The sequence below is a fragment of the Mastomys coucha genome, unplaced genomic scaffold (assembly GCF_008632895.1).
Source record: "Mastomys coucha isolate ucsf_1 unplaced genomic scaffold, UCSF_Mcou_1 pScaffold9, whole genome shotgun sequence".
NCBI lineage: Eukaryota > Metazoa > Chordata > Mammalia > Rodentia > Muridae > Mastomys > Mastomys coucha.
In genome coordinates this window covers 61,423,032-61,485,473 of record NW_022196915.1, presented here as the reverse complement: position 1 = coordinate 61,485,473, position 62,442 = coordinate 61,423,032, and the positions used below count along the sequence as shown (strand labels likewise).

Below are 62,442 nucleotides of genomic sequence, written 5' to 3'. Positions count from 1 at the left end.
CTTCTCCCTCTTCCTCCTCCTTCTCTTCCTCCTCCTCCTCTTCCTCCTCCTCTTCTTCCCCTGCCCCAACACAGACAATAGGGGACACTGGTGGGTGGGGCTGGGGACATCTGTAGCACACTGTTTGTTGACTGTCTTTGCTGTTTGAGAAACTCAGTCTGGGCATGAGTGCTAGGCAATATGATACCCAAGTATTGAGAACTGGTCAGCCTGAAGATATTCCAGGAAGGGATTTGGCACTAAACCTCCTCAGGTAGGAGAAAATATGCAGGACAGGGAGAAGGGGAAAAGATAGGCTTACCTATGTTCTAGGAAGATGTGTATATAAGAAATATTAGAGGGCTGGAGAGATGGCTTAGCGGTTAAGAGCACCGACTGCTCTTCCAAAGGTCGAGTTCAAATCCCAGCAACAACATGGTGGCTCACAACCATCCGTAATGAGATCTGACGCCCTCTTCTGTGTGCCTGAAGACAGCTACAGTGTACATAATTATAATAATAAATAAAATCTTAGGGCCAGAGCAAGCAAGGCTGACCCAGAGCAAACGGGACCGACCGGAGAGAGCAGAGGTCCTAAATTAATTCCCAGCAACCACATGATAGCTCACAACCACCTGTACAGCTAGAGTGTACTCATATACATTAAATAAATAAATAAATAAATAAATAAATCTTTTTAAAAAAGAAATATCAGAAAGAGAATTTCCCCAGGTTCATGATCCACTGACCTTGGTTTATGAGCAGAGTGCTGCTATGTTCAACCCAGGTTCTGTGTTTCAACATTTGCTCTTTACCTGGGAGGGCTGGAACCTTTGGGGCCAGCTTATCATTGGGGTGGGTTCTGGAGGTCTAGCCCAGCCTTCACTCCAGGCTAGCTCTCTGCTTCCTGCCTATTTTGTGTGAAGGAGTCTGTACTATGTTCTCCTCCTTAAACTCTACCATTCCTTCCCTTTTCCAGCAGAGCTGAAACCATTAGACTACCATAAGCTTTCCCTCCCTGACATTGGCTCTGATGAGTGTTTTTACCATAGCTGGAGAAAAGTCACCCCTAGGCCTCTTAAGGGATGCCTCAATTTTAAAGTGGTAACTGAGAGTATACTATAGTGGTGACGTGCACCTCTCGTCCCAGTGCTTGCGACACAGAGAACAGGAGACAAGTTCAAGGTCAGCCAGGGCTTCATAAGAAGACCCTGTCTCACAAAACAAAACAAAGAATTTATCCAAGTTCTATATTTTATAGATAAAATAAATTCTATATCTTATCCAAATTTACTTGTTTTTAAAATTCCATTCTTCTTCAGATTACAAAAAAAAGGTACAGGTTGCATGTGATTTTCTATGTTCGTATAGAAAGTCTAAACCTCTGCCTCTATTTCCTAAATGCAGAGATTACAGGTGCATGCCACCATGCTCAGCTTTCAGAGTCTCCATGTTCTGGTTTTTATACCCATGAAGTTAGATCATGAAGGACTAGAATGGAGTTGTCCCCTCTGACTTCTTTGGTTTTAGCAGGGACTATCAGGACTCGTGGAGGTGGTTGGGGGGTCCAGGGGAGTGTGGGGGTATGGTTTGGCATGATGGCAAAGTTGCTGAACCTGCGCTCATGAAACAGTGCCCTCTAGAGGCAACTGGCCCAAATGACAGTTCACCAGGACCTTGGTGGGTGGCTGAAACTGTCAACTAGAAAGGAATGTCAGGGCAGAGTTGGTATGCACTCTACAAAAACCTGGAATGAATAAAAGAGGAAACCGACACAGTCACAAAGCAACATTCAACAGTAGTTTTTAACAAAAACTTAGCCAAACAGAATTCATGTGGCCCTTTGCTTCCTTGTGGCACCAATCCATTTCACAAACACTACATTACCTTGTCAGTTACAGTTCATTAAAAAAAAAAAAAAGGTTCTGTATTTAACATAAAAATATATATATATATATATATATACCAGTGCAACTTAAATGAAAAAAGACTTATTTAAAAAACAGCCAGTAGCAGCAAAACCATGTCAAACAATTGTAAACAAACCCTTATTAACAACCCTATTACTAATAACAAAACTTCTATACTCCCTGAAAGCATTAAATACATACACACAAGAGGGGAATTTTGGCCCTCTTTTTCTTATTACAAAATACTTAGCATCTGAAACAATGTTACCAGGAGCAGACACAATTTGGTAATGTCAAGAGATGCTTGGGGCAACTTTGAGCCATCATGTCGCTGCAGGGGACAAGCTCTCCAAATGTTGTCTCCGGGCTGTCATCCTGGCACAGCGGGGGCATCTCGAAGACTGGAAACACTGTTTGTGAAAGCAGGCCCTGCACCCTGCAAGGGAGGAGACTGGTTGTCATCAAAAGCACTCCTTCATTCCTCACATACATATGGATGCTCGTGCCCATCTTGAGGAGAGAAGAGACCTGAATCCAGAACCCCGAGTCTTACAGAAAGAAATCAACCATGCCAAAACTCTCAGGACTCCCAGTTACTCAACAGCTCTTGGCTAGGAGCTCCGGAGACCAATGGAGGTGGTTGATACCGCATGTTTCCAGATCAGCCCAAGCACTAGGGGCTACTCCTCCTGTCCTAACTTGGTGGCTGATGGCTCTTACAAGGCGGCATTGCCGCTCTGGAAATGGCTGCCTCATCCAAGGTCGTGTTCTTTCCTTGGCACCAGCCTGTATCCAGAGGCTGTTTGCTGTGGATTGGAACAGTGCTGAGGTGCCACGTACACTGCTACCCAGAGCTCAGTGAGATGGCCCAGGGCTTCTTGGTGACACACCGCCATTGAATATTTCCCCTGTCTAGGTCTGCTGCCTGATACTCAGTTACTTCTGGCCTGGAATTCCCTGGTTTAATTCTTTCTACTGGAGACCCTGTCCTGCAAGACTAAGGTATCCTAAGAAGAATCATGTTCACATGAAAGTTGAGGGCACGGTCCCCACCCAAATCCTTTCCATGCAAGGCAATCAGAGAGCACAGGATTCCCTCAGCCGCCCCGGCTGTAAAGAGACATATAATTGATTGGTCCTAGGGGATAGCTCAGTTGGTAAAGTGTTTGCCACATGAACATGAGGACCTGAGTTCAATCCCCCAGAACCCATATATAAGACACACACACATATGGTGTGTGCCTGAACTCAGTGTTAGGAGGCAGAGACTTGAGGATCACAGGGACTGTAGACCAGTCTAACCTAATTGGTGAGTTCTAGGCCAGTGGGAAATTCTGTCTCAAAAATCAACATGGATTGGACCTGAGAAGTGACACCCAAGGTTGACCTCTGGCCTCCACACACATGCACACATACTGGCACATGCACACACGCACACACGCGCACACACACACACACACACACGCACACACACATACACACACACACCAAGAGCCACTAGCAAATGTTTTGGACTCTGGTAGACATATGGTCTCTGTAACAGCAAGTCTACTCCACCACTGTGGTTTAAAAATAGAGATAACCCTTCAGTGTTAGATGGGATTGTAAAGTAATTGAAGCCAGTGGTGGTAACAGGCCATACTGAGACCATCCACTCCACCCAAAACCCCAAGAGAGTTCATTCTTTTTATCCCTGTCCTGCACCATATTCCTCACTGTGGGCCCCACACAGCACTGTCTCCAATCTACCTTCAAGTACACCCTGCATCCCTACCCTTTAAAGCCCTAACTGTAACTGAAGTGATGGACTGTTCTGGTTTGAATGAAAATGGCCCCTCCATAGGGAGTGGCACTATTAGGAAGTGTGGCCTTGTTGGAAGAAGCCTATCAATGGGGTGGACTTTGAGGTTTCAGATGCTCAAACCAGGCCCAGTATCACTCTTTTCCTGTTGCCTTTAGGTTCAGATATAGATCTCTCTCCGCTACCTCCTCTCCCACACCATGTCGGCCTGCACACCACCATGCTTCCTGTCATGATGATAATGGACTCAACCTCTAACCTGTAAGCTAGCCCCAGTTAAATGCTGTCCTTTATAAGAGTTGCAGTGGTCAGTGTCTATTTACAGCCCTAACACTGAGACACTGGGGCATTATTCAGTTGAAGTTAGCACTGTGATTAAGCTATTAAACGTAAGTTAACTTTGCAATTAAGTGACTCTGACGTTGACGTTATTATTAAAGTAATTTCAGTACCTGCACATCTGGTACAAGTCGTGGTCTGAAATGGGAAGATGACAGTCGTGCTCTGGCAAAACTCACAGATGAAGCCCTTCCCCTGGCACAGCTGCAAAAGAAGGCATCTGCGGTCACGAGGTGGCACTGCTTCCTGTGCTGGGAAAACTGGGCTGCCATTTACACAGCATCACGGGAGCATCTGCTTGTCAATGTCTATGATTTTAGCCTTTAGAAGGATGGATCGGAACAATCATGATAGCAACAGAAACTGTACCTCAAAATGGCTGCTTCAGGGCAGAATGGGTCTCTACAGGGTATGGGCGTTCAAACCAAGAACCTACTGGGTCCCATCTTGAATCCCAGTGGGATGTCTTTGGCTAGTTAACTCAGGACTATGAGTCAACGCTCTCCATGCTCAGGGCTATGAAAGTTAAATGCCAGGTAGGAAGAAACCTCTGCTTCCCTGTATCCTGGCACTAGGAAGAGAATCTATCCCAGGTGAACCCTTACCTCACAGCTGTCCACGTGGGCAAGAGAAGCTCTCAAGATGTCTTTGAGCAAAGGTGCCAACAGTCCTTTCTTGGTCCTGAGGAAGTCGTCCATGGAGAATATGTGGCACTCATCAGTCAAGTGGCTGGGAACCTGCTCAAACTCCTTCAGCACACTACCAGAGAGGAGACAGTTCCCTGAGGTCACTTATGCTTCACGCTCCCCCTAACCTCCCACCTCCGGGTTAAAAAGCGCTCTTGGGGCTGGGTCGATGGCTCAGTCAGTAAAGGGCTTGTGGTGCAAGAGGAGGATGCAAGTCCAGATCTGCAGCATCCCCATATAAAGCTGGGCACTGCAGTGTGTGCCTATAGTTCCAGTGCTGGGGAGAGACAGGAGGATCCCCAGAGCTCACTGGAGCTAGCCAGTTGGTGAGTGAACTCCAGGCCAAGTGAAAGATTGTGTCTCAAAAAATTAAGGAGAGCAATTAAAGAGACACCCAACATCAACCTCTGGCCTCCACATGCACAGAAATATAGTGCACACACATGCACACAAAGACATGTGCACCCACATGCATACAAATACACATATAAAACTATATCTATAAACTTGCATTTGATAATATATATGATGTAAATTTAGCTATTACACAGTTACTGAACATTGTATATTTCTATGTTATTTCTTATTTTAAACTTAGATCTTAAGTGAATGTCCTCCCATAAGAGCATCCCTAGGGTAAGCTTTGGGACATCATTTCCCGAAGCCATACTCTCACTTAGTGCGACCTGCATCCTGCCTCTGCGTGAGGCCCTGGGAACCCTCACAACAGCACTACTCAAGAGGCAGAGGCAGCCCCCTTCCCTCAACTGGCAGATTAAAAAAAATCAATATGCACACACAGCGGATACTATTCAGCCATCAGAAGGCAGGGAATCCTGACACATGGTGTAATATTTATATTGTATCTATACTGTAGCCACTGCCTGAGGTATTGTATTTACTATATTTACATTGTATCTATACTGTAGCCACTGCCTGAGGTATTGTATTTACTATACTTACATTGTATCTATACTGTAGCCACTGCCTGAGGTATTGTATTTACTATACTTACATTGTATCTATACTGTAGTCACTACCTAAGGTATTGACTTCTATCCTTGTCCAATCTCTCTTACTAACTCACCTTTGTTTTGTTCAGTGTTGGGGGTCAAGAATAAAAGGTTCTAAGAAGCCAGAGATACTGGGGGAACCAAGATCAGGAAGAATCTGCCAGGCAGGGGCACAGAGCATCCCCCCAGGAAATCATACCTGTCAGCAAACCTGCAAGTCTTCAACAGCTTCTTGATATGAAAAAGTTGTTCCTGGATGTCCTAAGGCAAGAAGCCAATCATCAGGAATGAGATGTGTGCCCACTGACAGTGTGCACAACAAACCTTAAAGTTATTTGAAAGACTGTGCTGGTGAGAAAACAATTTCCAAGCAAACAACTCCATCAGCAAGGGCTCATAACTGAATCCTTTGATACATGAGTCCTGAATGGACACAGGTTTAGTTGGGCTTTGGAAAGAGCCTACATAGGAGAGAGGCACTGGGATCATTCACCCCTCAGTCCATCTGCCTTGTGAAGGGTCTGAGGATACCCTGAAACCAGAGTGGCATCCATTTCCTACCACGGGACATCTAACTTCCTGGACCTATTTCCTGGTCCATGGAGACCTCAGCTCACCTTCACCCTATCCAGTTCCTTAGCTTTTGCATAGAGGCTGTGATGACCGCCTGACAGGTTGAAGACAGGCTGATGCCATACACTGTCCAGCAGCCATTTAGAGAAATCGCTGACTTGGTACTTCCTGAAGTCCCACATCATCAGGATTCGCGCAGGGATACAGGACTCTGCAGATGAGTGGCAGCTGTCACAGAAGTACTTCCCGAGATACTCACAGTACCGGAGCCGCTTCACAAACTCTGTAGAGGACAGGAGGGTGACGCCATGTTCATGATGCTAAGATCTGCCCTAGGTCACCTCCCCATTCCTATGCAAGCTTCAGACTCAGATTAATGTTTACCGTGCTAAAGCTAGATTCAACTGCCAGGCAGTGCACTTCTGGCATTGACTTGAGGATTTCACCTGGGGTTATTTGTGGTTTGTTGTGATAAGACAGATCCCAGAGAGCCAGAATCCTCCCAAACATTCTTGGACATCAAAGATGGGCACAGCAAACTGCAGTGCAGCAAGAACCATTCCATGTAGGACCTCGGAATCTAGCCGACTGTGCAGATGCTGCCTGCTGCTGACAAGGACTCCAGCAATAGCTCAGAATCTCAGGCCAACAAAATGCAGCACAGAACAGGGTGCAGGGATAGCCTACATACGAAGACCATGTTCTAAAGCAGTGCATGCACAGTGTCAGAATACAGCTTTGAAAAGAGGGCATATATGCATATGTACACACATATACACCAAAGAGAGAAAGGGAACAATACAAGAGAGAGAGAGAGAGACAGAGAGACAGAGGAGGGGGGGAGAGAGAGAGGGAGAGAGAGGGAAGGAAGTAGGGAGGGAGGGAGGGAGAGGGAGAGAGAGACAGAGACAGAGACAGAGACAGGGAGAGACAGAGACAGAGAGAGAGAGAGAGAGAGAGGGAGAGAGAGAGGGAGAGAGAGAGGGAGAGAAAGGGAGGGAGGGAGGGAGAGAGAGACAGACAGAGACAGAGAGAGAGACAGAGAGACAGAGACAGAGAGAGAGGGAGAGAGACAGAGAGGGAGAGAGACAGAGACAGAGAGAGAGAGAGAGAGAGAGAGAGAGAGAGAGAGAGAGAGAGAGAGAGAGAGAGAGAGAGAGAGAGAAAGAGATGGCTAGACCCTAGTCCCTAGACCCCCAAAGAGCTAATGATACATATCTCTGCAGCATGGGGAAAATTATTTGCTTCTTGCACTTTTGAATTTGCTAAAACATATGGTGCTTCTGAAGTTTCTCTAAGAAACTATTCTGATGGATAAAAGATGTAGGGGTGAAGGTGGTAATACTGTGTCCTCACTACCAAGGCTAAGAAGGAAAACAACCTAGCCAAAATCTCCAGTGCCACCATCCCCCGGCATGAGCCCCTGACATGACCCAAGACTGATCCTTCTCATGCCTGCTGGTGTGACTTGTGTCTCTTTGTAATTGAGATAACACAAGGTGCAACTCAGTTCTTATGTCTGTTAGATTCCTGGTAAGAAAGGACAATATAATGGGTGGGAAGGCAGCGACTACTCCCTGACACACTGTAGATACAATAGATGACCATTTTCCAATTAATGCCTTGAAGAATAGACAGAAATAAATCTTCACTGGGCACTTAGTCTGTTTCCCATGCTGGTGAATGGTTAATGTATATCATTCTAAGTTTCTAATTCCATGACTTAGCAGCTTTTATTTCCCTCTTTCATTGAAGAAAACAGGACAGTGAGGTCAAGCATCATGTTAAGGACACTCAGGCAGAGAGCTGAGACACACAGGCAGTGAGCAGGCAAGCTCAGTTGAAATCCAGTGTAGCCAGCATATCCCACTGTTTCAGGTGTTGAAGGGGAAGGTGAGGGGCTAATGTCTTTGCTCTTAATGAACTATCCTGATGGAGAGGTATGCTAAACAGTCAAATTGCCAACAAACTAAAGGAACGGAAAGTATAGTACTGAGCCTGCCATTTGTGATGGCTTATATATGCTTGGCCCAGGGAGTGGCACTATTAGGAGGCATAGCCTTGTTGAAGTAGGTGTGTCACTGTGGGTGTGGGCTTTGAGACCCTCATCCTAGCTCTCTGGAAGTCAGTATTCTGCTAGCATTCTTCAGATGAAGATATAGTTCCTCCTGCACCATGCCTGCCTGGATGCTGCCATGTTCCTGCCTTGACGATAATGGACTGAACCTCTGAACCTGTAAGCCAGCCCCAATTAAATGTTGTCCTTATAAGAGTTGCCTTGGTCATGGTGTTTCCTCACAGCAGTAAAACCCTAACTAAGACACTGATATAACTCACCTTTCCCAGCATCAAAGTATCCACCATTTCAGGATCCACTCATTCATTCACCAAACTTCATCAAATGCTCACTGTGCTATCTTCAGTACAGAATAAATCATGCCCATCCCTCTTCCTAAAACCATGTAGACAGACAAAAAAACTGGAAGCAGATTCCATGAGGGCAGGATCTGCAAGATCCCCTTCCGTACTGGCAAGCAAGAATGAACTCAGGAAGGTTCATTGGTGGGGTCAGTTATGTCTTTGTGGTTTCTGTGTAGCCTTGGCTGTCCTGGAACTCACTCTGTAGACCAGGCTGGCCTAGAACTCAGAAATCTGCCTGCCTGCCTCTGCCTCCCAAGTGCCGGGATTAAAGGCGTGTGCCACCACTGCCCGGTTGTCTATGTGGTTTCTGACTCATGCATTTGGCATTTAGTATGGCATTAGGATGTACAGATTAACTAACAGACCTGCTTCTTACTAGGTTAGCTGAGAAAGAGTCATTTAAAGAGGACACACTGTGATTGTCATTAATGTGTAGGGAGATAGGGAAAGCCCTGGCTGGTTCTGCTTTCAGTTTTAATGTCTTGAAACAGACATCTTCTCTGGAGAACAAGCAATCCCCAGGCTCTGCTGAAAGTCTTGCATGGTGTCTCTTGGGGGAAACTAATTTGCAGGACCTTGGCCATCCCATAAATGAGTTACCATTTGTTTACTCTGCAGGTGTGCCTAGAGGACCATCTTATAAGCAAGCACAGCCCTAGAGGCTGGAGATGAACAATGAGCAAAAGCAACAGTGCTTCTGCCTTCCTGGAATTTATGGTTTGGTGATGGAGACAGATAATCTGTAAATAAAACTAGGGAGTAGTCTTGGGATGGACGCCATGCTGAGAGCAAGCATGGAGGGTGACCCCATGAAGCAGGGCCAGATGGCCACATTCCATAAGGCAGCCATGGAAGATCCCAGAAAAAGGGGAGGGGAAGAAGTGGAGTGAGGAGAAAAAGAGGATAAAGATGTGAAGAAAGCCAAGAGTCTCCGGAAAGGAAGTCCAAAGGAAGGGCGTTCTGGGAAGAGGAAGCAGCAGTTTCAACCCCCTAAGTCAGGAATGGTTGGGTGGTCCGAGTGCCCAATGGAGAAGCAGCCAGGATGCTGGCTCTCCTTGCTCCTGGCTAGTCATGCAACTTTGTAGGATATGGTGGCCTCCCAGTAAGAGACAAAGCCACCTCCATGGGATCCTTCACAACACACTCACACCAAGAAGTCGGTCTCACTAAAGCAATGCACACAACAGTCCAGCTCTGCTGATCATTCTGTTACCATGGAATAAGCAAGTAGGGCAGGACCTGTACTTACTGGGCTGTATTGGAGTCCCACATCCAGCACAGAAGAAGTTCTGGGCCACTACGGCTATGTCCCGCCTAAGGACAGAAAATGGCAACTGTTACACATTTCAGAGCTGATTAGCACAGCATTTTTCACTGGACATCATCGTGTGTTTCTCAGTTTAGGGGCTTCAATTTTGTCATCTTTTCATTTTAAGAAAAATTTATATTTATCCAGTATGGTCTTCTAGTTGAAATCTGTGCTCCTTCTAAAGCTAGGACTCTTCAAACATCTCAATTGTCCCCAAATTAGAAGTCAGTATCATATATAACTCTTTCTTGAGGCTTCCCACGGCCCGGGCACAGAAGCCAGGGTACACTCGAGGCAGCCGAAGAGACACAACACAGCCTGACATGCTTGGAAAGGACGCACGTGAATAGATGCAATAAATACATTAGAATAAGACAATATGCTACAAAGTTATCAAGTCCTCTTGAGGAGGAGTGCTCTAGAGAGAGCTGTGCCCTGTCAACAGGGACTTAGAATTATGGGTAAAGTGGTAAATTTTTATTGCTGTTCAAGGTCAACAACAATTGCCAAGGTTAAAAAAAAGACATGTTAAATCTCTGTCCATATGTCCCAGAGGATTCTGGGAAACTTGAGGCAAAAGATATCCTATAGAATGAGAATAATGTGGCTCAGTGTCTAGAAGACAAATTCTGCCCAAGCAGTCACCACATCCTTCCTGGCATCAGCTAAGCCTGAGAGCGAAGACAGTAGACAAAGATACATAAGAGACCTCCATGGAGCACAGGGGGCATGGTTTCATAACCCATAAGTCTGTATGAGAGACCAAGAGAATAGAAAGGCTGCACATAGTTAAACTATAATCTTTACCTGTAATACACGACATATCCTCAGAACAAATCACAATTAAACTATTACATACACACAGTAAGTATGGCCCCATACACACATGCTGTAGAAGTTTAGCTCTTTCTTACATAATTTTAACCGTCTCTGAGCTTCTGTAGTTTCATTGAATAAAGATTATATTTGTATCCTGTTACATTTCTCAATGACAGGTAATCTTGAAAATAAATTCTTTTAAAACTTTTGTGCATTCATTTTATTTTTATTGCACACTAACTAGTTTGGAAAATAAGAGTAGTCTCATCATTTTAAATCATTGAATTTGATTTCTGTTTTTGTATTAGCCGCTTAAAAATTCTCTTAGGCCATTTAAACCTACAAGTGCTATGTAATGCTCATATGGGGGAGGCAGAATGTATTGGCTGGTTTTGTGTGTCAACTTGACACAAGCAGGAATTATCACAGAGAAAGGAGTCTCCCTTGAGGAAATGCCTCCATGACATCCAGCTGTAAGGCATTTTTTCAATTAGTGACCAAGGGTGGGAAGGCCCATTGTAGGTGGTGCCATCCCTGAGCTGGTGGTCCTAGGTTCTAGAAGAAAACAAACTGAGCAAGCCAGGGGAAGCAAGCCAGTAAGCTGCACCCCTCCATGGCCTCTGCATCCACTCCTGCCTCTAAGTCCTGACTTCCTTTGGTGATGAACAGCAATGTGGAAATGTAAGCTAAATAAACCCTTTCCTCCCCAACTTGCTTCTTTTTATTTTAAGATTTATTTATTTATTTATTTTATGTATGTAAGTACACTATAGATTTTTTTTTTTTTTGGACCTCTGCTCGCTCCAGTCAACCCCACTTGCTTAGTCCCTGCTTGCTCCAAGCCAAATATTTATTTATTGTTATACATAAGTACACTGTAGCTGACTTCAGACACACCAGAAGAGGGCGTTAGATCTCATTACAGGTGGTTGTGAGCCACCATGTGGTTGCTGGGATTTGAACTCAGGACCTTTGGAAGTGCAGTCAGTTTTCTTACCACTGAGCCATCTCACCAGCCCCCACAACTTGCTTCTTGGTCATGATGTTTTGTGCAAGAATACAAACCCTGACTAAGACACAGAGTTACATTTTTAACTTGAGTACTTAGCCACCCCCACCCCCAAAGCCCACAACAGAGTGCCAAGAAAACTAAGCCGGAAGCACATTTGCTTTGGTCCGTCAGCACATTGTTTTTTCTTCAGGTGGGATCCATCACAACATATCCCAAGTGGAACCTGGGATTCCAGGCAGCACGCCTTACTTACTTGATTGGTGGGTGAACAGTAAGTATGATTTGGCATCGAGGGGGCACCCAGTCTTCAGTCCCCGGGACCCTAGACTTAAGCATGACTTCCTGTGTTGCATCCACACTGGAGTCAAAGTCTTCCTCAGCATGTTCTTCATCCCCAACCTACAGGACACATGAGAGGATTCAGGGCTAACCTTAGAAGGCACAATAGAGAAGTTTAATTTAAAAGGACTCCCATTAAAATTTACCACCAGAAATTGAAACTGTTTTTAGCTGAACTAACTAATGCTCTTGGCACGGGCCCCCTACTTCCCACTAAGCCTACTCTTATTCTTGATTTTGAATGACTGTGTACATGGTGTCCAAGAAGAGGGTGTCAGATCCCCTGGAGCTGGAGTTAGATGCAGTTGTGATCTGTCTGATATAGGTGCTGAGAACTCTACACTCGTACTCTCTTTTTAACTACTGAGCCTGACCTGCCTCTTTTTAATATTTTTAGCTCATTTGTTTCCAGACTTCCCATGTGATGGGAAGGGCTCTTTGAATAGGGACACTCCATGAAACAGGCAGCGGCAGCCTATCAGAGCTTTGCTTGGTCTTGCTGTAGAACCCTGGCTTACTAAACTCAACAACTTACCGTGAAATCTTACATTTTCCTAACACTTTGTCCGACCACAGGTAAATTTTCCTGCTCACCTGGGTTCCAGACCTCCTCCATTTGCGTTCCAACAGCTCTTGCTAAGAACACTTCCCCACAGACTGTGTCTGCCCCTGCACTACCTGGCTAACTATCACCTGGCTCGGGGGCTAAGCTCTCCAGCCAGCGTTCCTCTGATAGAATTAGATGCCTGCCCACCCTGTCCTCAGTCCCTCTGATAGAATTAGATGCCTGCCCACCCTGGTGCTTCCAGACTGATTTTTTTTTTCAACTCTTCTTTTAGCCATTTGCTACTACCACCAGAGGGTTTAGCATTCTTGGAGAACAACATATCTGTCAGCTAGGTATGACATCTGCTTTACTATTGCCCTGCACTGATAAGACTTGGGCCCAATACATTAAAAAATAGTGGCAATAAGAGGGAAAAATGAGATGTCAGCTCAGGATACTTGGGAGAATTGCATTGTTATCAAGCCTGCAATCTCAGTACTAGGCAGGCCAGAGCAAGAGGATTCTGTAAGTTGGAGACCAACCTGCGCTACACAGCAAGACCTTTCCCCAAACAATAACATAGCGTGAATTGTTAAGTAATCCCCCGATGTTAAATGACTGCTCATATCCATTGAGACCCCCTAAACACCTATAAGCCAGACAAGGAAACATAAACACTCGAATGGAGCAGGACAGTGAGAAATTAAGAACATTTCATTCCATATCAACCGACTTCCGTACTTACTCCTGAACTAGCTGCTGTCGGGAAGCCTGGCAGCCGGCAATTGACTTCTGACAGCATCCGGTACTTACAGAACCCTCGGAACAACTCCCTGGCTAAGAGGCCAGTGGGACTGAGGTTTGACTCGCAAGTTGCACTATGAAACACGAGAGAAACAGAAGCTGGACAACTGTGCATAAAGAATACAGTCAGGGTCTCTGAGATGTCAACCATGTGTTGAGTCATTGTGTGAGACTGACTGTCAGTTGCAAGCTAGGCATCTAATGCAATAGAGTTCACCCCTGATCAGCAAATGAGTCTCTCACTTATTAAGAGTGCTGAGACCTGGGATAAGATGAAAACAGTACTGGACTTAAAGTCAGAAAACCAGAGCTCAAATCCTTCCTCTGATGCTTAGTAGCATTTCAAGGATGGCCCTTCCTTTAATCTGAGCACTGGGGTGGCAGAGGTACCTGTGAGTTCAAGGCCAGCCTAGTCTATCTAGCAACTTCCAAGACAGCTATAGCTGCATAGTAAGACTCTGTTAAAAGGGGTTGGGGAGCACATTGTGGCATCATTTTATAAGTCTTAGTTTCCATGTATATAAAACAGGGTTCAAAAATAAATGCACAGGGGCTGGACAATTGGCTCAGCAGTTAAGAGCACTCATTGCAAAGGACCAGGGTTTGGTTCCAACATCTACATGGCAGCTTACAACCATCCATAATTCCAGTTCCAGGAGATCAGAGCCCCTCTTCCGACCTCCGTGGGCACCTGGTATGCATATGGTATACTTCCATACACAGGTAAAACACTCATAAAATAAATCTAAATTTTTAAGTAAATGCATAAATACATTTGTAAAACTTGCCTAAGCTCCTTGTAAAGTTAAATAAGGACATATACACTAGTCTTTCATGCACTGTAACACACACTGAGTATGGGGGGGCTGTCTTGAATATGGGCAGTGTCCCCCAAAGACCCATGTGTTAAGGGACTGGCTCCCAGAGAGATGATGGACGCTTGGGAGGTGGAGCTTAGCAAGAGGTCTGTAGGTCACTGGAGGCGGTAACTCCAAAGGGGTAGTGAGAACATCCCCTCTTATGCTGGATGCTGCCATGGAATTCCGCAGCACGTTGCCCTCACCACCAGGGATCATATCATGTCATTGAGCCTCCGATATCGAGAGACAAATAAACTTTTCCTCTCAGTAAGTTACTTGTCTTAGGCACTTTATCATAGCAAACAAAAGTGCTAATTTAGAGGTAACTGGGTGACTTCCGGGTAAGTCTTAGTTTCTTTTCCTGTTGCTGTCATAAAATACTCTGACCAAAGTAGATTAGGGGGCAAAACACACACAAACATAAAAAATTAATAAGTAAACCTCAAAAAAAATAACCTAAGGAAGAAAGGATTTCTTTTACTTTTTTCTAATTTTTACATTTTTGATATTTATGGTTATGTCATTTCCTCCCTCCACAACTAACTTACTAAGCCAGCATACTTCCTAGCAACAATCTATAAACATTTGTTTTGTTTTCGCCCCTCAAAGACACTTCTCTTTGCAGCAGACAGAGGCCACCACAGAAAACCACAACCAATCAGAATGCAGAGTTGTGGAGCCCAGACCCAATGGATGGATAAATCTACAACACATTCCCACATGTGAGGCTCGGGGATCATTGCAGAAGAGGGGACAGAAAGATGGTTAGAGCCAAAGAGCCAGGAGGTTTGCTGTGTGAGATGGTGTCTCCTAGTAACATCAGAAAGAATTTACTTCAGCTCGCTCTTCCAGGGGTAGTCCATCACGGTGGAGGTGCCGAGGCACCAGGAGCTTGCAGTAGCTGGTCGTATTACACAGCAATCACAAGAGAGCAATGAATACAGACAGCATGTGGGTGCTCAGCTCTTTCTTCGCTCATCTGACCCAAGTTTCTGGCCCAGAGGACAGTCTCAGCCACAATAAAGATGGGTCTTTCCACATCAGTTAACACAGTCAGGATAATCCCATAGGCAGGCTGAGGGGCCCCAACTCTTCTGGATTCTGTCAAGCTGACGTTTAACACTGGCCACCAAGGATCCCCCATTCGTGGCCAAGCATGTCACAATATGTGCTGCCAGTGGCTCAGCATGCACAGCAGCTTCAAAGAAAGCCCCAGGGGTCCATGGGTCTAAACACGAGAAGACACATACCTCTTTAAAGAGTTATAGGAGCATCCGCAGCCTTCCTTGACTTTCTTAGATTCCCCAAGTTCTGTGGGAGAAGGAAAGAAAGGGTGGTAGGGTGTTTTAGCATGCCTCATTCAGTGAATTTCATAACACAAAGGTATGGAGATACCTACAAACATCAGTGTGAGACTCCAGGTAACCACCAGAGATGGGAGTTTATATAAACCTCATCAAAATAGCACAGGAAACCACACAGCGGAACTAATGAATGCCCATGTTTTTGTTCAGCTTTACAAGTAAGATGACCTATTGAGACATTAGAAACAAGGAAAACAGCTTTTCCTTTGAGTAGCAGGGACATAATCTCTTCCTGAGAGAGGTTTCCTTAAAAGTCCCCGACATGGCCTTGGATGTGATGTCCGCTGGTATGTGTGTGGTGTGGTGGGGGGAGATGGGTTTGAGGAGGTCCTGAGACTCACCTAACATGACCAATTTGTTCAAGTCATGTTTGCAGGCCTCTCCCACCACAGGACAGTAAGAAAGGGTCTCAGCCACTGGGCTGACCTGGAGTGCAGCACAACCTGAAGAGAGAAGGAAGACAGATTTCAGGATCAAGAAGCAAGGCTGGGGCTGGAGAAATGGGTCAGTCAGTAGAGCATCTGCTGTGTAAGCATGAGGATCTGAGTTCAATTCCTGGAATCGACAGAAATGGCTGATCCTGGTAGTTTGATGCTTGTAATCCCAACACAGGAAGTGAGTGGGAGCAGGTGGATCTTGGGAGCTCACTGGAGTTGCCTATTCTAGCCAGAGAGTTCCAAGCCACATATCACACACAGACACACACACATACACATATACACACCCCTCATAATGTTCTAAATTAGTTTCTTATTCTGAACTGAGTCACATTCATGATGATCCTGGGGTGCACATGGCTAATGGACCGTGGGTTGAACACATTTTCAAAGGATGGGGAAAACATCCCTCTTTCAGGACTGGACCAAGGACACAGCCTGCGCTGCACTGCGCTGAGACCACAGCACTCAGAGCATTCAAGCATCTGCTCAACTTTACCTTTGCAGCCAGTGTGTGAAGAAGCCCAGGAGCCTGGCTCCTGCTCTGCATGGGTAGAGAAGGTCACTTCTGCTCCAGTCCCACGTGACCTGCTGGCCTCTCCTGTGCCCCAGATCTCTGACTGCTGCTGACTCAAGAGGCTGCACTTCATATTCTCTATTACTGAGATAGTCATGTCTGCAGCATAAAAGTGGAGATTTTCCTGCAGGGGAAAAAAAAGCCAATTCAAACACGAGCATAATCAACTTTCCTTCAGAGTATGGATTAGATTTCAAAACTGGAGAAATGCCACTTAACTTAAATGACTACAAATAAGGATAAATATAACTTGATCTAACTAGATTGTGGTGAAAAATACATCCAGAGACACAGATATACCAAACTGAATTAATTTCTCAGGACAGAAGATTAAACTCAACATCATATATGCAAGGCAAGCGCTCTACTACTGAGCCCCATCCCCAGCCACCAAGTTGCATGTATTATGATAGAACACCCTCGGTGGGTAGAGCGCACCTGACCTAGTTCCTCAGTCATGGACAACCAAGCACACCATGCCTGAAAACTGATGGCAGCCTCCATCAGATACTGAAAAGACCCCTTAGGCTGTGCGGCATCAGGGTGGTTTCCATGGTCACACCAATGCTACCGAGAGACCCAGGCACTCTGTGGCTGAGAGACACTCACCTTTTCCACGCCAGCAGGCAGCATGAACGTCTCTAGTGGGAAGAAATTCCAAGCATGGCTTCTGCTGCTGCTTTGAGCATCACCTGCCAACACAGTGAGCCATTAAACATGGAGAAAGGAGATGGCTCGGTCAATAAAGTGCTCCCTGGGCAACCCTGAGGACCTGAGTTCAAGCTCCCATTGCATCAGGCACTGGTCATCCCAGTACTGCAGAGGTGGAGATGGGAGGAACCCTGGGGTTTCGGTAGCCAGCTGGGTTAGAAAATTAATGAGTTGCAGGTTCAGTGAGAGTCTGTCTCCAAAAGTGGGGGAAGGGGTAGAGAATCACAGAGGAAGACACGGGACATTGACTTCTGGCCCCCACATACACATGTGCACAGGTGAACACACACAATACAAAAGAAAAAACACACACAAAGAACAAACTTGGGGAAAATTGTTGGGTTTCCTTCTAGGCTCCGCCCCACAGTTACCTGGCAACAGCCAGGTGTACCTGACTCAGTATAAAAGGCGTACTTGCCTCCTCCTCCTCTCTCTTCTCTTGCTCTTGTTCTTCTTACTCCCTTCTTCTCTTCCTTCTCTGTCCCTACTCTCACCATTCCCCTCCCCCCTCTTCATGTTCATGGCCAGCCTCTACCTCCCTCCCTCCCTCTCTCTCTCTCTCTCTCTCCCTCTCTCTCTCTCCCTCTCTCTCTCTCTCTCTCTCTCTCTCTCTCTCTCTCCTTTTCTCTTTCTCTACTATCCCATAAACTCCCCTCCCCATGCCCTAAATAGACTCATTCTAGGGCTGGAGAGATGGCTCAGTGGTTAAGAGCACTGACTGCTCTTCCAGAAGTCCTGAGTTCAATTCCCAGCAGCCACATGATGGCTCACAACCATCTGCAATGGGGTCTGATGCCTTCTTCTGGTGTGTCTGAAGAGAGCAATAGTAAATCCATAAAATAAAAAATTAAAAAAAAAACCACCTCTATTCTATACTATACATTATGTGGCTGGTACCTTAGGGGGGAAGGGCTGCTCCTCCCCACCCCCCCATACAATACTGCACCTCCAAACATATCCCTGGCTTCTTTTTCTTTTTTATAAAACATAACAAAAATAAATCCAAAGATTATTTAATTAAGCAAAACCAATCATAGGATACAAGTCTTCAATACCATCAGGAGAAAGAAAAACAAAATCAGCATAGCTCTAGAAAGATGTAGGTGATGGAAGAGGAACGAGCCTTCTGATGACAAGGCCTATAGACACAGTGTATTGGCAATCATTTCTCCAGAAAACGAATGGAGTGACTGAGAGGTAGCCTCAGAAAACCAGAATGGAGGGGGGCCATTGGGGCAAAGATGGTGGGAGGAGGCCATGGGAGAGACTCCTGAGAGATGAACACACACAAGTGTGTGGCCTTCAGAATTACAGATCTGCTGGAGAGGTGGCTCAGTGGTTAAGAGCACTGACTGCTCTTTGAGGTTAAGTTCAGTTCCCAGCAATCACATGGTGGCTCACAGCCATCTTGTTATGGGATCTGAAGCCCTCTTCTGGGGTGTCTGAGAACAATGTACTCAACCAATTCTTTACAAAAAAAAATTGTAGGATCACTTCCCCAGCTGGTAGCAACTGGCCTCAAACTTCCTGTTGCACACACAAAGTCACCAGACAGTGCTACAGTCAAGCTCAGACCACTGTGCTGTGTCATTCAATCTTACACCCTCACCCACGCCTTACTGGCAACAGGCAACACCAAAGCAGGTTGTTGCTATCACATAACTGCTAACTGCAGCCTGGGAGGGAAGTGAGATTTCGGGACAGTTAAAAGAGCTATGTTGTCCTGACCTGATAAATTAAAAGATGCTGTCAATGTCTGGGAGGGGGGGCGGTGTTGTGGGTTCACAGATGCCAGACAAGTGCAGGAAGTATTGCCCTGATACTTCCTGTTGAACAAAGTTGGCAGGAAATGGAAGACTGGGGACTTCTTGGCTGGGGTTGGTGAACATTTTGAGGGGTTGTATGTGGGGGGACAGCATTCACCATCTCTGCCAACTAGCCTGCCACTGTAACTAGAAGGTTGTTGAAATTAAACTGCTGGTTTGTCTTTTTAAACAAAAAAACAGGAAGCTGGCAGAATTTGGCCCCTAAGTCACAAGTAAGCACCTGAGCGTAGAGGAACAAGCAAGATAAAAGCAGAGGGGTGCCCAGACCCATGAGGCCTTGGTCACGAATTCTCTTCAACCTTGAGTTGGGATTCTTACCTGTTATCACATAAGGAGAGAGAGAGAGAGACAGAGAGAGACAGGGAGAGAGAGAGAGAGAGAGAGAGAGAGAGAGAGAGAGAGAGAGAGAGAGAGAGAGAGAGAGAGAGAGAGAGAGAGAGAGAGAGAGAGAGACAGAGAGAGAGAGAAAGACAGAGAGACAGAGAGACAGAGAAGGCAAAGGTATTTTATAAACATGGAGATTCTGTTCAAACAATAGAACCCAGGAAATTTGTTTCTACAGCCTCAGGAAATGCTTCCATCCACACAAGAAGGCCCCCCAGCTGCCATTAGAGATGTGGGGGTCATAGGAAAACCCGTGCCTTAGTGGCCAATATTTGCTACCCTTTATGCTGCTCTACATAAAGGAAGAGAAAACCTGTAACTCTGACGTTCTTGAGAGTCTTGTCAGGTATCATGGCTCACATCTATGAGCTTGGCACTCAGGAAGGTAAGTGAGAGGACTTCCTTCAGTCTAAAACCAGGCTAGACTGCTCTACAAGGGAGAGCCTGGCTCAAAAAAAGCAAATAGAAGAATACTTCGAGACACCAGACAGCTTTTACGATACCAATAAGGATTGTGGGGAAACCCTGCCTTCAGAGGGGCCACAGTCCTTGACTTTGCTTGGGGGTTCATTTTGTACCATTTGTGTCTTTCTAGGAGAAAGACAAAGATGCAGAATAATACCAAGTTAAAGAACTACTTGTTGCACAAGGCTATGACAAACGGGTTTGGGCCTTAAGAGGTCATCAATCAGTGGCTTGTTATAACTTGTTATTGTAATGGTTTATATGGAGAGAGGCTGCCTCCAGGTGCCAATCTAATAGCAACCTCGTCTCTCAATCTGCAACCTCTGTATCTGCACGCTGCATTTTATCCTGAGAACTAACTACAAAATATTTTCCAAACTACTTGAAGCAGGGCTCTAAACTCACAGCATGAGTATAACATAAAAGTCCTTTAAAATAAAATAAAGACAGCTACCTGACTCTTGCCTGTGACCCTGAGTAGACTAAGCCATTCAGAAGCTTTACTCTTTTAAGAATATATACACAGCTTCACAGCAAGGGGCGCCCTTGTTTTCACACCAAGAGGTTTTGGTCTTTGGGGACTATTGTGGCTACTGTTTTCAAATTTGCTATTTTCTCAGCTGTCTGAGCTAGAATTAGAAGAGGTGAGGCACATCCACCTGCCTGAGCACTACTATACAGCAAGTTCCTTTTGAGTCTGTAATGCTATTCCCATCCACATTGGGTTGGATACTCCTAATGTTTCTACCTACAGACAAACTAATGATCCCAAAGATGGCTCCTGGAACTGACTATTAACTATGCTAAGCTAAAATGATGACTTTCCTCTTCTCAGTGAAAAAAAGATATCTGATGTATTGTGACTCTCAGAGTCTGAGATAGTGCTAACATTAGATGAGTTCACGCATTGCTTTCGGGTCAAGGCACAAGGTCATGAACTTTGTCTCTCATGGCAAAGACAATAGGGAAATTTTCAAGCCAGCCCAGGCAAACACAAAGATGGAGAATAGAGGAAGTCACCAGATAGGGTTACCGTTATCTGTAGAAGCTGTCAAATGAGGAGACTCAGCACAGGCACCGTCCTCCTCAGGGGATGGGGAAGTGGCCACAGTCTTGGGGTTTTTGAGCAGAGATTCCTGTTGAGGATGAACCTGTTGCTCTTCTGTAGCCAGGAAGAAGTCATCCTTCTTTCCCCCAGAGCAATGAGCAGAGTTGCTGCAGATGACATCAGCAGTATCCTCAGACAATGGCATCTCAGCCAGGGAGTTCCTGGAGGACAATATCGAAAGGCGCAAAGGAGAGGGAGTGTCCACCACCACGCGGTTCTCACTGGTCTGCACGGTTGGTCTTTGGGAGCATAATTCTTGAAGTGGCTGCTGCATACACAGTGGGTTGATCCAGGAAGCTTTGTGTCTTAGGAACCTCACATCTAATTGGCAAGCAGCTTGGTCAGTGTTCAGGAGGCTGGGCAAGCCATCAGTGTCCTGAAAGGCACGGCTCGTCCCTTCATAGGGGTCCACAGGATAGTCTCCCCAACCTGTGGACTGGGACACCATTTTTCCAGGTATGGAATGAACGTGCTCAAAACACAGCTCTCCAATGGCCGTTGTACCACTGGGCTCGATCCTTGAATTCATCACATAGCCAGCTGGGGGTCTGAAAGAGTTTATCTGCAATGAGCAAGAATCATTCCAGGTAAATAAAGAGCCCAGTCATGTTTTTTGGTTACAAATTATTGTCAAGAAGAAAAAAAAAAACTAGTAAATCAGATCAGAAACAAAACAAACCACTAGCAGTAAGCCTAGAGAGTTTGATGCAAGAATAAGAAACATTTTCGGGCTGGCGAGATGGCTCAGCGGGTAAGAGCACTGACTGCTCTTCCAAAGGTCCTGAGTTCAGACCCCAGCAATCACATGGTGGCTCACAACCACCTGAAATGAGATCTGACGCCCTCTTCTGGTACACCTGAAGACAGCTACAGTGAATTATGCCTGAGCGAGCAGGGCCGGACCTAGTGAGCGGGCCGGCAGAGGTCCTGAGTTCAATTTCCAGCAACCACACACATGATGGCTCACGGCCATCTGTACAGCTACAGTGTACTCATACACATAAAATAAATAAAATAAACCTTTAAAAAAAAGAAACATTTTTCAAGTGTGAATTTAATTGAAAAAGCCACAAAGCTCAACCTCACAATGCAAATGGCAATATATTAAAAGTATTATGATAAAATTACCTGTCAAATCAAAAATGGGCATGCCATGTAAAGGTAAAAGACACGTTTACATCACCTCATCTGAAGTTTATTCTAGCATTACAGGAAAGTCAGCAAGCATCAGAATGCGAGGAGATAGCCACTAAAACCTTTGTGCCGAGCCACTCACATTAATGGCACCTGTAAGAACTCAGCATTAGCTGCTGATGGTTCTTAAATGACGCTGTGAAGCCACCCTTTAAATGGCTCTGTCTGATAGCTGTAGTGAATGGGATGGTGGTTGAAATGTTGATCTGCACAGTGAGAAGCCCTTTGTCATGATCTCTCCAGGCCCAGCAAACTTTTCTTTTTACTGTCCATCCTTTGAGAGCAAGGTGAGAGAGAGAGAGTCCATCCAACTCAGCCTTCACACAGACACAGTCCATCTGGACAAGTTTATCCCAGATGAAGAATGTCAAAGCAGGTGGGATTAGCTTTTCCTCTTTGTGACCAAATACCTGAGAGAAAACCTACTTAAGGATTTACTTGGTTTGTGGCTTCAGTGGGTTCAGTCCTTGGCCACATCATTCATGTTACTAGGTGGAGTGACCCAGTACATCATGGCTGTGGCAGTGTGTGGCAAAGTCAGAGACAAGAGCCTGGGTAACACATGCCCCACACAGGGAAACCTTCAATCCCCTGCTCCTCCCAACCAGCCCCGCCTTCCCATAGTCGATTCAAACTTTGAATCCATCTGAGGGTTAATCCATGGATTAGGTGAAAACCCTCAAGATCTAATCCTTTCTGAAGACCGAGTCACAGACACACCCAGGGTTTGTTCTGTCTAATCCAGTTGGCAGGATCACATGCCAATGGACCTGTGACTATGAGAGTTGACTCTAGAGCTTTAGACATCATTGCTTCATGTGGAGCCGACTCCCACATGCACATTTCTACCTGACTTCCCCACAACTCCAGACTCCAGGGATCTCAGTTTAATCTGCATGCCTAAATCAGACTCTGACACACACACCCAAATCTGCTCCTCTCCCTACTTTCCCTATCCCAGGAAGAATATTTCTAAGTCACTTGAGCCTAAGACTTAGGAGCCATGTGTGACCCTATGCTCTTTCCTAGATCTCCATCTTTAATCTGCAAGTTTAGAGCCAGCACATTCTTCTAAGCCACTGTCACCTTCATCTTGGATACACATAACTTCACAGTGGAAAGCAGTTTCTCTCCTTTTGCCTTTATTCATCCTCAATCCCAGGCATTCAAAGAGACTCTTTATAAACCTAAACTGACATCTCATTTCCCCCAGTCAAACCCCAATGGCTTCACACCAAATCAAGAATAAAATCTATGCCCCTTACCCTACATATCCTTAAAGCTTTCATGGTCCTGGCCCTGAAGATCTTTTCTCAGCCTCTGTAAGCCCAACAATGAAAGAAGCTCTTGGACTCTTGGTTTTCACCACCCTAAAGGGTGTGGTTCTCCTTCTGCCTGAAACGTTCTTCCCCAAGTGAACAGAGCCTGGCCCTCTCTTGTTATGCATGCCTTAGTTTATGAATTACTTACTTAAGGAAGTGTCTCCTAGCTAAAGGCAGGTCCCTGGTCTCCCCTACTATGTCACTCTGCTCAATTTTCATCACAGAAACCAACTCACTTCCTGATTCTTTCCAGTTCATTCCAATGAGTCTTCCTCTGCCCCTAACTATAAACTCCAACCACTACAGCAAGGGTTTTACCTGTGTTCCACCACATTATATCCCTGTGTCTTTGGATGCATGGAAGATATCGATACATGCTTATGGAGCAGATAAACATAACCGACAAATTGGAAATCAAGTCAAGAGATAAAAGCCTTCTTTGATAGACATAGTTGCTCAATTACTGGGACATAAATGTTTTCCTAAGAATTAGAAGTGAACACATGCCAAAGATAGGAATTTTTTCTCACCAATGTTGACATTAATAAGATAAAAATTCAAATACACCAAAAGAAACTACATATGAAAATTGTTCTAAAAAGTCTTTATATTTCCATGATTTATTTGGAGACCCTGTATTCTAGGTCACATATTTTAAAGTAATGCAGATGAAGCATACATAGTGTGTGTCTGTGTGTGTATACATGTATATGCACATATGTATTGCTTGTGTGCTCATATCTGCCTGTATGAATGCCCTGAAAAAACTGCACAAGTTCCAAATCACCTCTGAGAAAATATCACAGGACAAGAGCACCCATGAAAATGGCCAGAGCTTACTGCTCCTAAGTGTTCCACCTTCCATCTTACATAAAATCTCACCTTGTAGTTCAGTTTCTCTTTGTCATACATCTTTTCTTGCCTGGTAACTTTGGGTTTTATTAACAAAAGGACACAGATTACTAGATTCCTATAAAATGCCCTGTATTAGTCAGGGTTCTCTAGAATCACAGAATTTACGGAATGCCTCTTTATATTGAGGGAATTTATTATGATGACTTACAGTCTGTAGTCTAACTCCTCAACAATGGTCAGCTGTGAGTGGGAAGTCCAAGAATCTAGTAGTTCCTCAGTCCCACGAGGCCTGTTGCTTCTTCTGGTCTTCTGTAGAAGTAGGTTCCAACAGATGTGCTGGCAAGTAAAGGCAAGCAGGCGATGAAGCTATGAATCTTCCTTCCCATATCCTTATGTAGGTCTCCAGCAGACGGTATGAACCAGATTAAAGGTGTGTACCACCACGCCTAGGTCTCAGACTTGCTTTGTCCCAGGCTGACCTTGAACTCAGAGATCTCCTTACCTCTGTCTCCTGGGATTAAAGGCGTGTGCTACCTTACCTGAGCCTACGATTTTCATAGTCACTATGCCTCAAGATCTCCATGCCGAGATCCAGTTCAGAAACTTGTGTCTCCAAGCCTCAAGATCTAGATCACAGGTGAGCCTTCCAATTCTGGATTGTTGTTAATTCCAGATATAGTCAAGTTGACAACCAGGAATAGCCATTACCTACCCCAAATACAGAACCCCATCACTCAAAGTCCCATGAACCCTTCTTCAGCTCCACAGATGACTTATGGCCATCCTGTTCCTCTCAGATACTTTGCAGTGAGTGATCACACCTATGTCAGATCCAAAGGTTTGTTTCGTCTTCTTTTGCAAGCACACACATTGTATCTGTCTTAGTTGATGCTCTCAAGGTGTAAAGATACACTATAACCAAGTCAACTCTTATCAAAGAAAGCATTTGATAGATGCAAAGAAAGAAAGCTTTGTTTACAGTTTTGCGGTGTTAGTCCATGATCACTATGGCTGGAAACAGACAGGCATGGTGCTAGAGCAGTATCTGAGAGCTTTACATCCTGATCTGAAGGCAGCGGATAGAGAGACAGATTGGGGCTGCTATAAGGTTTTGAAACCTCAAAACCCACTTCTAGTGACACACCTCCTCCAATAAGGCTTTACCTCCTAATCTTTCCCAAACTGTACACCAACTGGGGACCAAGCATTCAAAGATATGAGCCTATTACAGCCATTCTCATTCAGATCATCATAATTTTATAGTGAATATATTCTATAGCTGATCTCATTCCCTTCCAACAGTGTAACTTAAAGATTATTTCACGGGCTGGAGAGATGGCTCCGCGGTTTAGAGCACTGACTGCTCTTCCGAAGTTCCTGAGTTCAAATCCCAGCAACCACATGGTGGCTCACAACCATCTGTAGTGGGATCTGATGCCCTCTTGTGGGGTGTCTGAAGACAACTACAGTGTACTTACACATAATAAATAAATCTTTAAAAAGAAAAAAGGTTATTTCACAATCATCTTAACTTCCTTTTAAAATTATATATATCTATATATATACATATATATTTATATTATATGAATATTTCATCTGCATATATGTCTGTTCACCATGTGTATGCCTGGTCCCTATGGAGGTTAGAAGAGGGCATCAGATCCCTGGAACATGAGTTATGGCCTGTGATCCACTGTATGGAAGCTAGGAGTTCAACCCCAGCTTTCTGCAAGAATGCTCTTACCCACTGAGCCATCTCTCCAGCCCCTCGTCTGAACTACAGTTTATATAGCCAGACCCAGACCCAATAAATGAATATTTATTTCCAGCTTTTCATTACTATGTAAAACACCTCAGTGAGCAACTCTGTTCATAATTGTTTTTTTGTTTTTTGTTTTTTTGTTTTTTTTTTTTCAAGACAGAGTTTCTCTGTATAGCCCTGGCCGTCCTAGAACTCACTCTGTAGACCAGGCTGATCTCGAACTCAGAAATCTGCCTGCCTCTGCCTCCTAAGTGCTGGGATTAAAGGCATGTGCCACCACTGTCCGGCTGTTCATAATATTTTTGCTGACTTCTCCCAACTTGTCTGTCTCTCAGACAAGTAAAGACAAATAAAGAATGGCTCAGATCTTTCTTGACTCCAAATTTCAAAATGACTCCATTATTTCCTGGAGGATAGTGTTATGTAAGTAAGCCATGCTTTACTCCATTAATTCTCTGTACTTCAAGTTTGTTTATGTAGTGGGGGTAGGGAGAGATGATTACACGAGTGGAGTAAATGAAACATGAACAGTTTCAAACAGTAACATTACCCATCCATTTGTTGCTTTTTGCCTTTTGAACAGGGTCTCACTAAGTGCGTGTCTAGATTGACGCCGAATTTCTGATACTTCTTCCTCAGCCTCTCTATGGACTGGGAGGACGGGTGTGTGCACCATGACCAACTCATGGTGTTTTCTATACATTTTATTTTCAGATACAAGTTTGAAGTTAAGACAGGTCAGCCTTACTTGTAAGCCTTCTGTAAAGAGAAGTGACTATAGATCACCAAGCAAAACCAGACTTCCTCTCTAGGGATTTTCAGAGATTTGCATTTTTCATTTCACACAAATGGCCAGCAAGCGCTGGCTTTGCTCGATTATAGAACTGGATCATATTAGAACTGAACAGGTCCACAGAGCCTCAGTATATCTAAAGCCACAAGCAAGCAGTGACACAGTGACGAGTGTCATGGGGGAGGAGTGGACTCTGTGAAATAGAAGACAGGGCCAGAGAAGAAATGATACCTGTACATACCGTATGAAAGAAATCTAAATAGAATCATCAAATAACTGAAGAGACAAAGCCCCAAGTAAACATCTCTTGCCAGCAAGTGACGCCTCTGGCACCAGGTATGGGCGACAGCCAACTGATGGCCAAAGAAGCCCCATAGAAACCCCCAAACAACCTAGGTAATTGCCAAGGTTATGGGTGGCTCTCCACAACCTGAGAGTAAGACCTGTTGCTGAAGACAGCACCTATATAGCTCATTGGACACAAAGAAGTCAAGCTGGTGCCTCACTAGAACCTTCACCCCAACTGACTAGAGTTCATAGTAAGATAGGTAAACACCAACCCAGCTACAACTCTGTGATCAATGACCTCCCCACTCCATGAGATGAAGCCCTTGCTCAACTCTGCTCTGTTAGCCAAGAACATGATCTTGGTCAACCAATGACTGATCCAACTTAAGGCCCATGCCACAAAAGGGAACCCACACCTGACACTGCCTGGATAGCTAAGAACCAGAGGCAGAGACCTAGGATAGAACCAACCATGACTGGAGGAAAAGGGCCAATAGAATTATTCTTTTTTATTTTGATTTTTTTGGGTTTTTTTTTTTTTTTTTTTGAGACAGGGTTTCTCTGTATAGCCCTGGCTGTCTTGGAGCTCACTTTGTAGACCAGGCTGGCCTCCAACTCAGAAATCCACCTGCCTCTGCCTCCCAAGCGCTGGGATTAAAGGCATGTGCCACCTCTAACTAACTAACCACTAACTAACCTGGCTGTGTCCCAGGCTGACCTTGCTGGGTGGGATCTCCTGTGATCATCACTCCCTAAATCTCTTTCTCTCCTCCCTTAGTTATCTTCCTGACAAGTTGGCTCACAACACAGCTGCTTTTGTTCTTTAGCTTCATAAAGCCCCTCTTAAAATTCATATTGCATCCTTATTTTTTGAGAAATTATGTTTTTCTTTTTTTATTGGATATTTTATTTATTTACATTTCAAATGTTATCCCCTTTCCCAGTTTCCCCTCTGGAAACCTCCATCCCATTTCCCCCCTCCCCCTGCTTCTATGAGGGTGCTCCCCCACCTACCCACCCACCCACTCATTCCCACCTCCCTGCCCTGGCATTCCCCTACACCGGGGCATCAAGCCTTCACAGGACCAAGGGCCTCTCCTCCCATTGATGTCCGGCAAGGCCATCCTCTGCTACATATGCCGCTGGATCCATAGGTCCCTCTAAGTGTACTCTGTTGGTGGTTTAGTCCCTGGGAGCTCTGGGAGGTCTGGTTGGTTGATATTGTAGTTCTTCCTATGGGGTTGCAAACCACTTCAGCTCCTTGAGTCATTTCCCTAACTCCTCCATTGGGGACCCCGTGCTCAGTCCAATGGTTGGCTGGGAGCATCCACCTCAGATCCTCTCAGGAGACAGCCATATCAGGCTCCTTTCAGTAAGCACTTCTTGGCCTCCACAACAGTGTCTGGGCTTGGTGACTGTATGTGGATGGATCTCCAGGTGGGGCACTCTCTGGATGGTCTTTCCTTCAATCTCTGCTCCATGCTTTGTCTCCTCCCATGAGTATTTTGTTCCCCCTTCTAAGAAGGACTGAAGCATCCACACTTTGCTCTTCCTTCTTCTTCTCCTTCTCCTTCTCCTTCTCCTTCTTGTGTGTGTGTTTTTTTCGAGACAGGGTTTTTCTGTATAGCCCTGGCTGTCCTGGAACTCACCCTGTAGACCAGGCTGGCCTTGAACTCAGAAATCCGCCTGCCTCTGCCTCCCAAGTGCTGGGATTAAAGGCGTGTGCCACCACTGCCCGGCTGCCTAGTCTCATTGTAACTAGTTATGCCGTGTTTGGTTGATATCCCTGGGAGGTCTACTCTTTTCTGAAGGGAAATGGAAGTGAAGTGGATCCTGGGGAAAGGGGAGGTGGGAAAGGACTGGGAGGAGTAGAGGGAGGTGAAACTGTGGTTGGGATGTAATATATGAGAAAAGAATAAACTTTAAAAAAAGAATAGATGTTACCCTTTAGAAGAAATCCTATCACAGCCTAAATGCCTGCTAGCTATTTTCTTAGAATAAAGGTATTGGGGAGCAGAAATCACAAAAAAAGACCTGATGGTGAAAGATAACAGATAACATAGTTTATTTATACTTTATTTTATCTATTCTTTATTAATCTTATTATCTATCTTTAATTGAAACAAAAGTATGGACTGGAGAAATGGCTCAGCACTAAGAGTATTTGTCGCTATTGCAGAGCATGCAGATTCAATTCCCAGCTCACACCCATCCATGTCCCCAGCTCTAGGGGATTCATCAGTTATACACACGGTGCATATACATGTATGTAAAACATGCATACACATAAAACCAAATAAATAAATCTAAAAAGACTATGTATGTATTTATGGAAGGTGGCAGAATGTTTTAAAATATGTCTGCATGATGGAATAACTAAATTGAAAGAACCAACACAGACATTCTTTTCTAGTTTATTTTAGACTTCTGTGATAAACGCCATGACTAAACACAACTTGAGGAGTCTGATGGCTAATCTTGCTTGTCAACTTGACTACATCTGGAACCAACTAAAACCCAAGCACACCAGTGATGGATTTTCATGATTGGATCATTTGAGGTGGGAAGACCCACCTATATATATGGATTATTTAAGGACAGGGGATCTACTCTAAATTTGAACTATGCCTTCTGGTATCAGCCTACATAAAAGAACATGGAAGTAAAAAGCTTTTTTTTTTTTTTTTGCCTGCTTGCTCTCATTCTGGATGGCAAGTCCATCTATCCTGCTGCTGAGACATCTTCTCACTGGAATTAAAACCCAAGTCTTTAGGACTCCAACATACACCAAAGACCAGCTACCAAAGACATCCATGGATTGAATAACTACTGGATTCTTGGCTTTTCCATCAGGACACCACCATTGTTTGACTAGGTGGATCACAGTCTGTAAGCTAGGTAATCTCTCTCTCTCTCTCTCTCTCTCTCTCTCTCTCACACACACACACACACACACACACAATGTAGGTTTTTTTCATTAAAATATATATGTCTTGGGGGCTGGAGAGATGGCTCAGCGGTTAAGAGCACTGACTGCTCTTCCAAAGGTCCTGAGTTCAAATCCCAGCAACCACATGGTGGTTCACAACCATCTATAATGGGATCTCTAAAATGACACCCTCTTCTTGTGTATCTGAAGACAGCTACAGTGTACTTACATATAATAAATAAATAAATCATATATATATATATATATGTCTCATTTCATCAGATATGTTCCTCTAGAGAACCCTGACTAACACAGGGAGGAAAGATGTTTCAGCTTACAGCTTATAGCCCATCATGAAAACAAGTCTGGGTAGGAACTCAAGGCAGGAACCTGGAAGCAGAAATTGAAGCAAGAGAGCATGAATGAGTGCTACTTACTGGCTTATTTCTGTGGCTTGCTCAGTTTTCTTTTTTATAAACCCAAAACCGTATTCCCAGAGATGGCACCATTCACAGTGAGCTAGGTCCTCCCACATCAATCATTAATTGAGAAAATGTCCTCACAGGTTTGCCTGCAGGCCAATCTGATGGAGGAATCTTCTCAAGAGAAGTTTCTTCCCAGATGGCTCTAGCTTGTGTTAAACTGAAGAAAAATTAACCAGTATGCATTCTCACTTATGTTTTGGGTGCATGGTATGGTAGCATGTGCCCTGCAGACTCATATGTTTTCACACTCAGTTCCCAGTGGGTAGAACTGTTTGGGAAGGATCAGGAGGTGTGGTTCTGTTGGAAAAGGATGTTACTGAGGCCTTTAGGTTTCTTATGATTCCCAGCGTTCACTCTCTGCCCTGTGGTTGCAGACCAGGATATGAACTCTTGGGTGTTTTTTTGTTCTGACATCATCATCTAACTCTCTGAACCATAAGTTAAATTAAATGCTTTTTTTTTATAAGCTGTCTTGGTCATGGTGTTTGATCACAGGAATGGAAAATAACTAAGACACATTGTGAGGACACATGAAACATACAGTCATTAGTTACAGTTACAATGTTGTAGAACGAATCTTTTGAACTTATTCTTCCTGTCTAAGTAAAACTGGACATCTCCCCAATTCCTCTCCATCCTCCAGCCCCTGCCAACTGCCATTCGCCTCTCTGCTTTTGTGTGCTGGACTATTCCACATATGAGTGAGCTATATGGTATTTGTCTTGTTGAGTGGTTTATTTCACTTGATACATACAGTACCCCTGAATTTATGCATGTTGTCAAAAATTACAAGATTTTTATCCTCTTTCAGGTTGACTACATTCTGCTGTGTATATATATATACTACATTTTTAAAGTTTAGTCATCTACTGATGGACATTTAAATTGATTCCAAATCTTGGCTACATTGAATAGCCATAATAAAGAGGGGTGCAGATGTCTCCAGCAGGATGATTTCACTTCTTTTGGATATTTACCCATACATAAGACATCTCCCTCATTTGGTGGTTCTGTTTACAACGTTGGCTGACCCTCCATAGTGTTCCCATAATGGCAGTGCTGTTTCATTAGTACCAAGAGCATACAAGCTCCCCTTTCCCACATCCTCACAAAGAAAATTTATTATGACCCATTTCCTGTTGTTTTACTAAACACACCCAGTAGTAGGCAAATGTGGTTAAAAGTGAGTAAATCTTCAAATGTGGCATGTGATCAAATTCAGGGACATTTCCCTATACCCTCTTCAGTCTTTCTACAGGTCTACTTCCCTTCAGACACTGACTTCCACAACGATTCACATCCCTCATATGCTACCAGACAGGATCTATCATGTCAAACTGAAAACATTAAGATGCCCAGCAACATAAAGTCACTTCCCTTTAGACACTGACTTCCACAACGATTCACATCCCTCATATGCTAGCAGACTGGATCTATCATGTCAAACTGAAAGCATTAAGATGCCCAGCAACATAAAGTTCAAGCTTCTATGTAGCATTCAGGATCCAAAAAAAACCCAGAGATTTTAAAAGGTCAAAGCTTTGCTGTAACAGGTGAACGTTATCCTGACAAGGTCAGCAGGAAGGACACAGTGTCCTAAGCAGCAACTGCTGGGTGATGTCACAGGTACTCCTCTTGGTTCAAACATTTGGTAATAGAGATTTGCTAATAGCTCTGTAGGTTTTCAGTGGGAAGCACAAGGACCAATGATTGACAGCTGTCATTTGGCACAATGACAAATAGCCCTGAGGATCAGAGAACAATAGATGCTCTAAAGAACATCGAGTTGCCCAAGATTCTCAAGGGACCAACTCCCTATGACCATTGCACATTCTCTTTTCCACTGTTGCTCAGTGAAAACTCACATGAGTTCAGGTGCTAATGTATCAACTTGAGAAATTAAGTGGGTGGAGAAGGGACTTGCCCCACCTTTTACCCCCGATAACCAGAAATAGGACAAAGGAGAGGCTGACACCCGAGCCAAGGCTCCCTCCATGTGGAAGTTCGAGTTCAGTCATCTATCTCTTGGTGGACATTTAAACTGATCCCAAATCTTGGCTACAATGAATAGCCATAAGAAAGAGGGGTGCAGATGTCTCCAGCAGGATAATTTCACTTTTTTTGGATATTTATCCATAAACAAGACATCTCCCTCATTTGATGGTTCTGTTTACAAGGAATGATGATTTCGCCTTCACCACACCGGTGACACTAACAAGAAATCCTCGGTTTCCTGGGCAATGCAATCTTAAGAACTTTCCTTCCAGATTTATTTTAAAACACAGAATGCAGGCTGGAAATTGTGGCTCACGCCTAGAAATTCAGCATTTGGGAGGCTAAAGCAGGAGGCTCTTAAATTACAGGATAATTTGCTCTGATAAAGAGCTCTGGGTCAGTGTGCTCCATACACCATGAGACCCTGTCTCAAGCAGCAACAATAACAGCAAGTTCAAGAACTGAAGCACTCACTGAGTGTGGTGGCTTATGCTCGCAAGCCCAGCTCCTTGGGAGGGAGGCTGATGATTCCAAGCTGATGAACTGTCTGGGCAATGTGACAAGATGCTGTCTCAGAATACAATTTAAAGGGGCTGTGGGTGTAGCTCAGGGTTCATCCTTCACTTCCCCACAAGAGAAGAGTTTCATTTATATGCCTCATACTTTTTCAGCGACTTTAACGTACTACATAATTATAAAGCACGTGTAAAAATAACACATTATTTTTGCTTTTCAATGAATATTCTTGTACCTTAAAAACAGCCTGCGGACTGGCGAGATGACTCAGCGGGTAAGAGCACCAATTGCTCTTCTGAAGGTCCTGAGTTCAAATCCCAGCAACCACATGGTGGTTCACAACCACCCATAATGAGATCTGACGCCCTCTTCTGGTGTGTCTGAAGATAGCTACAGTGTACTTATATATAATAATAAATAAATCTTCAGGCCGGAGCAAGCAGGGACTGAGCGAGTGGCGCCGACCAGAATGAGCAGAGGTCCTAAAAGTCAATTCCTAGCAACCAGATGAAGGCTCACAACTATCTGTACAGCCCGCATTTGGGAGACCACTGCTCAAGTAATGTTCCATTTTTTTTCTTTCTTTCTTTCTTTTTTTTTTTTTCTTTTTCAGAGACCGGGTTTCTCTGTGTAGTCCTGGCTGTCCTGGAACTCACTCTATAGATCAGACTGGCCTCGAACTCAGAAATCTGCCTGACTCTGCCTCCCAAGTTCTGGGATTAAAGGGGTGTGCCACCACCGCTTGGCATAATGTTCCATTTTTAAATGTTATAGATGGAAAACAATAATAAATAGTCTGTAGCTCTAACGGTCAAGAGACAGAGGCAGTAGAAGAATCCTAAGCCCGGGACCAGCCTGAGCTATGTACTATGTAGCAACACTCAGCACGTCCCAAAAATGAATAAAACAAAACCATACAAACCAACCAACATGAAACAAGAAATATACCTGAACATAATCAAGACCTAAATAAGACACTGAAAAATATCTATTAATGCAGAAACATTTGAGTTGGTACTTGTACTTGAGAGATAATCTAGATTTTCATACATGAGCAAAATAAAATAAGGAGCCATGTTGAAAAATGTTTAGCATATCATCAAAGTTAACACAAACCTATTATTTGATCTAGGAATTCTTATAGGTACATATACCTATAAGAAATGTATAGGGAAAATCTCCTTTGCACTGTATGGTTGCATCATTTGTCAATAAAAAACCTATGGCCTATAGGAAAGGGTAGAATAGAAGGTGGAACATATGATAGAGAGGATTCTAGGAAAGAGCCAAGGGAAGAGAATTAGCCTGGGAACATGGAGAAGGTCAGAGGCATGGGAGCTGAGCAGAGGTAACCAGACACATGGCAGAACTTAGAGTAGATGGGATATTAAGCTATGATCTAATTGGGGAACAACCAAAGCTTATGGCGTAGGTGTTAGTAGATATATTTTGAGTCTCAGACTTGTTATTCTGAGAGCTTGGGGCTGGGAGGAAAAACTCGCTTTTTATAGAAATGAGAAAGGGTGTTCAACAAAACTAGCACTTGAGGGTAAGAGCAGCATTAACTCATCACAGACAAAAGAGGAAAAACTCCAAATGTCTACAAACCAATGAATATATAAACAGAGTCCTTCAACTATAGCGTAAAATAGAGCTTAGCCATAATTAGAAATGAATATACCATCATGAATGAGCCAAGAAACAGAAGTCAGACCCAAAAGACATTTCCCATCCGTAAGTATTTATATAAGGACCCCTGACAACCGGCAAAGAGACGCCTTGTTTGTGGTGTTGGTCTTCTTTCAGTCAGGGGCAGAGCAGTGGCAGTCCTTCATTCATCCTAACTTGATGCCTGGCTTGGTGTCTTAAGCCGTTTTATGCCTAGAACACCTAAAAAAACAAATCCAATCCAATCCAGGCAGAGAAGAGAAGGAGGAAGACAAGACAAGAGACTTGTATTGTATTCCGCTACACCACCCGGTGGGTTCCCACAGACCTCTCAGACAGGCCATAGACACACAGAGCCCCACCTACCAGCATGCAGCACAGTTCGGGAAGTGGAAGGCAGACAGAAACCTGCAGACCTGCATGCCACCCATAGGCCTGTCCTCCAGCACAAGGCACAGGCGGGCTGTCCGACATCTACTTGCCACCACACCAAGCAGCACAAAAGGATGTCACGCCAGTCTGTGGGCAGCCTGCAGCAGGAGTCACCACAATGTGTGACTACAGGGTGGCCAGATGAGAGAGAAAGAGAGGAAGACCACAATGAGCATTATGGAGAGAGATGACACTGGAGACTCCAGGATGGAGGGGGTAGCCAATTATAAGTGCCCATCCTGCCACCTGGGGCCATGGTGAAGTCCTAGCTCAAGCCGCCCCACAGAGGGTCACATCTGGGTCCATAACTACATAACGGCAGGTTTCAGTGGCAATGTCCTCTGCTCATATTACCACTAGAGAACATAGGGACATCCTGTTCATAGCGGCTGCTGGAGACCAGTGGGTGTCCAGGGGCTCTGCAGAAGTGGACCCGCCCCTCACTTCCTGCAGCACTGTGGAAAGTTGGCCCATCTCTCAACCTGTTGCAGCACTTGGACCCCATACCTTATCTAGGCAGCATAGTGGAGCTGGCCCTGATGGTGAGGGGTGGGTGAGCCAGCCCTAGGGTCATGAGAGTGGGTGAGCTGGCCCTGTCCCTCCAGGGCTGCAGTATTCAGGAGAGCAAGCCCTCTCTGCACCTGGCCTGGGCAGCACAATAGGACTGGTCCGAGTCAGCTGATGGGACACAGATGAACCTGCCTGAGGGCAGGAGAGCAGGAAAGCTGACCCTGCCTGTCAATGATAGCATCGGGTGGCCGGGCCAGAGCAGTGCTGGAGAACTTGCTCTGGTGGTGTGGATAAGGGAGAGCCAGTATGCTGACCAGATCAGCTACCACCTATGCCCAGATCCAGAGCTCTGAGTTGGTGCATCCCAACACCTACATCATCTGAATACAATTAGGACTTGTGATAGAAGTCTAGAGCTGCAGGATCTCTATGACAGGGCAGCAATGAGATGACCCAGAGGGCTCCTGGTGAGGATTCGATAGTGATGGTGTCACAGAAGTCAGAGATCTCGAACTAGACTCATTGCAATGAACATTCTGCAAGTGAAGATGTATGGACAGAGGGATATACTGTGAGACACACTGTGACACACTACAGCTTCTACAGCGAGATGTTTTCAATGCCTTGCTTTTTGTTTTGTCAGTGGTGGTGGTGGTGGTGTTGTGTGTTTTATTTGCCGGGAGGGGGGATGTTGCAAGGGTAAAGGGTGGACATGAGGGCACAGGGAGATGCCAGGGACTGGGGTGCATGATGTGAAACTCAGGAGGAATCAATAAAAATGTTATTTAAAAATTAAATGAAGCCTGGGTGGTGGTACACGCCTTTAATCCCAGCACTTGGGAGGCAGAGGCAGGCAGATTTCTGAGTTCGAGGCCAGCCTGGTCTACAGAGTGAGTTCCAGGATAGCCAAGGCTATACAGAGACACCCTGTCTCGAACACTCCCCCCCCCAAAAATAAATGAAAAGATTGAAATCCCACGCCCTAAAAAGGGTTTCTATAAAATGTCCAAAAGGAATGAATCCACAGATGCAGGGTAGATTAGCAGTTCTTAGAATGTAGGAGAGAGCAAGGAGCTGACTAAAGGGTAACAGGTTTACTTCTGAGGTGAAGTGTCCTAAAGCAACCACAGTAGTGGTCCCCACTAAAGTTCACTGACTTGTACAAGAAACAAGAGTCCAGTGGTGTCTGAATTTTACATTGGTCTCAGCAATGCTATTTTTATATTGAAATAGGAAGAAATGCCCCTCTTCCTTCAAGAAGACCTAAGGAAGACTAGAGGGAGCTGATGGATCAAAGAAGGGTCAGAGGATTCCCAACTGCAAGGCTACAGGTGTCCTGGGGTGGTGGGAGAAGGCAGGAAAGAGAAGCCGAGCGTATGAAAGGGAGCGTGAATATGTGCACCTAAAAGAGCACACAGAAGGAGGGGAGGTGAAGTGACATCATCGCAGGAGCAGCATCGTCAAGGGAGAAGGAAAAGGACGGCCAAGAAGACGTCATCAGCTGGCTTCTGACAGCTGTCACAGACCCCACACGCTCACACATGTACCCCACCTTTCAAACAGCACTACAGGAATGAGTCTCTGACCCGGTTAACAGAGAGGAAACAAGGCCCCGATGCTAAGCGCCGCAGTACATTTGCCTATCTTTTAGAAGTACGTACAGAAAGATTAGAAGTAACAGAATTTCTCGCATTGCTTTCAATTAGTGCCAGAAGGGATGGGTGTGGAAGAGAGACATTGCGAGCCACACCAGAACTGTCAGGATTGCTAGAAGACAGAGCTATTTGGTATGCTTTTCTTTTTACTTTTAAGTGGAAAATTTCCACTTAATTTTAATTAAGTGATTTAATTTTCTTATAAGTAAAATAATAAGACTCTCAACATGTCCTACACATATGACCTATGGCCTCTCTGACTTCCCTATCCTACCTGGAGTACACTTGCCCTCCATCACTTCAGCGGCTGGGTTTTTATGCAAAATGGACCCATCACTTTTCAATCACCCGGGGGTGTGCTATATCCCACTTCCCACCCCACTTTTTCTGTATAGCAGTTTTCATCGGAGTCCTCATCAGTTCATAGCTGATACTTAGACAACATTTAGACACACACCTTGGAGGTTAATGTGCACTTCTGTTGTAATAAATATAAATCCATAAAATCCAATCTTGAGAGAGAGGAGATGATGGTGGTGGTGGTGGTGGTGGTGGTGGTGGTGGTGGTGGTGGTGGTGGTGGTGATGATGATGATGATGATGATGATGATTTTAAGTCCAAGTGCTGGGTGAGTCGAGTTCTTTTGGGTGGTTTCATGTTTTATTTGGTTACTGCGTTTACCCAGATGCCACATGACAAAACCACCAAATCTGAAACCTCCTCTCCCCCTAAAGAAGTGGTTTTTCTTCTCAGTTCATACTTCATGTTCCGGTAAACACAGAGCATCCATTCAATATGGGAATATCATCACTTCCCCATGGATCAGAAAACAGAAACCCACCGAGGGGGAAAGGAGCTAGTGAGCACACAGCCATTCAGTGAAGTCTGGAGAATCATAGCCTGGAAACACGTGCTCCAGAGCCTCCATTCTCAACCCCTAGGCCACCTCTATGTAGGGGCTAATGGAGTCTAGGGCAGAGGGCACACACACGCACACACGTATGCATTTTTCAGTCATGCAGTTTAATGGCAGGGATAAGATATTTATGAACTCTGTGACCTTGACCAAGGCACAGAATCTCTCTGTGCTCCATTTTCATTTCTAGTCTGCTGTGAGAACTTACTGAATTGTAGCATGTGTGCCTCCGTCTGGCACACGGCGTTCTCTAAAAGTTAACTTTGCTATTGTTGCCATCATTATTGCAGAGCGGGTCCCAGTTCACCAGTATGTTAGGGAGTCCTTGACCTATCCCGCATCCTCTAAGTCTCCCTTCAGTTCCTCTGAAGTAAAATGTACAAACTGGCCAGAGATCTTTTAGAGGCATTGATGGAAAGCCGCAATAGGATTGACAGGCACCCATGGGGCTCGGGTTGATTCCAGAGAGAATAAATGGTTCTTTAAGAAGAACTGCTTAGATGTCAACAGCCGCACAGTTAACCATGCCAATCTCTACATTAGACGCATGAATCTATTTTTAGTGACAAGGGAAACTATTCAAATCTGTCTGCTGTGCTATGTGTGAGCATTCAGATGAACCGGGGCATGGGCTGGTAGGCCACTGTTGCTCTTTAACACTTGACTTAGCTTCCTACTATCGAATGAAGTTCTCTCTACTTGAATATTTGCCCATCACTCCCACAGACTCTTGCCTGTGTAAAAACAAATAACCAAACAAACAAAGAGGCTGGAGAAGTGGCTCAGTAGTTAAGAGGACGTGTTGTTCTTGCAGAGGACACAGGTGCAAGTACCAGCACCCACCTGGTGGCTCACAACCATCTATCGCTGAAGGATCTGAGGCCTTCTTGTGATCTCCTTGGGCACCAGATGCACACATGGTACACAGACATACACACAGACAAAACACAAATACATGAAATACAGTAAATCTAATTTTAAAATCCTGCAAGATTACAGAATAAACCTCATCACGTCTAGGCCTCGGTTCTGTAATCCATCAACGTTTCTTGTACCCTGTCTCCGACTCTATACAGACTCTGAAGAAGTGAATGAGAAGACACGGTTCCTATTATCTAATAATAAAGGGCTGCGAGGAGCAGAGTCAGGTGGCACAGCAGCAAAGAGGAACTGAGAGCCCCACGGATGAAGAAACAGACGTGCTTTTTGACCCTTGCCACATGGAGTTACGGAAAGACCGAGCTTGCACGGAGCTTCTGCTGGCCACCGGGGACAGGAGCTGTGGCCACAGCACTGGTCACTTTCTTGTAAAGGCCACACGTAAGGTTTTTCCAGGCTGCCTCTGTCCCTCCAGTTCACCAATCTTTCTAACTCTCCAGGAAATGGAACCTGTGTTCTCTCCTCTCACCAAGGGAGTTGAGGGTCACAGAGGTGCCTTGATGACTATCTGGACTCGAGACTTGGATAAGAAACCCCAGGTTTGCTAACTGGGCCCCAGTCCTTTGCTCCCTCGAACCACAACTTCAACGGAAGGATCTGGAACTCGGCACTGTAACTTGCCATAGGGGCATCTCCAGAGTACACGGGTCTTTTTTTGTTTGTTTGTTTGTTTTGTTTTGTTTTTTTGAGCCTATGTTCTCATTTAGAGTAATACCCTTCTCAAGCATTCTCAGTTCTGTGGCGAATCCACTGCAATCCCTCACCTGGTCAGGGAATTGCTCCAATTCCAGGACAACAGGTAGATGGACTTCAGGTAGAGTGTGCTTGCATACACCGGCAAAATGTTTTGTCTGCCACTTGACAAGTCCAGGGCAGTTGGATGTGAAGATGGGGTTCTCACGGTTCATGTAAGAGTCTTTGGGGAACTGAGAAGAGCCAGGGAACGCCTAGGTTCAGTCTTTACTGCCCCAATGAGGACACCTGGCTACCAGTGCCTCTCCTGGCCCTTACCCTCCCTCAGAGAGCACTTATTTTGTAAAGTCACACCGCAAAGGTGCAAACGTCCTCTTCTCTCCCGAGGAACAATTTCCTACAGCTCCCAAGCAACCACGAAACTGTCCTGACCACCTCCAGGAACACGGGTCACCTCTCCCTAGCCCAGGGTTCCTCATCTGCACCGCGCCTTGCTTCCCGCAGTCAGGCCAGTAGAGCTCGCCAGCGCTGCTCCAGGACGCCTTCAGGGGTCACTGCGTCTCGCGGAACCTTGAGGACACACTGCTAGGACAGGGATGCAGCCAGGACGCTGCCGGGACGCCAGTTATCTTTGCTTCCCTCGGCCCTCGACACTCGTGATCTGAAAAGCTCCGGGAAAGCGAAGCTTGCGGCTGCCCACGAGAACGCGGAAACACGGGGACGCGCTACCAAGCGGGCGCCTTAGACCCACGCCCCACGTACACACTCTGCCCTCGGATGCCACCGACCCGCCACCTCTGGGTGTAATAAACACGAAAAACAAAGTTGGCACAAATGAGCTCCCCGCCCCCAACTCCCAAGCTCCCCCCTCCCAACCCCCAACTCGGATGCGTCCCAGCTGAAGTCAGCGAACCTCGCGGGGACCGCGGCTTACCTACGCCTCCTGGACGTTTTATCCACCTAATAGCCACCTTGCCCGTGGTAGCGAAAGGTCCGGATCACCTCTTCAGTGTGCCATCAGCTCCGAGGTTCTGATGTGCAGAGAGAAGCTGCCAACGAATACAGAAAGTTTTCACCAATAGAAACCCAAGTTCTCCTGACTCAGCTGAACGTGCAACCGCTCGCAGCCCCTCTAGGTGGCGCAAGGTGCTCTTTGGGGAAAGGATTGAGACAATCCTGCACATAGCTACAATTGGGAAATGGGTCCCTGCTTCGCCTACAAGGCTCCGTTCTCAAAACCAACCTCCATCATTTTTGATGGCTCCTTGGTTTTGATCATTGCCGTTTCCAGGTCGCGGAGCAAATTCAATGATATTTTGGATTCTTTGTCTAACATCTCTGAAACACCTTCAGTCCCTGGTGCATCCTAGTTTAGATGGTTTAAACTTAACTAGTTGTTGCCACTTCGGAGGAAGTTAGAAATCAATAAGACAAAGTATGCTGATTATTAGCTCTCCATCGTTGTCTTCCCCTTCCTGTGTGGCCAGTTTACTTGGGGGTTACACTGGGTTAGACCTGGAAAGATCCTGAGTCAACTGATCACCCCCTGGGAAAACCTTACATTAAAAAGTCAGAACAAAGAGGAGCAGGTGTAGAGTGGAGGCAGAAGGATTGCAACTTTAATGCCAGCCTGAGCTACATGACAAGACTATTTCAAGAAAAGTCAATAAACAAACTGTGTGAGTTTGCACTAATATTGTTGCTCGGCTGCTGTGCCTGCTATCTTTTTGTTTAAGTATCCTTGAAGCCACTCCCTCCCCCCCATGGAAACAAATCATTGCTCCTGTTTCAAAGCTATGGGATCTGTGGCTTACAACCTTGTATAACTCATCTGAGGTCCCATAGCTAGATAACAAAGTCACACTTTTTAATGTAGGTGTATCTGGCGGGAGATCTTATATCCAATTTCTATGAAGCATCAAATAAGCAGACAAATTATGAAAAGGGGACCATGTGAGAAACTTGACTCAGGAATATCTAAAAGGAAAGAAGTCAGAGGACGGGGACACGGAGAAAGAATCTTACAGCAAACGTCATGCCGCGCAAATTAAGGTTTGAATCTGAGATGTTCCCCTACAGGTTTTGCTTGCTTGTTCGTTTGTTTTTAAGCTTGTTCCCCAATGGCTGGTGATATTTTGGGAGACTCTGGAACCTTTAGGAGTAGAGCTGATCTGGTGGAAGTAGGTCACTAAAAGTTCATGTTTGTAGCTCAGCCCCAATCCCACAGCTGTCTGCTTCCTGCTCTGCTGCTATGTGAACAAGCCTTTGACTCCACCGTCCACCTCAGCCAACGGAGGGGAGCCTGCCATTCTGATCTGGCCCGACTGAAACCTGTCTAAAGCCGTCAATCTTTCTGCCCTGAGTTAACTCTGCCAGGTATTGGGCCACAGTGACACTACTAATCAAGGAGCTCTGGAAGACGAGGGTGAGACTCAGTAGTAGAGATGTGTGTCCTGGGTTCAGTCCTCAGCACTGGGAGAACACAACAGCCAGATGGCAGACTAAATGATGTCCTAGTTAATAAAAAGATCCTTGGGCTGGGGATATATTGGCAGATTGCTGGAATGCGTAAGGCCCTAGATCTGACCCACAGTTCCTGTTAGAGAGCAGGAGGAGGAAAAGGAGGAGGAAGAGGAAGTGAAGGAGGAGGAGAGAGAATGGGAGAGGAGGGCAAAGAGGAGGAGGAGGGAAATTTTTTTAAAAAACAAAGAAGAGCCAGGCGGTGGTGGTACATACTTTTAATCCCAGCACTTGGGAGGCAGAGGCAGGCGGATTTCTGAGTTTGAGGCCAGCCTGGTCTACAGAGTAAGTTCCAGGACAGCCAAGGCTACTCAGAGAAACCCTGTCTCGAAAAAAAAAAACAAAAAAAAACAAAAAACAAAAAAACAAACAAAAAACTAAAGAAGAATTTTCTCTTAGGTGACAGAAACTATTGAAGGAGTTTTAGTCAACCTTGTTTGAAATCATCTTTACCAAAAGTTGCCCTAAGTCTGTTTGCTAGGAGAGTGCCTTACTAAATGTGAATATTCATGTTTTGGTAAAGTGTATGCCTTACAAGAATAAAAACCCAAGTTCAACTCCCAAACCCTGTTAAAGGGGAGTGGGTTAGGCATGGTTCCATGCACTTGTTATCCAGTGCTGGGAGGGCAGAGACAGGAAGGTCCCTAGAGCTTCCTGGACAGCTGTCTTAGCCTACTTGACAAGTTCTAGGCCAGTGAGAGACCCTGTCTTTATAAACAAAGTGAATAACAGTTGAGGAGGAATGATAGCAGACATTGTCCTCTGGTCTTTTCATATACTAATGTATACACTCACTGGTATGCATGTGTGCATGTATATACACACACGAACATACACTCACAGGTGCATACACACACATACCTCTACCCACACATTGTCACATATGCACACATGCACAAAGAACAAAAATATTTAATAGCTAGTCACAATGGGAGTCTACATTTTGAAGGAGAATCTTAAGAACTATGAGGAAGGTTCAAAGACACATAGTTCAATTTGGGCTCCAGACCAGTGGTTCTCAATCTTCCAATACTGTATCATGTTGTGGTGATCATAAATTTATTTTTACCGCTACTTTGTAATTTTACTAGTTATGAATTTTAATGTAAATATGTGATATGCAACCCCTGTGACCCACCCCCCAAAGGGTCAGGACCCACAAGTTGAGAACCAGTCAACCTAAAAATTTGCCAGGTCCCTTCTGGGATGTTAAGGAACTTCCCAAGCATGAATTGCATGGACTGGGCTTCCTGAGGCTGCCTAAGTGATTGGATAGCTCTCAGTCAGTCACCAATTACTAGAACTGAGCATCACTCCAGGGAATCGTAGGCCTGTCTGTTTTTTTCCCTATCCCCAGAGAAGGCCAATAGCAAGGAGGTCATAGTGCCTTCTAAGACCAAGACTGGCATGTAAGACATGAATGTCAGGGACTTCAGCCAGCCCGCAGGATGAACACACACACACACACACACACACACACACTCACACACAAAGCTGCCTTGTGGCCAGAACATCTTCGTTGTTGTAAGAGAGTAAGAGCCTGGCAACTGCCCTGCAAAACCTAGCCAGGCTTCACAAGAAGCCATTGTGCTGTAAGCAGAGCTTTGACCCTGCATCTGAACTTAGCTGATGGGGTCGACAAAGAAGAAACCAGTCTACAAAACAGGAAGGAAGTGAAATGAACCAAACTCCATCGTAAGCTGCCAGATGGAGCTTGATGGTACTGTCCCCATGCAGGAGTGGAGGGAGGGAGGATGAGCCCGTACAGGAGAGACGCCACGATGTGTGTGCAGAGGGACAAGACCGGCAAGAAAAACAATGCTTAGATAGATGCTCTGCTTCTTCTCTTCCTGCCGGCCTGCCTTCAACAGCCATTACCTACAAAAGGGCAGATTTGCGTTTTCGTTTACACAAGAAACCTAGAACAATTCCATAGCGATGGAAAGAACAAAAGCCACGAGAAGCAATGGGAATGGCCAATGGGGAGTTACTTATTATTTAGTGAGTGTAAGATTTCTGTTTCAGAGGATAAAACGTGAGACTGGATTGTAGCCGTGGTCTCCAGCACTGTAAATGGAGTCAATGTGACTAAAGAAGGTTGGAATAGTGTATGTTACGTGCATTCCACCATAAAGAAAACATACACGAGCACATACTTATTAAAATCCATTATCACAATGCAACACTCCTTTGGACTAATAGCCCAAGGAAACGCAGTATGCCTGAGGACCCCTAGAGTCTCTTTCCTTGAGTTTTAACAAGTCTTGCATAGTTTGCTTCCTGTTAGAGGCACCAGGGCCACACCTCTGGATTGTTACACTCCCTCATCAGGAAGGAGAGCGGTCTGAACCTTTTGGGATTTGCTTTGCTTGCTTTGAGACAGGGTTTCACTCTACCAAGGAGGCCTTGACCTCTTGGGCTCATAAATCCTCCTGCCTGAGCCCCCTTGGTAGGTAGAATTGAAGGCACACACCCCTAGGCTGTATGTCACTGCTCTGTGCACTTCACCTGCTGCTAAGTGGCTTGGAATACCAGAGAGCATGCTCAGAGACAGCCCACCACGAAAGGGATTCTTTGTCTTTAAGAGATGGAGACAGTTAACAAAGACAGTATGGTCTGACCCCAAAGCACAAGCACAGGCTCAGGCTATCCCCAATCCCTAGGGCTGGTTCCCAGAGGTGACAGGACAGGGATCATGTGGTTTTCTGTCTTTCTCATAACAAATAAACCATCCTTCAGCCCTGCCCCTCTCTACAGTGTAGTTCCTATTTCTCCTCTCTACAAATATTTTTGGCTAGACTAGCAGAAGCAGAAGCTGCATCTGTTTTCTGGTCTATCTTTATGATTAGAAATAAAGAGAAATAAAGATGACATAAACAAAAGAGAAAAAAATTAAAAAAAAAAAGGAAAGAAAGAAAGAAAATTAAAGAAAAACTAAAACCAGCTGGGTGGTGCCTTTAATCCTAGCACTGCAGAGGTAGAAGCAGGTAGCTATCTGACTTTGAGGCCAGCCTGATCTATATAGAGAGTTCCAGTACAGCCAGGACTCCATCTAGGAAAAGAAAAACCTAAAGACAAAAGCAGAAAACTAAAACAGCTGAGGGCTGTCTGGAGGCAGAGCCCTTGCCCGGCATGCACAAAGCCTCACTGACTTGTTCCTATCCATCTTGCACACTGTTGTGGCACCACGAGGGGGCTCTTTCCATCTGTCTTTCTTCCCTTGAATCTCCCCTGCTGACCCCGGGTCTAACATCATACTTGGTGGCATCTGGTCATTTCATCTCTGAAGAAGAGAAAGGGGTGAGAGAAGAAGGAGAGGAGAAGGAGAAGGCGGCGGAGGAGGACAAGAAGAAGAAGAACAAGAGGAACAAGAAAAAGAGGAGGGGAGATAGAGGAAGAACAAGAAAAACAAGAGGAAGAAGAAGGAGGAGGAAGAGGAAAGAGAAGGAGGAGGAGGAGGAGGAGGAGGAGGAGGAGGAGAAGGAGGAGGAGGAGCAGCAGCTGCAGCTGGTGGTGGTCCCTGCTGCTCCTGGCTGCTGTGGCTGCAGTTTGGTAAGAAGAGGTTGGAGAGATATCCTGACAAGATGAAGATTAGACTCTGCCCCTACTCAGCAGGAAGTAGTAGTATGAAGAGACCTCCACCCCCTTTCCTCTATAATCTTCTTTCTCTCCCAACTGCTGGTGGGATGTTGGAAGGGAGTGGGGTAGAGAAAGGTGGTAGATATAAGAACCCAAATAAAGTAGCTTTAAGAAGAAGTGCCAACAAATTGACACAGAAAATCTACTTTTGTTTTTGTTTTTGTTGTTTCTCTGGTTTTTTGTTTGTTTGTTTGTTTCTGAGACAGGATCTCTCTGTGTAGCCCATCTATAGATCAGGCTGGCCTCGAACTCACACAGACCTGCATGTCTCTGCCTCTCAAGTGCTATGATTAAAGGCATGCACCACCACCACCCAGCTAGAGAATGTATTTTTAAGTAGAGGATGGCTTGGTGTACTGGCTGGTTTTGTGTGTTAACTTGACACAAGCTGGAGTTGTAACAAAGAAAGGAGCCTCCCTTGAGGAGATGCCTCCATGAGATCCAGCTGTGGGGCATTTTCTCAATTAGTGATCAAGGGGGTAGGGCCCCTTGTGGGTGGTACCATCCCTGGGCTGGTTGTCTTGGGTTCTATAAGAGAGCAAGCTGAGCAAGCCAGGGGAAGCAAGCCAGTAAAGAACATCCCTCCATGGCCTCTGCATCAGCTCCTGCTTCCTGGCCTGCTTGATTTCCAGTCCTGACTTCCTTTGATGATGAACAGCAATGTGGAAGTGTAAGCTGAATAAACCCTTTCCTCTCCAACTTGCTTCTTGGTCATGATGTTTGTGCAGGAATAGAAACCCTGACTAAGACACTTGGTGAGTCAAGCTGAAGGACGTTAGTGGCTGGAGAGAGGAACTGTGAGAAACTGGCTCTGAATCAATATGTTTTCTGGAGATGCAGCTTCTACTCAGATAGGGGACCAGTGTCTGCTGGTGTTCGTTTTACTGGTGTTTTAGAACTTTGAACAGCTGTGGCAACTTTATTAAACCAGTCATTTGAATTTTGTTGTGGGTGAGAATTTATCAAGGAATCTAATTTCATTCCTGTTGTTTCCCAGCAACCTCTGAGTCCAGTGTGAGCATTTTTCTCTCACTTTCTTCAGCGCAGCAGGACTTTGAGTTCTCCAATGTTGTTAAGGGATTCCGGATTCAGCGAAATTGTGGCTCTATGATATGACAGGGAGGGAGGCAAAAGTTAGCTGGGTTTAGCAGAGGGTGGGTAGATGGAGAGGATGCGTATGGGGCCTCTTCCAATTGGAGATCAGGAAAATGGTTTTCTTTCTGTGTGTTGTGATGGGGAGTGTAAGGGCTGTGAATGAGGGCAGACTCCATGGGGAAGCATCTGGATTCTAAGTGAGCAAACCCAGTGGTCCTGGTGAAGGATCCCGGAGCCTATGCTTATTGTATAGACCATGCAACTGGACAAACTAATAGTGACCTTGAAAATGGGAATTTCTGCACCCATCAAGACAGAACAAAGACTAGACAATTTCCCCAGAGTGTTACATAAGTGCCAAGGAGCTCCTGGGAAACTCTATGGGGACCTGCTCTCCAACACATCATAAGTTTAATTTCTAGACACTTATTTAAGTAGGGATACTAAATTAACTTGACTTAGAAGAAATTATAGAAAAAAATAATAATGGGGCTCTTTGTTGGGCCCCATTTTGGCCCTGGTTTGGACCTTGAGGACAAACCCCAGCCTGGCTCGAGCTTTGAAAACTGCCTCAGTTACTTCCATACTGGAGTGACTCAGTATGACCTGCTTAAGCCTGCCTTTGCCTAGCTACTGCTGATGTAGAAGAACTTCGTTGGCTCTGTCAGTCCCCCCATACCCTTTGTCACCTTTCCCCTCCTCCTAAAATCAACTGACCTCAGCGAAAAAACCTCACCTCCACTCTCTCAGCCCTTTATAAACAAAAAGATTGATACAATTAAACGAGTTCCTGCTTTGACAGACTCCGGGCTAGAGGTGGCTATTCTCCAGACAGCAGGAGACTCGAGCCTCGACACTCACCATTCTGCTCAGCCCGAGGGACTCGGCTGGACCGGGTTCTCCCCTCTCGCCCGGACCTGCCAGGGTGCCCCTCTTGAATAAGATTCATAGCAGTCACAGATGACTTTATCTCTGTGTCTCAGCCCTTCCTGATCACACAGTTCACATGGAAATGACTTGGGTAGTTGTCTAAGCTAGACCAGATGTCAAGGATGAGGCTCTGAAGGACAGGGGCCAGCACCAGGAAGGATTTGTGGAAGATGTAAGGTGGAGCTGGAGACCTGGGGACAAAGGGAGGAAGACATTGGCAAGTAGGAATACCCCAGTGGCGCTTAGGGTCACTGAGGCAAGGGCGAAGAGAATGACTGTCTTAGTCAGGGTTTCTATTCCTGCACAAACATCATGACCATGAAGCAAGTTGGGGAGGAAAGGGTTTATTCAGCTTACTTCCACATTGCTGTTGATCACCAGAGGAAGTCAGGACTGGAACTCAAGCAGGTCAGGAAGCAGGAGCTGACGCCGAGGCCATGGAGAGATGTTCCTACTGGCTTGCTTCCCCTGGCTTGCTCAGCCTGCTCTCTTATAGAACCCAAGACTTCCAGCCCAGGGATGGCACCACCCACAAGGGGCCCTATCCCCTTGATCACTAATTGAGAAAATGCCCCACAGCTGGGTCTCATGGAGGCACTTCCCCAACTGAAGGTCCCTTCTCTGTGATAATTCTAGCCTGTGTCAGGTTGACACACAAAACCAGCCAGTACAATGACTGAAACTGAAATTCTGCCAGAGAAGATGCCAGAGGCCTGGTGGCAATACTGGACTTTGGGTGTACTAATACTCCTGGGCTTGAATGATCTCAGCCTGGTGTCTCTCCATTTTGTGAAAAAACCACTCAGACCATGCCCCATAAACCATGTGGGAAGTCACAGATCTTTTTAAGGAAACCAGAATTCTCACTCTATCAGTCTGCCTGCATGGACAGGGGCACTAACCAGCCAACAAGAGCATCTTTACCAATTCCACTTCTTGGAGTTACATTTTCATAATAATCAGTAATTACCATCTGTCTTTATGTGTCAGTCTCAAAGCCTCCTCTGATTCTATCAGAACCTATGAGATGGAGAATCATGGGCTGCAGAGATGGCTGCATCCTAACTCTGGAATCTGTAGTTGTTGTTCATGACAAGGAGGAGTTAGGGCTTCGTGTAGAATCAATTCTTAGGCAGCATGTCACCTCTTCTGTTTCTCTAAAGAGTTCTAACAATCAGGAAGTTGGTAAGAAGGCTGGAAAAGACTCAGAAGCTAAGAATGCATACTGATCTTCCAGAGGACAAGAGTTCAATTCCCCATACCCACATCAGAAGGCTTAAAATCACTTTAGCTCCAAGGTATCTGACACCCTCTTCTGGCCTCCACTGGTACTGCCCTCCTGAGTTGAGACACTTGAGTGACTCACACATACACACACACACACACACACACACACACACACACACACACACACATATTGATGTCATAAAAATAAATAAATGCTTTTTAAAAAATTAATTGGGGCCAGGTGGTGGTGGCGCACGCCTTTAATCCCAGCACTTGAGAGGTAGAGGCAGGCGGATTTCTGAGTTCGAGGTCAGCCTGGTCTACAGAGTGGGTTCCAGGACAGTCAGGGCTACACAGAGAAACCCTGTCTCGAAAAACAAAACAAAACAAAATCAATTGGCAAGGATGGGCTATGTTGGGAATAGTGGTTCATGTCTGTAATCTCAGCACTTTGGAGGCTGAGGCAGGAAGAGTGCTATGAGTTCAAGACCAGCCTGGATTACATAGTAGGTTCCAGATCAACCTGAGCTGTAGAGTAAGACCCTGCCTCAAAACGAAAAGAAGTAAAGGAAAATTGGTAATTAAATCGCATAAATGTAAAAGCCTGGTGAATTTGTGATGGTGATACCAACTCTGTATTTGCAGAAAAAAAGTCTGATTACGTTTTCAAGTCAGTTCTAGTTTTAGCATCCCAAAGAACTTCCTCACATGAGAGTAAACTTCATTTCCACCACTATTTATAGACTGGCTGGTGATAGCTTGTGACAGTCTGGTCCCCACTGATGACACAGTGTAACGCTCAGCACTAGGGCTCTGTGAAGAAGGAGAGGTAAGCAGAACAAGTCAGAGACATTGCAACACGGGCCAGCTAAGAAGGGCTGATCTCATCACTGTGGTGTAGGAGCCGACTAAGGCAAAGTCAGAGTGACACCAGTGGAAAAGACCTGTGCCTCCTTTCCTCTGTGTCTCTCGTGTTGAGTGGCAAGGGCTTTGTCGCTGGAGCTCTGCACTGACAACACTCACCAGGCTGCACAGGGAAGGGATGTTCCTTGCATCTGCTGTTTTAAAGAAGTCCTGTTGGTTTAAATTGATGAAAAGTGGACTGGTCAACAGAAACACAAAGGAAAGCTAAAGGAAAGCCTGACTGGCTTATGCCAGTGACCCCAAACTAAGCTTGGCTGGACTATTAGTAGGAAAAGTGAGGGGGCTGAAGAGATGGCTCAGCGATTAAGAGTACTGACTGCTCTTCCAAAGGTCCTCAGTTCAAATCCCAGCAACCACATGATGGCTCACAACCATCTGTAACACCCTCTTCTAGTGTGTCTGAAAACAGCTACAGTGTACTTACATATAATAAATAAATAAATCTTTTTTTAAAAAATGTCCCTAAAAGTACAAGAGTATGGAGGCAACACTCAGTGCCCTTAGTGCACAGAGCTCCTGGCTGTTAGGGAACCTTCCCAACTACAGTACAGTTGACCTTCTTCATCAGGTTAGATGCTTCTCTCTAAGCCTTAGTTCCCTGGAGAAATACCAGTAATATCCAGTACAAAGAGTTGATGTAAGACCAAACGAATTACACACCTGATGTCTAGATCTTAGATATTAGCACAAGTGTCAGCATGCAGATGTCAACTATTCATGGACAGTGACACCTCACAAGAGGTAGAGCTACTGTCTTCTATTGCTCTCTATACTTACTCTGTAAGGAGAACTTCTGAATGCTCCACACTCCATCACACTCTTGACTCTGGCATCCAAGTTAAGTAGTAGCATCATATTATTATAGAATCTAAGCAAAAATAGACTAAGATACAACTTTGGAGACAGATCTTTTTATTCCAGCTTCTAGCCTGAGTTTGGTAATACATGCCTTTAGTCCAAGCATTCAGGAGTCATCTGTGTGTTTAAGGCCAGCCTGGTCTACATAGTGAGTTTCAGATCACCCAGAGCAACATAGTAAGACCTTGTCTCAAAGAGAAAAAATAAAAAGAAAGATTATCTGGCCATTTTTTTCTCTCTGAAATTAATATGAACCTTCTACAAATATTATTTTCTAATAGTAGTCATTTCTACACCATATCAAAAACTCTAAACAATGTATGCTATTATATGGCATTTGTTTCTTTGACAGTGCACAGGATATTTAAAGCATCTAAGCCTCAATTTATTTGCTTGTTACATATATGAGTGACTATTTTACTGGGGCAATTTTGAATGTTAAAATAATATGAATATTTATTAAAGCAATCATATATAAACATGTGGAGCTTATTATAGATTGACAACACTGAGAATATTATCATAACTTTTCCTAATTGTCAAAGGCAAAAGCTCTTTAATTAGAATTAATGAGACAATAAAGTATGTGTGATAGAACTTCTAATATATTGTAAGAGTTTGACAAATGTTACCTTTTTTGAAAAAAACCTCTATAGTAGTTGCCTACTTTTATAAGCTTAAACACACACATACAAATGGCAGGGGTGTACATCTGTGCAGTTTCCCATGGTCAGCACTGATCCAAGTCAACCAGAACAATCTATCCATTGTCCCTCTGCAGTCCTCAGGATTCTGCAGAAGCCTCATGTCCAGAAGGTCATCAAACTTACTGTGCAGATTAAGTTGGTAATTCTTTTCAATCCATCCTTTTTTTTTTCTTTTTTGAAACTTCTGCTTGATGGGGAAAAGATGGTTTCTATTTATCCTGTGTCCAAGGATCATTTCCTCCACATCCAAATGGATTTGTAAACTGTATAATCACCACTTGACTCATAAAGACCTTTGTGGTGCGCTTCTCTTCCCCTCCAAGCTGTGCCTCCAAGACGCTTGTCATTTACCATCTGAACACAGCCCAGCTGGTCCCTGTCTACAGCTACCAGCCCTCAGCTCATCTCTCTTTTAGTGAAGCAGACAGCAGCATCCTCTTTTCCTTTTCAACTGACTTTCATACTTAGAGTTATAAGAACCTTGGTACTGTGTCCCAATACATGTCTTTTTCTTTAAACACCCAGGCGTCTCTATAGGTGACTAAATACAGCAACTACTCAAGACATGTTTTCCAGCCAGATACTTGGAGCAGAGGAACTGTACACTGTGTCAAACCCACAAAGCAACAGGTATTGTCAAGAGGCCTGTCAGCTCTCTGATCCTCCATTTGTTTGATCTGCAATCTCTGGACTGGCAAGTTGCCTCAGGTAAAGTGCTCAGTGTGTAAGCATGATAGACTGAGTTCAGTCCCTAGCCCTAACACGGGGGAAAGGCCAGATACAGCAGAGACAACCTGTCGTCCCAGCACAGGAAAGGCAGGACCAGAAGATCGATGGGGTTCAATGCCCAGCAGCCTCATGAATTGGTAAGACCTGGGTTCATGGGAGCTTGGGTCAGCTGGTCACACTGCATCTGCAGTTAGAAAGCAGAGAGTGATACATCCTAGTGCTGTTCATACTCACCCCAGTTCCTGAAAGGACTACTCTGAGACTTATTATATCTGAATAATCTAGGCCATAAGCTCTGGCCTGTTTAGACTACCTCGTAATTTAATTAACCTGTTTATTCTATTATTCTGTGAGTGCCACATGGCTGGTTACCTCTCCTCAGTTTCAGAGTTCAGGGCAAATCTCTTCCTGCACCTGACTCTCTCCCAGAGTTCCTCTCTCCTTACTGGAACTCCCACCTCCTATTTCCTGCCTCAGCTAATAGGCCATCAGCTTTTATTGACAGGTGATGTTTCCATATAGTACACAAGAGATTCTATCTACAATTCAATTCATAACTCCAGTCCAGCAGATTCCAGGGATGGGGCAGAAGAGGGACATCTGGTCACCTACTTTTGCATGAGGATTTTCCTGTTGAGTGGGATAGTCAAGGACAGGATGGAAGAGAACACACTGATATCCCCACTTGACATGTTCCAGTCACATAAACTAAATTAGTTCTGAAGTTGAACATCTCCTTTCTGGCTCTTAGAAGAACATTCTATTGTGTCTTAGGACATTGTCTCTGAATAGTTCCACTGGACAACTTTTGGGTGCTTTATGTAGCCCCCTCCCCCACACACTCCTTAAGCATGGAGTCACACCAGCACGCCCTATCCAAGAGGCCCTGGCAGTTAGGCTGGCCCCCAGCACCACAAGGTCCTCATGAATTTAAATGCTATCTTATTGGTAACAGAATATCTGTCTACACAAGAGATAGAAACAAAGACAATGGGAGTTGAGGACAGAGGGAGAGGTGAGGTAAGGAGTCCAGAGATTTAAGCATTTATTCCAGGCAGTGGTCTGAATGTACCATGAGATTCTTTTGAAGTACAAAAAGATCCCCACTCCACATACACAAGAATCCCTGAACCCAGCTCTTCAGACTCTAGTTGACCAAGACAATCTGGGCAGGAACTTGTTGATGCATGTTTTGTAAGTACACATGAGTCGCAAACCACCCATTGTGGAGTGTGAGTGACAGCTGAACAACAGGAAGATTCAGCCAGAGTAGAATCTTCTAGCTTCATTGCCAAACGAGAAGTGGGGTTTTGTTTTAGGGCTGTCTTGGTTTTGTTTGTTAGTCTTGGCTCTTTGTTTTTCGGTCACCCTCTGTTCCAGGATGACCATCCCTACATGCCAGGCAATGTCACTGACTGGAAAACCAACTGGGAAACAAGAGCAACTAGAGGAATGACTTCCGGGCTCCTGTTCGACCGGAAAAGTCATCCAAAGACCACAGACAAAGTCCAGTGGCATAAACAGGACATGCAAATAAAACCAGAAGGCCCAGCTAGAATCAAGAGACAGATTCCTACTGCTTTATAAGTCCCTGGAATTAGATTCTCGATATTATTCAAAGGATGCCAATGTAGTCTAGAACAGGATCCCTATAAAATGTGTTGGTTTGTCCACTTTTGAAAACCCTTCATAATATTCTTTCTTTACAGGGAAGTAGTGGTTAACTGTTCCCATCCAATCACTCTGATCCGAAACTGGATGACTCTTCAGCACTCTGAGTGTTTTATTCTCTGTGCTTGACATAAAAGCATCTTGTGGTCCTTGTTTGGTGGCATGGTTATAGGCATCAGTGGGGAGATCAGGATCCTGGAATCTGAACTAGGTTTACTTCTGAGTAGCCTGGAAAATAATTCTATCTTTCTAGAAACTACAGAAAGCCTGGAATGAGGTGTGGGGGAAGGGGAGGCCAATTTAATGATAGCTGTTTTTGCTAGACCCTCATGGTAAAAGCAAAATGACCAAACTAAAAGTAAAATAAAATAAAATAAAGTGTTCTGAGAGCAAGAGTCTCATAATAACATGACTGGGCCACCATCAACATTGTAGGTGTTATTTACGATTTATGGCATGGTTCAGTGATGGAGAGCTTGTTTACCATGCGCAAGGTCACAGTGTCATCCCCAGCACCTCAGAAAATAAAAAGGGAAAAATATAAAGATGATAAGGGGAGGGTGGAAGGAAGGGAGAAAAGAGAGAGGGGGGACAAAAGAAGGAGAGAGAGGCAGAAAGCAAAGGTTAGTAAAAGAGAAAAATCAAATGTAAGTGATATGATAACTCAGGCTTGTAGGCTAGGGCTTGGGGAACTGAGCAAGGAATCATTGTGACTTCAAGGGCAGCCTGAGCTATATAGTTTCAAGTCAACCACAGGTAACAGTGTGAAGCCCTGCTTTAGAGAGAGAGAGAGAGAGAGAGAGAGAGAGAGAGAGAGAGAGAGAGAGAGAGAGAAAGAACAAATCAACCCTTAGGGTTTTACTCCTCTAACAGACACTACAACCAAGGCAACTCTCATAAGTACAACATTTAATTGGGACTGGCTTACAGGTTCAGAGGTTTAGTCCATTATCATCAAGGTGGGAACATGGCAGCATCGAGGCAGTCATAGTGCAGGAGGAGCTAAGAGTTCTACAACTTTATCTGAAGGCTGCTAGCAGAATACTGACTTCTTCAAGCCCACACCCACAGTGACACACTATTCAAAGGCCACACCTTCTAATAATGCCGCTCGGTGGGTAGAGCACAGACAAACTATCACATTCTACCCCCTAGCTCTCACGGGCTTGTTCAAACATGAGTCTATGGGGGCCATACCTAAACATAGCATAATGCAGAATACATTTAGTCCAATTTCAAGAGTCCCCATAGTCTATAGCAGTCTCAACAATGTTAAAAATCCAAAGTTCAAAGTCTCTTCTGAGAGTCATCCAATCACTTAACTGCAATCCCCAAAGCAAGACAGGAAACCAGCTGGGCAAACTCCAAACTCTGCATCTCCATGGCTGATGTCAAAGCGGTCTTTGGATCTCTAACTTCTTTTTCATCTTTGTTGACAGCAACATACTTCTTTCTCCTGGGCTGGTTCTACTCCCTGTTAGCAGCTTTCCTCAGCAGGTATCCCACGACTCTGGTGTCTTGAACATCTTAGGGTTTCCAAGGCAACTTCAATGTTATAGCTTCTTGTTTCAATGTCTGGGATCCACACATGATCTTCTGGCCTCCTTCAAAGGGCTGACCTCACTTCTCCAGCTCTGTTCTCTGTAGCACTCTAAGCTCAGTTGATCCACTCCACTGCTGCTGCTGTTCTTGGTGATCATCCAATGATCATACATGATCATGATGTACTGGTATCTCCAATACGCTAGGGTCTTCCACTGCACTTAGGTTTCACCAATAGCCTCTCATAGGCTCTTTTCATAGTGCCAAGCCTCAAAATCCTTTGCATGACCCCTTCAGTCCTGAACTGTCAACTGTACCTGGGGCTGCACCTTCACTAATGACCTTCCATGGCCTCTCACAGTGCTAAGCTTCAGCTGCTCTTCATGACCTCTTCATGCCTTCAAAATCAGTACCAACTGGGTGACTCTTACACATTACCAAGTGTAGCTGCAGCACAAGGTACAACCTTGGCTATCTCTGGAACACAGCTTCTTTGTGCTCTTAGAAAACACTTCCCAGAAGATATCACCTCAGTGATGCTGGTCTCTTCTTAATCACTTAATTTCTTAGCTCAAGCTAACCAGCATCACTTGTCCCAGTAGTCCCTTCTATTATTCACTCTAGAGCCAGAGCTGCATGGCTGAAGTTGCTGAGTTCTGCTGCTTGCTTGTGATGGAACATGGCCCCCTTGTTCTATTACATTATCACTAGCTTTCTGTTTTCCAACTCCTTTCCAACAGCCTAAGCTTGGCTATCCTGGATCTTCCTCTGTAGATTGACCTTGAACTCAGAGATCTGCAGGCCTGTCTCCTGGGATTAAAGGTGAGTCCCACCATGCCTGGATTAAAGCTTTTCTTCACCTAGTACTTGCTCTGTCCCAGGCTGGCCTTGAGCTCAAGAGATCTTTTGAGGTTAACGGCGTGAACCACCATGCCTGGATCTAAACTTAGCTGGAAGGATCTTGCCCCAAAGTCCCACTCCCTAACTTAATTTTATATCTGTGAACACAGAATTCAGCTCTATTTTACTTCCTGGTGCCCCTATAATACTTGAACCATATATTTTTCATTTCTCAGTTTGCTGTACTTGCTTAAAATATTCTTCATGAGACTTAACCAGAGAACAAAGTCTATGATGGGTGTTTCTAAGACTTCCATTGTCAATGCAATTCATCTGAGTCTCTTTACCTTAGCCTCAGGCAAACTCTTCAGACAAGGGCAAAAAGTAGCCAGGTTCTTCACCAAAATACCACAACAACAGTCTCAGGCCACATATTGAAATTCTCCACTGAAATATCTTGGGCCAGGCCTGCACAATTAAAATTACTCTCAGCCAGAAAGTCTTCCATATTTCTACTAGGATGGCCCATTAAACCATTTCACCACTTTCCAAATCCAAAGTCCAAAAATCTACATTCTTCCAAGCAAAAACATGGTCAGGCCTATCACAGCAATACCCCAGTCCCTGGTACCAACTTCTGGATTGTAGTTCATTACAGATATAGTCAAGTTGACAATCTGGAATAGTCATTACAGGTAGCTATAAAAGATACAGATGGTTTATTTCTATTTATATTGCATTCAGAAGAGATAATATCAAACTCCATTTTTGAGGGATGTATATGGCTGTACACTATAATACACACATGTATATGGCATGACACCTAGGGCAGCTTCTCCTACTAGGGTTAGGCTACGTAGAGGTTTGAGGAGGTTGTGGTAATCTTCTAGTATCTGAGACATAGCTTCATGAACATGCTACAGTTTGAATGTGCCTCCTGGATTCACAGGATATGAACCTAATTCCTAGTACAGCAGGCAGGGTGTTGAGCTTCAGGGGAAGTGTTTAGGTCACGAGTGCTCCACCTCGTGAAAGGATTAGTAAATGTCCTTATGAAAGGGCTCACTGGAACACTTTTGTTCTCTTCCTATCTGCCTTGTGAAGATGCAATGAGAAGGCTCTTACCAGAGGGCACATTTAAGACCTTGATCTCAGATTTCCCAGCCCCAAAGCTAGAAGCAGCTGCACAAGTGCTTCATAAATCATCAAGCTCCAGGTGTTCTGTCACAGCTCCAACCGGACGAAAACAAAGTATTTGTTATATAATTATTTATTAAACAATGTAACATACTTTACATACTTTTTTTTTCTGGTTTTTTGAGACAGGGTTTCTCTGTGTAGCCCTGGCTGTTCTGGAACTCACTCTGTAGACCAGGCTGGCCTCGAACTCAGAAATCTGCCTGTCTCTGCCCCTCAAGCTTTACATACTTTTTAAAGGTATCATTTTGTATTGTAAGTTTATTGTTGCTGTCATTGCCTTGCTGTTTTGTTTTAGAACATGGGATGGAGACATTAATGAGTTCTGGGAAGACGAGCAATCTCCAGGATGAGAGAGGTTGACGCCCCTGAATATTTGTGACTTACTGTCTGGGGCTCACCCAAGTGAGGCTCCTGGTTAGTTACTTTTCTCCTTACTGGAACAACAGAACAGAATAACCAAAAGGAGGAAGGGTTTATTACTGCTCATAGCTTCAGGGAGATTTCAGTACCTCACAGAAAGGAAGGCACGACAGAGTTCTCTGTGGCATTTGTGCAGCAGAAGCATGTAGTGAAGGCTTGTTCACCGGAAAGCTAGGATGCAGGGATGGGAACCGTGAGTGGAAGGAGTGGGTGTGACCTTCATCCCTAGAGCCTACATCCTCAAGGCTCAAGTGCACGAGCCGAAGACCAGATGTTCAAAACGCAAGCTTGGAGGGCACATTTCCCATGTCAGCTATAACATCTCTGTCACTCTGCTTGGATCCTCTCATAATGAGCATTCAAGACAGAACTCTCTCAATTCATCTTTGTTAAGTAAGTGATCAGTCATGTGTGTGGAAGCCCCTGCGTTCATTCCCTGAGACTATCAGAGCCAATTACCATACTCTGGGTTGCTTAAAATAGCAAAACTGTCTTCTCCCAAGTTCTGGTGGAGGTAGGGGCTGGAATCCAGGTACTGGGCAAGGTCAACTTATATGAAGACACTCTGGGAGAGAATCTGCTCCATGCCTTAGTCCTAGCGTCTTGTGGTTGCCAATAGTATTGAGTGACGCCTGCTTTTAGAAGCCATCAATTTCCATCTTTAACTTCATATCTCATCTTTGTGGAGATTTGAGTAAGATTGGGCCCCATAGGTTTATAGGTTAGCATGCTTAGTGATGAACTGTTTTGGAAGGATTAGGAGGCATGATCTTGTTGGAGGAGGTGTGTCTGGGGTGGGGTTTGAGGTTTCAAAGGTCAGCACCAGACCCACTGTCCTAGTCTCTCTACCTGCTGCCTGTGGATCAGTATACAAAGTTCTCAGCTACTGCTCCAGTGCCATGCCTACCTGCTTCCCACCACAAGCAAGGCCCGAGTTAGATGCTTTCTTAGAGTTGCCTTGATCATGGGATCTTGTCACAGCAATAGGACAATGACTAAGACAGTCTTCCTCCCTAACGTGTACCTCTGTGTCCAAATCCACCCCACCCCCATCCCTCCTCTTCCCTCTGGTTCTCCTCCTCTGTGATTTGCTCCTGGCTTGTTTTTTAAACTAAGTCTTGCTCTACAGTCCAGGGTGGTCTGGGCCCTTTCTCATGTGGTGATTGTTGGCATTTACTAGCATGCCAAGCTTCAACTTTCTCTTTAAGGACCGCCGTCACCGAGTATACCCTAATGCAGCATGGCCTGATCACAGCTTGATTGCGTCAGCAAAAACTCTATTTCCAAATAAGGTCATGACCAAGACTGAGTGGGATTAGAACCTCAGCATGTGGAGGAGGAGACAGTTCAACTCACAATGTCATCTAAAGGGCGGGAAGAACCAACAGCGTCCAGATGGAGACTGCTGGTCAGAGAAGGAATCCTGTGCTCCTTCCAGCCTCCTCCCTGCTTACACTGATCGTGTTTGTATTAGTTGTGCTCCTGGCACACTGCCGACCTGAAGAACATCTCATTTTGTGCAGCTTACCTCCACACACCCACATTTCTTATTGTGCAGCTATAACTTACGGTCTTTGAGGAGACATGAGAAACATTCTCTGAACCAGTTAGCGATTACGTGACATCTCTCTTCTAACTCAAGGCTTTGAGCTCTGGTCACTTCACTCTTTCCCCAGCTGCTACTCAAGCAGACCTTGTTTTTGTAACTCACTGATGTAAGGTGGCTAGGGACATATGGCCTTCCTTATTCTCACTAGCCTCTCCAGCCTGCTTGCTTGTCTCCTGTCCTCTGTTGGCAGAGAGTAGCAGTGTGACACATTTACAGCTTTGCTAAAACTGTGGGATGTCCCAGCTTGTCTTTATCCAAGCCCAACACGTGGAATTACTCAAGGAGTGTGGTTTTGCGCTTTGGTAAAGTCAAAAGAAATGTTCTGTTCTGTAGAGCCACACCTAACTGCCCACACTGTGGTCTGAGGAAATCATAAACCGCAGGATGACGCTGCTGAGATCTGGTGTGGCCTTACTTTGAACTGGGCTCATACATAAATCTGGAGCGCCCACTCCTAGCCCTGGCTCTTCAACAACAACAAGCCTGTATTGAGTTGTCTCTGCTGCCTCTCTCCTGCACTCTTTTCTGCCACAGGCAGGGTGGGGTCCCCACACCTGTGTGGAGAGGCTTTCCAAAGACTGTCAGAGCATTGGCATGACCAGCTTTTAGAGATGGCACCCAGTAGAGATGACGACATCTAAAAGCCCGTCCCCATTGAAGTCTGAAGAAGACGGAGGATTGGAATGAGCAAGCATTGTTGATGGAGAAGTGGGGATTCAACTCTCAAACAGGGAAAACTTTGCTCACCTGGGACTCCATTTTGCTTGGTGTTACACACACATACTCACACATTTACACACACACACAAACACACACACATACACACAAATACACACACACATACATATACACACATACATACACAAACAAATACATATATACACACATACACACTCACACCTTTTTAAAAACACACTTGGCAACCTCATTCTTTTACTGCAGGTGCTATGTACACATGTCACTCTCTAAACAATGTACCTAGCAACCTCCAATCTCCACCTGCTTTGACACACACACACACACCATTTTCTAAGTAATGATAATACATATCTCTACCCTTAACAATCAAATTTAGATGGTTTCTATTCCAATGTGTTCCCAATGTATCTGGGTAGGGAGAATAGGAAGGCAGATCCGGCCTAAATTGGTATGGGGAGCAGGCTCAGCGAAGCAGTCTGCCTTCCAAGTGAATTTTTAGGGACAATCTCCTATCTACCATTCAACGCCTATATGTAAAACTAGGCATGCTCAGGGTTAAAATCAGATATATCATGGGAAGAAAGTTGCACAGTAGAAAAATGATCGCATCACCTATCAACCAAAACAGAAAACCACACGAGCCATGCCCCATACTAACCAAACTCCTTCTTCTCCTGAACCACATAAAGGAAAACCCAAACGAGAGCCAGGCCCTTGAGTTCCTTCATGCACGTGACCCACTATCCATCTTGACTGGGCTCCATTGTAATCTGCACAATCATTTCACTCAGAGTAAAGTTATCTCACTACTTTTGCAAATCACAGGGTAATTCTCCTTCATATTATCGCTGCCTTCCCATGCAGCCACAGGGTAGCTTTTATGAGATTTGTGGACAACTTAACTTTTGTTTGCCTGATAGCTCCTTAAGTATTTTGTGGCCCGTACTTATTTAATCAGTCACTACACGTGCTTTGAGTTTCTTCAAAAGGCAAAGTCTCCCAGAGTGTGGCTGTGGAGTAAGGCCCTGAAGTACAATAATGAAGACCTACTACCCCAAGCTGATGTCTAAGCACATCTCCTGCTCCTTGTGGGAGACAACAGGCTTGGGTACTAGCATGTGACTGTCTTAAGCTCCATTCTTTTACTAAGTTAGGAGTTGTTATGGGTTGTGGGCCAAGTAGAACTGTGTCACCAGACAAAAACTGGGAAGGTTGAGCAGATTCAGAGACCCCAGTGTAGCCCGCGCAGTCGTCTCACCGGGAAGAAGACACGCGGACACACTAGGTTCCTTCTGCAGCAACTACGTTTACTGCCCTCTCCCAGAGGGAAAAAAAAGGTCGAGCCCAAAATCCGTACTGCTTATATACACCACAGTGCGTGTGTCTGCCCACAGCGTGGTGTGTCTGCCCATGATTAGCTGTCCGCTCATTACCCTACGTAACGCCCCAGAATGGGCCGTAACATGGCGCCTTTTCACTCTACATGCGCAAACAGTTGTTTACTCGACAGCGGAAGTAGGCGCCATCTTGTCATGGCGAATGCCGGCTCCCTACACCCCAGTACTTCTTGAATGGTAGGAGGAGTTTCATCTACTC

General features: G+C 45.0%; 1 protein-coding gene and 1 non-coding gene across 7 annotated transcripts; one reads left to right on the top strand and one right to left on the bottom strand.

The window, feature by feature from the left end:
- Nucleotides 1–1,765: 1,765 nt before the first annotated feature.
- On the bottom strand, nucleotides 1,766–41,320 carry Rubcnl (rubicon like autophagy enhancer). 6 transcript variants are annotated; one of them, XM_031361910.1, is made up of 15 exons: nucleotides 41,171–41,320; nucleotides 24,864–24,991; nucleotides 21,210–21,846; nucleotides 17,400–17,482; nucleotides 16,713–16,914; nucleotides 16,118–16,219; nucleotides 15,663–15,723; nucleotides 13,494–13,626; nucleotides 12,116–12,261; nucleotides 9,972–10,036; nucleotides 6,346–6,584; nucleotides 5,928–5,989; nucleotides 4,635–4,788; nucleotides 4,143–4,233; nucleotides 1,766–2,325 (listed from the first exon to the last, which is right to left on the bottom strand). In XM_031361910.1, the coding sequence occupies exons 3-15, from the start codon at nucleotides 21,811–21,813 to the stop codon at nucleotides 2,213–2,215; spliced, it is 2,055 nt and encodes a 684-aa protein (XP_031217770.1). In that variant the 5' UTR covers nucleotides 21,814–21,846; nucleotides 24,864–24,991; nucleotides 41,171–41,320; the 3' UTR covers nucleotides 1,766–2,212. The 6 variants fall into 6 exon arrangements, with proteins under 6 accessions (XP_031217770.1, XP_031217774.1, XP_031217775.1 ...); XM_031361914.1 differs by lacking the exon at nucleotides 41,171–41,320 and adding an exon at nucleotides 40,308–40,393; XM_031361915.1 differs by lacking the exon at nucleotides 24,864–24,991.
- Nucleotides 35,175–35,317, top strand: LOC116085498. The gene has a single exon (XR_004116600.1). It is a non-coding gene; the product is annotated as a small nucleolar RNA SNORA48 (small nucleolar RNA).
- Nucleotides 41,321–62,442: the final 21,122 nt, after the last annotated feature.

Excerpts from the sequence above, each read along its gene's own strand:
- Rubcnl (XM_031361909.1), bottom strand. The coding sequence starts at position 40,451 with ATGAACCGTGAGAACCCCATCTTCACATCCAACTGCCCTGGACTTGTC. Across the intron at positions 21,847-40,307 it reads TGGAGCAATTCCCTGACCAG|ATAAACTCTTTCAGACCCCC; the intron begins GTGAGGGATTGC and ends TGCTCATTGCAG. Across the intron at positions 15,724-16,117 it reads GAACAAATTGGTCATGTTAG|AACTTGGGGAATCTAAGAAA; the intron begins GTGAGTCTCAGG and ends CTTCTCCCACAG.